Source organism: Lipophrys pholis (genome assembly GCF_963383615.2).
Source record: "Lipophrys pholis genome assembly, chromosome: 8".
NCBI lineage: Eukaryota > Metazoa > Chordata > Actinopteri > Blenniiformes > Blenniidae > Lipophrys > Lipophrys pholis.
In genome coordinates, this window is record NC_137630.1 from 23399146 (window position 1) to 23459145 (window position 60000).

At 43.0% G+C, this 60000-nt stretch overlaps 3 protein-coding genes across 6 annotated transcripts; 2 read left to right on the plus strand and 1 right to left on the minus strand.

Annotated features, from left to right (window-relative positions):
• The first annotated feature begins 5921 nt into the window (after positions 1-5921).
• On the plus strand, positions 5922-27038 carry bmp7b (bone morphogenetic protein 7b). Its single transcript, XM_080470349.1, has 7 exons — positions 5922-6620; positions 20864-21056; positions 23186-23334; positions 24661-24864; positions 26082-26158; positions 26554-26664; positions 26846-27038. Exons 1-7 carry the CDS (start codon positions 6221-6223, stop codon positions 26993-26995), a joined length of 1284 nt encoding a protein of 427 aa, XP_080326475.1. The 5' UTR covers positions 5922-6220; the 3' UTR covers positions 26996-27038.
• Positions 27039-31129: 4091 nt separating this feature from the next.
• irf10 (interferon regulatory factor 10) lies at positions 31130-36385 on the plus strand. Of its 3 annotated transcripts, none has more exons than XM_080469487.1 (8): positions 31130-31600; positions 32099-32294; positions 32520-32593; positions 33504-33531; positions 34454-34558; positions 34652-35038; positions 35241-35359; positions 35906-36385. In XM_080469487.1, exons 1-8 carry the CDS (start codon positions 31430-31432, stop codon positions 35954-35956), a joined length of 1131 nt encoding a protein of 376 aa, XP_080325613.1. In that variant the 5' UTR covers positions 31130-31429; the 3' UTR covers positions 35957-36385. The 3 variants fall into 3 exon arrangements, with proteins under 3 accessions (XP_080325613.1, XP_080325615.1, XP_080325614.1); XM_080469489.1 differs by having other exon boundaries at positions 35925-36385; XM_080469488.1 differs by having other exon boundaries at positions 34457-34558.
• Positions 36386-36552: 167 nt separating this feature from the next.
• LOC308113304 (uncharacterized protein) lies at positions 36553-53199 on the minus strand. 2 transcript variants are annotated; one of them, XM_080469491.1, is made up of 3 exons: positions 53015-53199; positions 38414-40164; positions 36553-38141 (listed from the first exon to the last, which is right to left on the minus strand). In XM_080469491.1, the coding sequence occupies exons 2-3, from the start codon at positions 40004-40006 to the stop codon at positions 37677-37679; spliced, it is 2058 nt and encodes a 685-aa protein (XP_080325617.1). In that variant the 5' UTR covers positions 40007-40164; positions 53015-53199; the 3' UTR covers positions 36553-37676. The 2 variants fall into 2 exon arrangements, with proteins under 2 accessions (XP_080325617.1, XP_080325616.1); XM_080469490.1 differs by lacking the exon at positions 53015-53199 and adding an exon at positions 42851-42923.
• Between the last annotated feature and the right edge of the window lie 6801 nt (positions 53200-60000).

Sequence of the window (60000 nt, forward strand, 5' to 3'; positions counted from 1 at the left end):
CCCCAGAAGCAAAGTATATTTACTCAAATGCTGCACTCAATGGTGACTTTAAGTGGTTCATCCATCAAAATGAACATTTCCTGTTATGTATGTTTGACTCCATCACATTTTGTCAATAAATAAGAACTCAACCGAGAATAGGCCATGCATCTTCAAGGTGTTGATGGATGACCCCCCTTACAGAGCTTTAACCGCATTGTGCCCCTTTGTAGACCTTACAAATCTCAGGCTGCACTTGTTTTTACTCATGCCAAATATCCCCCCCCTCCCCCTTTTTTTTTTATAATTCAATTGGACAGGTTTCTGGTGTTTTTCACGGCAACATAATTGTTGAAGGCTTTTTGGGATCCATAGCCAATTATAAACAAAGGTGGATGCCTTATATAGTCAAGCATTGTGGTCACTGCTACAATTGCAGTTTTGTTAAAAAAAATTTTTTTTTTAGCATTCTGACTTCATTTCAATTACAATACGCTTATTTATGGGAATGTATGTTTTAATTAAATCATCATCAGTCTTACGCTCCACATGTGTATCGTTATCGTGATTATTTCCTTCCCAAAAATTAATATGAAATATAATGCTGGGGAAAAAGGCTTCCCCTACACATTCAAAACCAACGAGATAGACCCAATGACGTTTGAATGCAAAATGTTTTAAATAGCTACTCAAAGTAAATGATTGAAAATGTTTTCTCTGAAAGAAACAAATTAGGCCCGGGTACAGACAATCTATGACAGTATTGCATCATAAGCATGTGGCCATTCATAAAATATAATGTAATGATTTGACTACAGTACTCTTAAAATTGTATTTAAACCACTTACACTCTGACAATTGCTCACATATTATTCTTGTATTGTTATGGCTACATATCACTCTTAAAGTATATGAGATTTCCTCTCCAGGTTAAAAGTCAGTGCACATTTGCAAGGTGTGTCCAATCATAATATTCAGGAATGTGTGTGGGCCTGTTAGCGCCTTGCTGGCGGAAAAGCAGCTGTCCTTTTCTGCTTATATATATATTTAATCCACATTAGCGAGATGTGTAGTTCTCAGTAATGAGATCCTCTATCTGAGCTTGCTGCTACTTGTCTGAAGGTGTGTCTACTGTATGTATGTGTTTCTTTTTTGTGTGTGGGTTCAGTTGGATGGTTGGGGGTATAATAGGCTGTGGTTTGAGTCTGCAAGAAACCAAATATATACTGTTTCTGTTAAGCATGTGGAAGGGATTTTTTAAAATATAATTCTGATGACGGTTGTGTGTAATGACAATTCTAGCCAACATGTGTTTTGAGGCTCTGTGAGACGTTGCTTGTTCTTTTCCTCGCAGTTTAGTTTACTGAATTAGACAGTTATTGGCTAATTACAGCTGTTTTAAGCGCCAAACATTACAATGATATTAAATAAACATGACACACCAAGGAAATTGCTTATATTGCTTTATCAACCATCTTTCAAACTCAGTCTTTGTCCCTTTCTGCCACACGTCGTAGTTGTGTCACTTTGTTGTTAAGACAGAGAAATGTGCTTAGATTCTGAAACTATTAGGTCATCCAGAGTCCCCACCTTTTAGAATTGCTGGCAGGCATGCTGTGTGTGTGTTTGCAGAGGCACTGTGGTCTCTCTTCCACAGTGTGAAGGCCTGGTCAGAGTGTGTGGGAGCCAGGATCTAAAGAGAAAAGGTCTGTGGCTCTGACCTGACCCTGAATATTTCCTAATGTGCAGCTTTAGCAAAGGTCCCCTTTTCCCCTGACTGGTTTTGACAAGCTACTTCCGAGGTAATGGCTCTTAATTTCGGAGTAATTGCTATCTCTTAGCGATGAGGAACAACCCCTCACCCAGGCTGGAAAAAAAAAAAAAAAACTTAATATGTCTAAGACCACAGGTTGCCGGGGTCCTTTTTCTTCTGTTCCAGAAAGCCAGAGACCCCCGCTGTTCTTTTTGCCCAGGAGAGATTTGTGTCGAGTGTGAGGCCCTAACCTGAGGAGACAGAGTGCAACGAGTCATGTGCTTGTCTTGGGATGAGTGTTTGTGCTGGGCAGGAGGGTGGAACACGGGGGAAGTTGGGGGCTACAGGGTCAGAGGAAAAAGGGTTGAGGGGGGGGGGGAGAGACACCCGCTGCAGGTGAGGGGGATTAGCTGCTGCTGGAGGCCCAAAGAAACTAAATACAGATCTGTCAACCTAATCCTCACAAATAGAAAACAGAGCTGCCCTCCCTTCACAATCCACATAGTTCAGCACATCCACCTCCTGCCCCCCCCCCCACTTTCTACCTCGGGCTCTCCTGCTCTTCTGTTTCTCATCAGCTTTTGGCTGTTGCCAGTCTGGCTCTGCCGCCTGCTCTCTAATGGCTCCTTCAAACCAGCATCCCCTAAAGAGGAGCTGACTGATCACCCAGGGTCCTCTCTGACTGACAGGCCAACATGGCCTTACCGAGTGATGAGAGCAAGAGTCAAAGGGGCAAGGCCTCTTGCTACACAGACAGGAATCTAAATGGGACCTCTGCCTCGAGCTGTGTGAAACCGGGTAGTCCTTTATCAGGCCCACACACCGTAGTAATGGATGCTGATAATTATGCGGCGTGGTGAGGAGACCAGTTCAGTGTCAAGCCCAGACTAACAGAGTGCATGAGTGATAACATCCTGCAATGGATAAGAACTACTAAGCTGGGCATTACGGAAAGCTTAGTTCGAATGTTATCTCGGAGGGTCAGTCACACCAACTATAACTGATGGGTCTGGTTGGACTACCGGTCATAAATCTAATACAAGCTATGCTGAGATTCCTAACTACCAGATCTGCTTGCAGACCATTACAGTGGCGACAGTGCATGTAACATTAAAGGCATTAGCAAATAGTGCAAATGCAGGATTCAGCTTTTCAAATATGAAAAGCACCTATTTCTTACCATAAAATCCATATAGATTAATTGAACTATGGTATAAACATGCTTCTTCTGTCATACCAAACCATAGCAACAATATGTGCAAAGATTTAGCATTCATGCATCAACTTCTCACTAACTTTTAGCTCTCTCTCTCTCTCTCTCTCTCTCTCTCTCTCTCTCTCTCTCTCTCTCTCTCTCTCTCTCTCTCTCTCTCTCTCTCTCTCTCTCTCTCTCCAGATTTTCAAAAGCGACATCAAACCAAAAACCTAAGTGGGCTAAACAAAGTGAACTATTTTAAAGCTGTTTCATATGCCCACCCCCTCTCTCTTTTCTTCTGCCTGTCTCACAGCTGTGTCTCATATGTTCATGAGGCCCCTGGAAGTGTGAGACACCAGAAGGGGAACATTTGAAAAAGCTCAGCTTCACCTGGTTTGGCTGTTTTAACAGGCCGTCGGTTTGTGCAGTGCACACAGTGGGGTTACGTCAAAAAACTTAGATGAGAGAAGACAGGACAGGCCAACAGGGAGGGGAGAGAGGAAAAAATGTGCCTCCACCCTCTCATGTCCTTGCACCTCGACCCCACACTGCTTCATCCGAGGGTCAGTTTACCCAGGAAAAAAAACGTTTTACTGTATCGACTGTGGGTCTGCTTGCTCGAACCCCCCTTCACCGAACCTTATCCGACTCCCTGGATGCACAGGTCTTCAAAGGACTGCTGCCTGCTGCTTTTTGAAGCAACACATGAAATAAATATTAATTTGACCTCTGACTGCATGCTTTGAGCGCCTAAATGGAATTAACCAGGCAGATGGAAAAAGACCAACTCCTTCTATAAAAGAAAAGAAAGAAAAAGAGAAGAAAGAAAACTAAGAAGAGATGAAACTGTTACTGAGGTGTGAATGGTTTCCAACGATGTTTGGCTGCGCGGCTGTGTGATCTTCTTTGCAGCATCATGCTCCAACCTGTCGGAATGAGTGCGGAGGTGTGCATTTGTCTTGGATCACCAAGGGACTGAGTGCATGTGCGTGTGCTCAAACACTCTAGGTCAAAGGTAAGTTTGACCCTAATGATTTCAAAACTACTCAAATGCGAAACAAATAGAACAAATAAAGTACACGTAAGCTGAGGTGTACACTATAGTGGTGTTCAACTAGTAAAAGTGCATCCATGTTTTTCAACTAGATTAACAGTTTGTTTTTTATTTAATTCTATGTAATGGTACAGGTTTTGACAGTGTATAGTAAGGCTTGTCTTGGCTGTGCATTTTAAAAACAACATTCATCTGAATGTTACATACCTGAGAAAAAATGCCACTATACTTTTGGAATTTCTTTCAAGTGTGTCATTGACAGAAAGTTCAAACACTGTTTGTTCTGCCTTTCTGCTTTAGTTCCCCTTGTCAAAGGCCCCTCAGTGCAGCTCACCCAGCCTGGCCTCAGCCTGTGCCCACTGTTTACTGGGACCGTCACCAGGTCCATGGAGGCCCAAACAAAGGGGGGTCTGTTTCTATTGTCCTGACCAGGATTGTCAGCCCCTCTCTGGGCACAAACTGCACAGAGGGCTGGGGGATGCTGGAGGAGCGATGGGGAGGATTTGACCTCATCAGGCTTAAAGCAAGGGTAGGAGAGTAAGTAACTGAGACAATGAAGGAGGAGGAAAAGAAAGTGAGAAAGAAAGAACGGAAGATGTATAGTTACAACCAGAGACCCTTTCAAGCCCCCCTGTCAGGAACTGCTGTAACGTAAACACCTGCGGCCATTAGCTGATTCTATCTGAGGCACCGGATAGAGATGTTTATACATTACAGGTTACTACTGAAAGGCAAGTTAAAAGCAAAATGGGGATTTGGCATACACAATGGTATACACAATGAGTAGTGGCAGGCTATGTATTATTTCATGCTTAAGGCCAGGTGGAACTGTCATCACACACACAAAAAAAAAAAAAAAGGAGTGGAACGCCTTTGAAATTACAAATAAGCACAATAAATAGACAGGAAGGTGAGCTGAGTAAAACCCAAGACACACTCTGCCTCCTTTCCTCCCTTCTTCTGTTTGCAATCATAGCTTAAGCCGTCTGGCAGCCCTCTCTTGCTGTGCCATTGAAGTCTAATTTTATTGTCATAAAAATCACCTGGCAAAAGGAGCCTGTAAACATCTCCACAACAGAGCCTTTAAAAGGCCACTCTGTGAGCAATGAGCACCGTGTAAGATAAAGCAGTCGTTGGAGGCCATCTGAAATCCCCCTCGCTTGTGTCAGCGAGAGCAGAGCGCATAAGAGGGTCAGCAGCGTTCCATTAAAGTGTGGCGTTTAAGAGGTGCTGGTGCCAGGGGGGCAGATGGAGGAATGGAGCAGCTGCAAAACATCTGCAACCCTCCCTTCCAGTCTGTGCTCTGTCTGTGCACCACTGCCTTTTGTCACTAACTTCCTGTTATAGCGCTGGAGATAGAAAGCTGGGATAACTTCAGAAATGCCAGGCGAAATAGCGGTCGTGGGGCTGCCTGACATCAAAAGACAACTGAGGTTAGAGTCTCACAACCACATGGACCGAGGTATTCAGAGTGCACCTGCAGATCACTGAGAAACTATTTTAGTGGAGGCAGTGCATCTGCATGTTGCAACATCACCCAGATTCTGTAGTGTTGGAGCTCCTAAAAGCAAATAATTACTCCTATTAGAGGTGTATTTTCCACCCACACTGTTGCCACTGCCTACATGTCTGTTATAAGTAAATTCACACAAGCCTGCAGGTCGCAGTAATTGTGGGAAAGAATGAAAAAAAAAAGGGTTCTGTTTTATTTGAAACGAAGCATCTTACGAGTCTCTCCCTAATCCGTCATGTGTTTGCACACGTAGCCTCAAGTCTTTCTCCAAAGTGGCAACAAAGCAGAACTACCTCTCTCTCTCTCTCTCTTTCTCTCTCTCTCTCTCTCTCTCTCTCTCTCTCTCTCTCTCTCTCTCTCTCTCTCTCTCTCTCTCTCTTCCCTGCTCCTCCCAGCTCAGCACATTGCGCCTCCTCGTAACTTGTCCGTGTCTGTTCTGTCCCGTTGAAACGCAGCCTTCACTCTGCGCTCCAGTTGGTGGCTTGTGATCACAGGTTGAGTGTGAGAACAGAGATCCACGCGGACGCGCTCAATTAAAAAAAAAAAAAGAAAAGAAAAAAGAAAGGACTTTTAGGTTGATTTGATGTTTCATTGGGAGCACTCCCCTCAACATGAGGGTCCGTGACTGATTTTTAGAGATACAGACTGCGTGCAACTCAAAGTTTGTTATCCATTCCTTTGAGTTTCGCTGAACATTACGGGGCGCAATTACGCACGGTGAGCTCCATGGCACCGATTCTGGATAGACGGGCGCCCGCTCTGCTCTTGGTCTGGAGCTATTGCGTCCTTGCGGATACTGCCTTCACGAACTTTACTTTGGACAATGAGTTCCACTCCAGTTTCATCCACCGCCGGCTGAAGAGTCAGGAGCGCAGGGAGATGCAGCGGGAGATCCTGTCGATCTTGGGGCTGCCGCACCGACCGCGACCCCACCTCCACGGAAAGCACAATGCTGCTCCGATGTTTATGTTGGACTTGTACAACGCTATGTCCACAGAAGGGGACGAGGACAGATATTCATACCCCTACAAGCCCGTCTTCACCACACAGGGTCCCCCGATAGCCAGCCTGCAAGACAACAACTTCTTGAACGATGCAGACATGGTCATGAGCTTTGTGAATTTAGGTAGGCGCTTTATTCTTTCAAACTTTCCGTGACCAACAACAAAAAATGTATACAATGAATATACATTTAGAAAAAAAAAAAAAAACATTACTCGTGCAAAAAATGGCATTTAATGTGATGGAAACAGTTCACAGGGTTTTTGTTGCGATGACGTTTTGACCTGTTTGCTTCATTGCTTCCTGAATAACTTGTCTTTATTCTTCACCTTGTGAAATTAATGGTGGCAGTCAATACTCTTTAAAGCTGAATGGTGATTTAGCAGAAGCACTTGGCTGTTTCACCCATATACTTTTCTGGTGTACACCTGCATGCACAATGATCATGCTTAGGCCTCCACACAACTAGGTACACTTATCCAGATAATTCCAGGAGTGTCAAATTCCAGTGTTCCCTTCTCCTAAACAGCTGTGCAACCAGTTAATGTTCAGGTGCTCAGGCTGTGGATGATGGTCCTGCAGAGCAGCTAGTATGTCAGCCCTGTGTTATCTCAAGAATGAGTAAGTCAACAGCAGAACGGGTTCAAAGTGCTCTAGGTCCTCCCTTCTCTCTAATCTAGAGACATCCCTATAGACACTCACACCACGAAGCAATTCCAGCCAGTGATGACCTGAACTTACTTTAATCGCATTCGGCAGTTTAAAAAAAATGACCTGTAATGTTGGAGGATGCACTTCGGTCCAATTGTTTTGTTGAATGTTATGCCCTCAACGCTTATCAAATCAGAATACTCATTGAAATCCAACAGGCGAGGACTGTTTTATTGCTGTCAGCCACAGTTAAAGGTTGTTAAGTGTGAATAATCACAACATTTGCAGGCTCTACGGATAGATAAGCACACCATCATAATTACATTTGCTTGACAAATTATGTAGTCACAGCAACAGTTCCACTTATGTTCTAGCTGAGTCACAGTAGCACATTAATTTGGCACGAGACAGACAAAACAATAAATCTAAGTCTGAGGAGATATTCTTCAAACTTTACGTTCAATCCTGGAGCGATCATTGTTGAGACTCTTGGCAAGTTAGAGGGAGGTGACACTGGTTCCTGAACTGCACTGTGTAATTACTGTGGGAGCTGCTGCATTGTGACTATTTTTGACAGACTGTGACACAGATGGATTTGACCACAGAGACTCGCAAAGTGAAGGGCCAAGGTTGCAGTAAACTAACAAGAAATGGAGCATTTGAGAGAAAAGGACCAGTGATTCAGTTAATCTTCTTCTTTTTTTTTTTCACAAGTATCATGCTCAAATCAGACAGAAAACTGAATGTGGGACATCAGCCAGTGAGAACGTTTTCATGTCATAGGAATCATGGAAAAGAAAGTCACGTTGCCTCCCTGCAAAACAAAACAAAAAACAAACTTGAGGCTAATGTAATTACTGATGGCATTTGCTCAGGTTGAGTCTTCTTCATGGCACACGGCTCGGTGTTTCCATGAATGTGGCTCATTTGGATATAATGTAGGCACATCTGCCACGTGTTGCATCTGTCAGTGGGACTCATTGTGACGTTTGCTCTTTAGTCTCATGTGATACCGCCAAACGTTTGTCTGAGCAGCTTGATTCAAACCAGCAGATAATATGCTGTTTCACTATCCTTCACATGAGAGAGAGAGAGAGAGAGAGAGACAGAGAGAGAGAGAGAGAGAGAGAGAGAGAGAGAGAGAGAACTTGATGGCTATCAAATGGATTGACTGTTTCCTCTGCAAATTCCTTCCTTCCCACATTTGCTCGTTGTGGTTTTTGTTTTCTTATTTAGGTTGTCTGAGTGCAAAATGAGTGTGGCTTTTATTTAAAAACTGTCTCTCAAAACCCTGCACGTCTCTATAACTACCAAGCCCAAGGTACATTAGTCAGACTTTGTACCCTGGTTACTGCTTCCTGAGGAGCATGTTTCCTTGAACTCACTTGTGCTTTTATTGAAGGCCAAATACTATAACAAGGATGGTCGTCAATTCACACCTCAATCCCCCCCCCAAAATAACACATTTCTGTGCATTGAGCCTTGCCTTGTTCGTGGTCAAACAGAATTATCTCCTCGTTACTGATTGCCACTTAAGCGGATCTGATGCACTTTGTTGTCAACTCGTGTGAGCGCTGCAGAGTCCTTCCCGGCCAGCGAGGGTGGGTGTGGATTTTGGGACTGACCCAGGCCAGGGACGTCCTCGTACTGAGTCACTTCACTTTAAAAGCCCAGCTGTGTAAATGTCTTACAGCATACATACAGAATGTACACATGCGACACAGGTCACCCAGCCACTGGGCGTGTGCCGGACACGTCGTGATAACACACCACTGACTTAACACACACGCACGCACGCACGCAGGCCCATTGCATGTGTCTCGAGGTGGCAACACAGCATAACATTATATTCTCCAGTAATAATTATTTATTGAGGTCCCTTTGGTTTCTGGCAGCATTAGCCCTCAGCCACTGTGAGTTAAGGCATTTCCTTCTTAACAAAACCACAGCTTTCGGAGCTTTTGGCGGCTACTCTGGCTGTTGCTGAGCCACGGTTGAGTTCAATTAATGCTAAGCTTTCACACACAGCCGTCAGCTATCCAGGAACATGCACGAGCATTCACAAGGCCCACGTGCGCCTTTCCCAGCAGCAGGGAAGGGCTGTGACTTGGACGTCTGCTATTTGCATCCTGGATGACTGAAAGAGCAGCAACATCATCACCTGTGCTTGTTTTTATGTGTGTATGAGGAGTGATTGTCTTTTACTCTAAGATGTTATCATGAGGTGAGTTAGTCACTGCTTCCTTATTTTCCCTGTTCTCATGCAATCCTTTTTGGATCAGAGTGACCCTACAAGAGGGTGAATAGAGACTGCTGTCACCCGAGGCAATAATTCAACGTCATGTCTTTTCCACACTTTGAGTATTTGTATTGAGATAATAGTGTTGTGTCATTGTTATTGTTCAGAAGTTGAGAAAAAGACGGATGTAATCCAATGTTTGATCTGGCTGTCAACAAGCCTTGAGTCTTCTGACACTATCAAACTTCAGTTTCCTGTCTGTGACCCTCAGCCTCATGCCTGCTGGTCACTGCAGTGATGTGAATCAAGGTTACTAAAACACACTTACATTTTTTGGAAGTTCTTAGTATTTAAAAATGGCAGCAGCCCTTAGCTTAAAACAAATAATATTTAGACCAAGTAAGCTAAACATTTGTAAAAGACTCTTAACTATAGTATATGTTCAGTAAACTGTTGATAATCCCATGAGGAGTATTGTATATGGGGTAATACAAAATGATCTACAGTGCTTACATTTACTGAAATGAAGTAAGAATAAGTGGCTCATTCACTTACTTTAAATTGTTTAGAAGAGAGGGAGAAGTCATCACGGCGGATTTGACTGTAATGACTCTTAACTAAAAATAACCCTGGCGTTTAAGCATTTTCATTTTTTTTTTTATCAAATAATGAACAACAACCCCACTCATGTAATTTAATTAGACAGTTTAGATCACTACAAGGTTATTTTTCGCTATTATTAAGAGTTTGAAGTCACATTGTTAAAGTATAAATTTGAAATATAAATGCATACAGTATTAAAAAATAATAATAATTCAATTAACATGTAAAAAAACATACAAAAAGTAAAAATATAACCTTGATATATAGTTGCACACAAAAAACATAAGGACAGTTATGAATAGATAAGAAGTGAATAAATGTATATACATATACAATGGTCGTGTGTAATATAAAAAATTATATAATGCTTGTATTTTCTAATAAAATGTTCATGTAAACGTTGATAGAAAGTTCCATATGATACAAATATATCTAAATATGTCAATGCATAAAAAAGAGAAATTGAATACTTAAAATTAAAAAGAAATTCTTGTGCAAACCCCAAAACCCCCAAACCCCAAACTCCAAACACCTCAACTTAAAGTGAGTTTATATTTGTTTTTAAAGTACTTGATTGTTTTTGCTCTGTATTCATTCTGACCCAGAGTTTAATGCCATCAATGGTCAAACCTTTTCAAAGATAACCTTTAATTTCGTTGTACTTGTATAATGACAATAAAAGCATTCTATTCTATTCTATTCTATTCTATTCTATTCTATTCTATTCTATTCTATTCTATTCTATTCTATTTATTGTTGTTCGATGGCAGTAAATTTTAAATCAACATTCCCGTACAATAACGCTTTCTCTGTAACTAAAGTAGGGCAACGTTTGCGTCTGGAAACTCAGAAAAAGCAGTAAACAAAAATCAAGCCACCGAAACAATGTGCGACCAGGGTGTATTTAATTGTTAAGTGTTCTGCTGCTGTTAATTGGCCCCAGATGTAATACATTTTACTAAATGGAGTTGAAAAGCAGTAAACAAACACATCACCTTTTGCTTTCCTTTCTCTCATTGCTGCAATATGCAAAATGTTGGTAGTCGTCGACTCGTCATCTCCCACTAAACGAGTCACGATGCCGGACGAATTGAAAAGCTTTCTTATGGAACTGTGAGTCATATCAAAACTTTGCTTATATTTCACTGTGAGTCGAGGCTGTGATCAGACGTTGTAAAAGTGTCTTACAGACTTGGCCCGCAGAGTGAGTCGGAGCGTTACCTGCTTATTATCCCCTGTGTTACCTTAGTGACCTGACAGGACACCACCTGGCCCTCCACCACTCAGGACCTCCTGTCTGCTCCCGCAGAAGCCGTCACCACACTCTTTCTGCTTTATAGTATGTGTTAAAGGCTAGATAATGGAGAGCGGGAAGGCTAGAAATGTCCAATTAGCCTGTTAGAGGTTTTGGCTTTCGGACAGCGTTGTATCATTAGTTTGCACTCTCGTGGTCGGAAGGAGTTTTGTCACACGTGGAGGCACGTAAGTCTAGTTTTGTATTAGATATTAGATTATCCATGTCATTTCCACTTTGGACCTCCAGTGTGCAACACGCTCATATCGAACATTCATTCTCCTCCCACCCTTCTTTGTATCGCTTCTTGCATTCCTCCTCACAGTGGGGTGCTTGTGGTGCTGAGCTTAATACAGATGTTTCCCTCTGACTGCAGGCCAGAGCAGCTGTGTGGAGAAACTTTATCTTTGTAGAGTCCGGCCAGTCCCCTCAACCCAGCCTCCACTGTCATGTCTGGCTCAGTCTTCAATCTGTCCTACAAGGAGCGCCACCTGACACCAAATTTTCCCTGCCTCCCCCCCTGAACTAACAGTATTGATTATCAGCGCTGACCTCGCCGTTTTAATTAGTTAGTTATCATATGGCCCCAGTAGGGTTGTGTGGTGTTTAGTATTCAACCTCCTACTACAGCCCTCATCTCCAGAGGTTTAAACCTCCTGCGCTTGCAGACATAAAACATTTCAACACTTTCTCAAGTTCTTTTGTATGTTTTTCCACTCCCCACTTCTCTCTCACACATACACACATGCATAGACTGACATGCGTGTGCGCACGCGCGCACGCACGCACACACGCACACACGCACGCACTACCCAAAAAAATATTCCCTGCCTCTCAAATTAATTTCTCCCTTCATCTCTCTCACTTTTAAACCCATATTTGTACTTTTTGTGTAGTGATGAATTGATTACTTTGTCTTCTCATCTCACACCAGAAGCTGATTTGTGTTTGGCTTCTCATATAAAGACTCAAAAAAAGTTGGAGCTTGAGAGTACGTGTTGACGGCCACTCTTTGGTCTGTGCAAGCAGCTTGTCTTTGACACTGTTAACATGCCTTTCTCCCTTCTGTGGATTTATGCAATGGCTTCTGTGTGCACTACCAGTGGTCTAAAGACACTTGCATGTACTAAGCATATGCACAGGAGTAAAATGAAATGCATGCTCATGTTTTTGTTAACGCGAAAGGAATGTCTCTGGGGCTAATTAGTGTTATTGAGTACATGTTTTATTGCCATGTGCCGGACAGGGAGTGAGCAGAAGCAGTGGAATGTAACAGTTGGTACACATAGCCCTGCCTTCCTGCCAGGTAATTTCTCTTAATGCACTCCTTGGTTTGATTGATAGCATCAAGGCCTATTGAGTAAATAAATACCCCACATTGCAGACAACGAATCTCTCCTCTCCCAGGCTTCAAGCAACTCTACAAAGTGCACAGCTGGCGTGATCTGGAAACGTTATGTTTTTATTTTCACATTTATTATGTCTCACATTCACCTGTTGAACCCAGGAGTCCAGAATGACATCTGGATGTACATAGCAGAGCCTCTGTGCACTTGGCCAAGCTGAGGCACTTGCTGGGAGAGATGATGAAACACTCCGCGGGTGGGACTTGACAATGTGGCGAGTGGTCAAAAAGCCCAGATGTACTAAGCAGCAGGCATTCTCTGCTTTAGTGATGGACGGACCGCCTTCATTGCCAGGAATGTTGAGCTCAATTTAGTTTTTCTAATAATGTCTCTCTCTTGTTCCGCTTTTTTTTTTTTTTTTTCTTTTTCCTGTGCCTTTGATCTTGCAGTTACTCACTTTGCTAACTTGATTTCCACCCATCTTGTGACTTTTCTGTGATCTGGATAACTTTGGCGTTGCCTTATCAGTGACCGGGAGCATGTAAGACTCCCCTGCACTTTTATGAAGATGGGTACCAAGCAGTGAAGCTGAGACTGCAGAAGTGGGCCAGAACGGTCATAGATCCCGGGACCAATAGCTCAACGATAACAAATACAACAGTCTTCGCTTGGTACTGGGGCACTGACTGTTCAGAGAGGAGGGATGAAATGAGAGGAAGGGCTAAAAGTTAGAAGAAGAAAGAAGGGTGAGGAGGATAAGATAATGAGAATCCAAGTGCATCTGTTTGGATTACAAATGGATGCCATGCATTTCTTAAAAGCAAGTGCATTTCATTCTTGACTTCTTTTCCTTGTGGGGACATCCTGTGCTTGAGAACCTTCGTGTTTAGAGCGGTTCTGTGTGCGTTTGCGCATAGTAAAACACTATTTTAGAGCCACCTACTCTGCCCAGTCACCAGCTGCACTGTGTGATGTGTGCGAGCTTGCCAAGCGGAAGATTGCGTTAGCGGAAGCCCATAACACTGACCAGATTCCTCGCCAGGCTCCAACAGCCAAATCAAAGCTTGTAAAAGCCGAGCAACAACTGTATGCGAGCGGTTTTATGATAAGTGATGAAATATTGCGTCTATGCAGCATGGAGTATGATCCGCCTGCAGCAGGTTTGTGTTTATTTGGGCATGTGTGCAGCTGTGTTTCCCTTGTGTTTCCTCCACAGCTAGTTTGTTTATTTTAAAAAGGAATGGGCTGTGATTAAACAAAATAAACAACCAGCTGTTAAAATCAGGATGCCAGCCTGCCCATCATTTGCGCGTAAGATGCGGGATAAGAAATCGCTTCAGTCGCCGGTTGTGCCCAAGTGCGTATTGTATGCGAATGTTCCTGAGGTCTATTATAAGAGGTTGGCTTGGCTGGATGGGGAGGGTGTGGCTCCTGTGGCCACAAAATTAAAGAACATAAAAACAAGGGGATGAGGGGAACAGAGAGTGGGGGAAAGCTGAACGGCTGCGGTTTGTAGTCTGCGAGTTGTAGACTGCGAGTTGTTCAATCCTGCAGTTAAGAGGAAGTGCAGATGGTTACAGTGACATTAGTGCAGCGCGATCCCTCGCTGCTTGGCCCACATCGCTCCGCACCCTTTCCTCCCTGTTCCTCAATGCATTATATCACGCCACAAAGCAATGAACGCTGACGATTTAGGATGTGGTGTCTTGGTTGTTACCGTTGCCTTTCACTGCTGTACAATCAATCTCAACAGGCCTCTGCGAGAACAAGTTTGTGCATACCTTTTGTTATTCTCACTTTGATCTGAGAGTCCCGGAGATGTCGAGTCCTTTTCAAATGAACGACACAGTTCGGGTTAAATTAATAAATTGTTTTTCTCATGCTTTGAATTTTAGGAGAACATCAGTGCCGCTCTGATCATTTTCAGGCAGTGAGCGATAGCCTAGTGACCTACTGCTGCACTGTGTGGTTCTCCAGCTGCACAGTGCACTGGGCTGCTTCAGATTTTAGAATGACGTTGATCATTTCACATAAACTCTAGAAAACGACTGACGTCAGATTCCCAACTGCATGTTGCAATGATTTGTGAAAATGTAAATAGAAACTAGTCACTATCACTGTCAGCAAATGTTACAGTATCTATTTCTGATCTGATCACCTCTGTCAAAAAATATATATACTCATATTAAAGGTATTCCAAACATATTCCCAAAAATGTTGAGATGGTGTGTTGATAACCAACTAAAATCGGATGCAGAGGTTTAGCTCACACCCATATTTCATTCAAGATAGAACACAGATAACAGATGTAAAAGTTCAACCTTTTTACCATTTTATGAATTTGATGACAGCAACACATCTCACGCCCAACTTTTCAACAACAGCCTGTAAACATCTGGAATTTAAAGAGATAAATTCCTGGACGTTCTGGAAGAGAAGTGGTGTTCCTGTTTTGTCTGATGTAGTATTCTAGCTGCACGGCAGTCCTGGGTCTTCATTGCTGAAGATTTCATTCCATAAACTGTTTTTTTTTTATTGTTGAAAGATCTGTAATGCAGGCAGGTTGGTGCGACTGTGAATTCATGTTGTGATAGATGTACGCAGTGGTCAAGCATTGAGTTGGTTCTCCTCTTAAACTAATTTATCTGGATGCATGCATAAGTTTTTGCTGAGTTGCACTAATGCAACCCATTAGGGGTGCAGTGCTTTTGAACTGTTCACCAATAACAAGAAGAATGAACAAATTCTGTCATACAGAGTTTGTGGCTTCCAAAAAGAATTAAAAAATTCAATTCATCTCACCAAAGAAAATGTTTCCAGTTTGCTTCTCATATTTGTTAGTGAGCATTGCCCAGTAGAAGAAGTTGTATTTAGACTGTGCTCAGACATGACGTCTTCTTTTCATATCTTTGTGGACATGCACCTCAAAGTCGACTCTTAAGCGACTATGCCTCTCTAGATTGTATTTATTTTTTTTTGGTTTAAAATACTAAATTGTAGTATTGACCTGTTACCAATTACCCTAACTGTTTGCAAAATGCTCCTCCAGCTGTTTAGAATCGCATTGCTTTCCCCCCCCCAGACATTTATTGCCCCTGTCCTAACATTTCAGAATGTCATTGCTGGCGTTAGTTTGATCATGTGATTTTCAGTTCATTGCATCCTGTTTTTATTTACATTTGACACAGTTTTCGGCCTTCCTGGAATTGAAGATTTATACCAGCTGAAATGAGTGAGAAAGAGAAGCCGGAATGAAGCTTTAAAGTCAGATACATTACTGTACCAGGCTGTTACATATCCAGTATAAGTCTCTGGTCCATGATGCTCAGCGAAGCATGAGGTGGAACCCAGCACTACAGTTTTATGGTTGTTGAGGGCAAGTATTTTTAATGGCTGCAGTGAGAGGGAGAGTGAGAGGGAGAGTGAGAGGTCAGCGATGCTGCTGTGAGTATAATCTCAAACCTCTTGATGGCCTTCAAGTCGGAAAACTCGGAAAAGTTTGGTCTGACCACAAGTCTTAGATGTAAAGACTCTTCTTCCTGTGGTTGCCGTTTCTGCTTGCGCACAGGCTCAAACCATGTGTGAGTGTACTGAGTGCACACACACACACACACACACACACACACACACACACACACACACACACACACACACACACACACACACACACACACACACACACACACACACACACACAGAGCGGTGATTTAATGATCGTTAAGTGTGAGTAAGTTATTGCATGAAACTCCGCTGAACCTTTCCCAGGGATCCGGCAGCAGTATAAATACATCACGCAGGCATGATGTCATCAGTAGTCGCCAGTGGGCAGGATATTTCCTAACGTGGTAATCGCCCTACTGTGGGTAGTCACTCTGTACCCGAGAGATCAAACTGTCTTTGGTGTTTATAGGATAAACATCTTGAGCAATTTACCCGTCTCCTCCCTCAGTTTGTGGAAACAGTGACTTACTTGTTCCACGTATTGTGTTTAAAACATTGTTAATGTGAGAGCAACTGTTTAATAAGGAAAGAGTCACAGTAGCATCACTCACATTTGCGTGATTCAGGGCAGTATTACAGTTTTCCTCGTGAACGTACAAACTCTGTTGGGAAATAATCCCACTCTGGTTAGATTGACCCCAGGTTTCTGGATTTGGGCACCAGGTGTGTTATTACAGTTAATGAGCTCCGCAGGGATGTGGAAGGAGGTGCAGACAGTGGTGGTGAACTCCAGGGAAATTACAATGGGAGGGGGGGAAGAGTGGGGGCGAAGCTTAAGCTGTTGGTTGAGAGAAGTGAGAGTAGTGCCAGGGGTGAGTTTGTCCCCCTGCCGAGTAACGGAAGCGTGCAGGGCAGTTCTGAGGGGTGTGAGGGTGGCGAACAGACACTTGGGCTAATGTGAGCCGTCAGATCTGTCTGCTGCTGCTCCGAGGCCTGAGGTGTCGTAGAAGTGTCTTGGGTCCGCCGACCAGCAGGAGAGAGAAAAAATGAGGCAGAGGCAAAGCAAAGGGGAAAGAAGAAAGAGGCCAAACTGGCAGAGTGACAGAGGAGTTAAAAGATCACATGTGTGTTAATTAGTATTTTATTACTTTCAACAAACACCAGAATCAACAAACCCAGGAGTGTGTTTGTTCATTCTTTTAAGCTGTCTAATTGCCTAACAGTTTCTGTGGCTTTTTTTATTTTATTTTTTTTAAGCCAGTGACTACCGGTATCTAAATTTAAATGAAGTAAATCACAAACTGAATGTGGTATTGACTCACAGTAAAACTACTGTGGCTACATTCATTGTAACGAAGGCACATATGTGCACAAGCCTGATGTGGCTTTGACGTCACAGACAATGTCTATTGCCAGACCAAACCTCTGGTGCTTTGTTCACAGATACCAAGAATATAACTTTTACATCAGCAAATATTTATTTTGTTTGCTATTTTCTTAGAGACACAACTGAGGTGCTGGCTTTTAGCAGGAAGTGTACTCTTTGTAGTATAAGATGTTTATCCAGTGTTCCCTCTGTAACCCTCTGGTTGCCAGGTGGACAATTATGACTGGAGGATGAAGGAGTATCTGTCAACTTGATAGCTCTGATGTGTGCTGCTGAGCATGTGTGTGGGCCGCTTAAGTCAAATGATGTGGGATAGCCGTGCATCATCAGCATGTGCAGCAAAAGCAAATCAGATGTCTGACCCAATGATAAAAGGAGTTTACTGTGGAAGCATATATGTTTGTCTGCCCGTATGTGTTTGTCTCTTTACATGTGTATGTTGTTGCATCTCTAATTATGGATTACAGAAACCCATAATGATTGTGTTACCCTGCTGTGACGCACGAGACCGTTCACTTCACAGGCAATCAGTGTGTGCGCGCAGTGTAGTGTGTTGATGTGTGTGTCCATGTGACAAGTGGTGACCGACCTGGACACTGGCTACGAAGAATGAAGGGTGCCTAAGGCATCAGAGGGTGTGTTCAACATGTTTGTGGTGTGTGTGTGTGTGTGTGTGTGTGTGTGTGTGTGTGTGTGTGTGTGTGTGTGTGTGTGTGTGTGTGTGTGTGTGTGTGTGTTTGTGACACAGGTGGAGAGAAGGCTACTCACTTCCTCTCAGAGGAAATCATAAATGCACCCTCTTGTCTGAGCTTCTCCCTCCTCATCTAATTACTTCCATTCAAAGAGGCCTATAAGAGAACAACACAGTAAAACAAAAACAGAATAACAGCCACAATCTTCAGCCAGCTCTTTTTCTCTCTTAAACTGCTCTGATGACATTTACCTTTGAAACAATGTAAATGTGAGACGCAAAGGAAATACTTGGCGGGGGAGTTTTACAGTTTAACAGCAGCCCCCTTTGAGGCTTGAGAGCAGGTCTGGCTTTCTCCCCAGAGGGAGTGCACCTGCACCTGGCCACAGGAACAGAGAGAGGTCCACAGGCTACTTGAAGAATAAGCAGGCACTGGTGTGTAGAAGAAAAGAAGCAGGAATTAAACTTTGCAAAAGTTACTGCAAACACATGTTTTTTGCATAGTTGTAAAAGGGCACTGAATGGAGGAGTAGATTACAAGTAGCGGATACCAATATTGTCAGAAGGAGAATGAAAACAGAAAAAGCTGAAACACTATTTCAGCTCAGACTTCATTCAGAAACGATTAGTACCAATGTTTCCTACATTTTGTTTGAGTCTGAGTGTAAGGTGGGCTGCAGGTGTAAGTATGTAAGCCAGTCACGGCACACCCCTCTCTCATCAACATACTAAAGCAATGGACCATTTTCTAGATCTGCCCTCGACGCCTGAAAATGTCCTGTGGATCCAATTTTGAGAAACCACTGATTATTCACAGTGTCCACTCAAACCTGAGGTTGGAAGCCACTGGGTGTGGGAGCTCGGTGAAAGCGTGGACGAGTGTAGAATGAAAGATGGACTGAGAGTTTTCTGCGGGAATGAATCAAGATAACAAAGAAATCGTGCATCTGGCTGGAGTGACCGATGTTGAATTGATAACTGTCTGTTGTGACGTCTACATGATCCTGAACCTCATTGTTTTTCAGACCGAGACAATGAAAGCATGAGACCTTTTTAATGGCCAACAGAGAGCAGCGCTGCCTCTCACCAGAGAGTAATTAGATTATTTCCTATTCTGCTCCTCTGGCCAATAATTTCTCAGTGCTGCTTTTATATATTTTCACTCACCAACTGTGTTTAATAGAGAAATGAATAAAGGAATGCCTCCTCCTGGGACATAGCACACTAGCAGTACAGTGAAATATGCAAAACATTTGCACCATTACACACTTACGTATATCACTAACAGCTGATATTGGGGGAAAAAAACATGCTGTCATAAAGCACTTCCTGGAATTTTGGCGAGTTATTGCGATATCCCCAAAAGGTCATGAATACAAGTTTGTGTTTGTGCATGTGGGTGTGTGTGTTTTAACTCCATTGTGTGTCCCTAAATTACTCACAATTTTGGGACTTGTCTGAAGTTTGGGGACAAATACGCAAAAACTAAAACCTTCAATTTTGAGTTAAATATATGTTTAGACTGAGGTTACGGAAAGATTAGGCAGAGGGTTACAATTGCATCACAAACTGGAGGTTTGGATCATGTTGTTAAGAAATTGCTTAATACATAAGAGACCACGTGGAGTTGAGATGCCTACGTTGATTTAGCTCAAAGAATAATTGTACCGACAGGGTTAGTGCTATATATGTTCCAAAATTTGACTGTTGTGGAAAAATCTCGGCAGAAACAGTTGCTTCTAAACCCAATTAGGAAGATAACTCTAACAAATAAATCAACGGTAGCAGCAGTCCATTTGATATTCAATAGACGCAAAAACCTTGCTACAAATGTGGTTTGATCCCGCAACTTCAACAGTATCTTGCTTCCATTGTCTTTTAGTGCATGTTGCTTGGTGTGTGAAGACACACATGAACTTGTGGGGGGTCCGTCTGACAGTTGATAAAGAGTGAGGTGGAGGAAGACCCAGAAGAAGATGAGATGCAACACGTTGACCTCTGGGATGTCCTGCTGGGACATAAGAAGAGCAAGGTTGAAGGGGCACATCTTGAAGATTTGGGCGGAAGGGGGGGGGGGGGGTTAAAAGGCTAAGATGGGGAGTAGAGAAGAGAGGGGGATGGGGTGGGGTGTACCAAACATGGAGCCCCAGCTCATGAGAACCAGATGAAGGGCAGACGAGATGGCTCTCTGGGGCTATGAAGGGAAGAGAAGAGGAAGAAAGGGGCTCATAAAGCTGTCAGAGTTAGCCTGCATCTCTCTATCATGGCTCCGTGTGCTCCAGATGCATCGCTTCTCGTACTAGTCCTTGTGGATGTTTCGATCACAAGCTAACATGTGTATTGCATATCCATAGATGTGTTTAATCTGAGCCTGTGCCACAGGCTGACAAGCTATTTCAGCTCGCCGCTGGGGTGGACATAATGTGAGGGAAGAGTGCATTGTAACACCTTTAAGAGGAAAAGACATTTACATTTACAAACATATGTTGTGTTTCCATGGAAGCTGCGACACAATGCTTCACAAAAAGTTTTCAAGTTTTACATAGAGTCATGAGAACTGTCTCTCTCTCTCTCTGCTCGTAGACCTGCTAGGTCCCGGGCGGTGAAGGAGGGGGATGCTAAATAGCTCATGTGAAAAGAAAACATTCTCTGCATACATACAGTCTGTTACAGAACCATTTTTCATTTCAATTGTATGTTCTTTTCTTTCCCTAGTGGAGCACGATAAGGAATTCCTACCAGTGCGGCGGCATCATAGAGAGTTCAGATTCGATCTGTCAAGAATCCCTGAGGGTGAGGCCGTCACTGCAGCCGAGTTTCGGATATACAAAGATTTCATCCATGAACGTTATGATAATGAGACCTTCCGTATCAGCGTCTACCAGGTGTTGGAGGAGCACTCTGACAGGTGAGCTTGGATGTATGGGTTTAAATCCAAGACATGTGATACTTGATAGTCTCAACCAAAAATTCTTACCTAATTTAATAAATATAAATTTTTCATACAAATAGCGGTTCTCAGTTCACCTCTTTGGTCGACATTGTTATTGTAATAATTGGCTTCAGGGCTTTTGTAAATCTATTGACCTTGGCCTCCTGATGTTGAGTTTGATGCTTCCCTCACATACACATTACACATCCCAAAAGTGAAAATAGAAATCATGCCAACTGCTGTTTAGATCAGTGTTTCCCAAGCTATGACTACAGACCTCTTTGTGATCTCTATCTATGCCAAATGATGACAGTACAACTCTCACCTATTCAAAAGTCTTTAAAATAACCGCAAGAGGTTGTTTCCCAGATGAGCTATTGATATCTTCTGAGGGCTTTCTTTTTACATAATCAAATTAAAGCTCAGCGCAAACAAAACATCAGGACGGTCATGGACCACAGGTTGTGATCCACTGGTTTAGAAAGCCATTGAAAGTAATCCAGTTGAATAAAGATTGCTCCTGTCTATGCAGCAGCAGACCGATGTGATATACAGTGTAGACTTTTGTAGATGATCTTTACTGTAAACAGGGATGAGGCTGTCATTTATCAGTGTCTTTGTTACTGTAGTGTTTTAATGTGACCATGTAATAATGTAGTTTTTTTTTGTTTTTGTTTTTTTTGCAGACAGGAAATATTTATAAAACCTTGTCACTGTTTTGTTTTTTTTAATGAAATTTGTCTGAAAAGAAACTAAATCACTAAAGTCATTTATAACTCTCTTCTGTTGTTATCAATTCATACTTTAAATATATCCAATGCTTTATTTGGTCAATTAAGTCAAAAAACATATGTGATTCTTCCTCCACAGCTGTACCTATACAGGGTGATGCCATTGCTTTAGAGACATGTAATAAATATGTCTGATTTTCAGATGCACACAAGAAACTGTTAAATTGTGTTTCAGATCCAGGCCCAAAGAGCAAAGAACATGTGCTGCAGTGATCATTAACAAATGTATACACATATGTCTAAATATTTATTCAGGTCTTAATGAGTTGGAGTCAAATACAAGCAGAATTAATCTTATTATTATCATCATCATCATCATCAGGAGAAACACCTGCTCTTGTTGCTTGGTACAAACTGTCTGATGCATGCAGGATGATGACTCAAAAGTGCTCAATGATATTCAGAGATTTTTATTTTTAACCTGTTCTTCTCCTTCTGTTAAAAGCCTAAAGTTAGGATGTCCAAGGGATTGTCTGCTCTGATTTTTAGATTTTTTTTTTCCAAAGGTCTTTTTCATAGGTAATTGATATGTTTGGAGTGCTAACATGTTTTTCTTTACTACCCTCATTTTTTGGAGGTTAGTAAGAAAGGTGGACCCACCTTTGTGGTGTGGTTCAGCTGTACTTTGCAGGAGGTGCATGTGACTCCTGGAACAGCCTGTGTCCAGCTACCCTCAAGTCTTCCTAAAGGTTTCTGTTGTCCAGAGGGAACAACACAGTCATTTATCCCTTTGCCAGAGACAGGCCTGGCTAAATGAATGAACTAGAGCTCTCTGACACTCTATCTGCCCAGTCAGAAAATAGGTCGAGATACATGACTGGTCACATGAAGAACAAGAGATTTTGGGCTTCAATGGTGAAAGAGTAGAAAATCTAGAGTTCAGTGTCTGACAATAGGACTGACTTGGATATGCACTATTTCTCTCATTTCTTTGCACACACTCTCTCTCACAGCTGTGTTTTCCCCTCTCCTTTTCTTTCCCTATCTCCTTTTCTCTCTTTGGCTTTCTGGCTCCCCCACCAAATTCCATCCCGTGATGGACTGTGTGTAGTGTATGAAAGGACCGGTCGTTTATAAAGCCATTATTGTCAATTAAGAAAATGAAGTGTTCCCCTGGGCCTCACCATCTGGAGCCCTCCCCACCTCCCTAATTCACTCGCTGTCTTGCTCCATCTCTTTCATTGTTTCACTCCTCTTTCTCTGTTCCTCCACTCCATTAGTTTGCGCCGTGCTTCCACTTGCTGGCTTTTAAAAAGCCTGTCACACGGTTGTGGCCAATCATTGATTATTTGTTTATTTTCAAATCTACCCCAGGGAGTCGGACCTGTTTCTGTTGGACTCGAGGGTGATTTGGGCAGCAGAGGAAGGCTGGTTGGTGTTTGATGTAACAGCCACCAGCAACCACTGGGTCCTGAACCCTGGCAGGAACCTGGGTTTACAGTTGGCCCTGGAGAGCACCAACGGTGAGAGTCACTTGTGTTGACACACTTTCTCATTTCAGTTAGAAAAAGCCAATGAATGAGATATTTTTGTTTCATTTGTATACGCGTCAAACAAAGATAAATCCCACTCCTCATCCTTCATCATCAGTCATTCATCACCACCATCGTCCGTCATACCCTCAGCATCATTAGCAAGCATGCGTAAAATACACCATGCTATCCCCACGATAACATCTCATCGGCCGTTTGTCATCAAATGGGCTCAAATGTTTGTCAGTGGAAATATTTAACAACAAACAGTGTGCAACAGAAAGTGTGTTTGAGAACATTATCTCCCACGGGATGGCAGGATGTTACATGTTAGGTGATGAAAACAGACATCGTATTGCTTTCAAGTTATGGGAGGGTTGGACGGGGGGGAGGCTGCATCAACGAAAGAGTGTTTGTATGTTGGATCGCGTATGAAAGGTTCCAGGTGAGCATGTACAGACAGGCGCATGGGACGTCCTGCCGCCAGCAGGGACCAGAAGCCTTGATTTACCACCAAACAGTGATCATACACACATTCTTCTGTGTGAGAACAAGATAGACACCACTGGAGAGCAGGCACACACACAAACACACCCACCCGCACGCACATTTGTACAGCATTCCTTGTGGGGTCCACAGACTGGTGTGTTGGATTTCTGAGCCTTTTAACCATCACAACAAAGTGCAAATCCTTGACCACTGAAATGTGCCATAACCTGATGATAGTTTAAAACCATTTCGGAACCCTTGGAATCAAGCATGACAGTAGGGATAAACAATTTGTTTCCAACATGGTTGGTTTCCCCAATGTGCAATCTAGTTTTGGACCCCTTAAAGTGAGCAAAACAGAGACACACACACACACACACACACACACACACACACACACACACACACACACACACACACACACACACACACACACACACACACACACACACACACACACACACACACACACACACACACACACACACACACACACACACACACACACACAGAGGCTTTGATGTTTAAAGCTGCATTTGTTCTTGGCATTTTAGAGGTGGGGAAGGGATGAAAGAAAGGGAAAGGAATTCACAGAAGAAAATCTAATCTATGAGGCTGGATGTAGAGTTGTAGAGACAACAAAAGTGGAATCAATGAGTAAACGACCCCACGCATGGGAAAAAGACAACAAAAAAAACCTTCCAATAGTAGAAGCATATTTATTTGGTTCCAAAAGTACAAACTTTCTCTTTCACAAGTTGTCCTGTTTTCCTCTAATCTGAATTTATTTGACACCTGTGGTGCTGGCCTCTCTGTCTCCCCCTACAGGAGAGAGCATCAATCCTCGCGTTGCAGGGCTGATTGGCCGCAGTGGGCCTCAAAACAAGCAGCCCTTCATGGTGGCCTTTTTCAAAGCCACAGAGGTGCACCTGCGAAGCATCCGCTCGGCGCCAGGGGGGGCCAAACAACGAAACCCCAACCGCTCCAAAGGGACAAAAAACCAAGAGGCGCTCAGAGTGGCCAATGTGGCAGGTAACGACAGGAAATGTGTTTGTGGTGTGCTGATTCTTTCTCATTGTGTTGGGATAAGTGCAGCTTTAATCCCCCTTTTGTTTGCACTGAGAGGAATTTGTGGAATGGCACACAGATGACTGGTGTATAGCTCTACACAAGGAAACCTGCCACATTTTCAGACAGCACACTCACTCCCATTTAAACACATGCATAAATATATGAAAATACAAAACTACCTCAGTGCAGCTGATATGAACCCTGCGAGACAAAACATGTAACGCATATGCAGGGCCTTTGTTTTGGAGGTGTGAGAGGGCTATGTTTATGTGAAGCACTGAAACATTAGACTGTAATGCCTGGGCTTCAAATATCCCTCTGCTGTCTTTGTTTATTTACACAAGCATTACAGAGCAGTTGGAGCCAAGTTCCCTGCATGGAGGTAAGGCAGCACAGGCTTTTATGGCAGAACACATCTGCGCTGTGCTGTGGGGCAACCGGGGCCACGACATATGGGCCAAATGGGCCTGTTTGGAACTTTGGATACCAGTGGTCTTTAACTGGATGATGAGAACCAGTCGCTCATGATCATTTCCAATGCGCGCTGCTTTCAGGAACTAATGTACCACAGATCCCCAGAGGTCACCAGAAGAAAAGAGAGATAGGAGTCGATCGAAAACAGACTGCACTTTTATAACACATGGACCTGGTAAAGAAAAAAAAATAGGGGGGGGGGGGGGGGTGTTGTGGGAGACAGGCTGAAATGAGTGGAGAAAAGAATGAGAATAAATAAAGTCGGCAGTTATGAAAATGTGGCGAAGTGCACATTGCAAGCACATCTGTTTCATCCAGTGGAAACTCAAAGCCCAGCAGAGTGACCTCTGAGCAGGGTGGCCCATTCATTTGAAACAATTACTAAACTGCTGCTCGATCTGGAGGTGATTTCCTTCAGTCATTGTTTAAACGTTAATGCTTTCTACAAGGACACGGACAGCGTTTAGGTCTGTTCTTTATCACTGCTGCCTAATTGGGGTCCGACTGCAGTAAATAGTTACTCTTGGAACTGAATAGGATAACAACTCTTGTAATGAAGCATATTCTTCCTCTTTGTGTGTGTGTATGTGCGTGTGTGTGTGTGTGTGTGTGTGTGTGTGTGTGTGTGTGTGTGTGTGTGTGTGTGTGTGTGTGTGTGTGTGTGTGTGTGTGTGTGTGTGTGTGTGTGTCTCTGCACTCCTCAGAAAACAGCAGTACTGATCAGAAGCAGGCGTGCAAAAAGCATGAGCTTTACGTCAGTTTCCGAGACTTGGGGTGGCAGGTATGGAAACTTTTCTTCATCCAAGTCGTCACAAATGCTTGGCCTAACAAAAGCCTGTGTTTGATACAAGCACAGCAGCTCTACATTTTAATAAAAAAAAATGTTCTGTCTTCCTAATGACCAAAAACTCATTATAGGAAAAGTTTTTTTCAGTTGATAAACATAAAGATGCAACCATCACATCATGCAAAGTTACATTTTGTCTTAGGTTTTCTAACTAACCTTCATGAAGGCTCTCCAAACCATTCTGATTATATAATATTATGAAGGTAAATGCAGACGGTTGTCAAAAGAAATCCACAAAATAGAACCGTATCGATTACAAATGAGCTCGTTGAATGGCAGGAACGTAATCAAGGAAGCATCATGATTCTCTCTATCTTCTGTTGTCTCAGGACTGGATCATCGCTCCAGAGGGATATGCTGCATACTATTGTGAGGGGGAGTGTGCCTTCCCACTGAACTCCTACATGAATGCCACAAACCATGCCATTGTGCAAACCCTTGTGAGTAACCATGAAACCAGGGAGCAAAAATGCAGCAGTCATGTTAAGAGTCGAATCACCTCATCAAATGTCAAGACAATGCGCCCGTTGTCGGAACGACTTCATTTGGTGGTCGGAAAGAGTTGCACATTTTATCATTGTGTGAACTGTCTTTTCCTATTTTTTTTTTTTCCTCCCCCAGGTTCATTTCATCAATCCAGACACAGTTCCCAAACCGTGTTGTGCCCCGACGCAGCTCCACGCCATCTCTGTGCTCTACTTTGACGACAGCTCCAACGTCATCCTCAAGAAATACCGCAACATGGTGGTCAGAGCTTGTGGCTGCCACTAGCTTGTCAGCGTCTTCACATGAACACATGCACACACTCATGAGTAAAAAAAAAAAAAAAATTCAAAAATGAGGGGGGGGGGGGGGGGGGGGGGGGGGGGTGATGTGCATGAACAATCCTAATGTTCAAAGACAGTTTCCTGAATGGGGGAAAAGACATTATGTGTAAGGTTGTTCGGAGGGGATACGTTTCTCAAAGGTTTAAGACTCCTCGCCACAAGTACACGCACACATACGCACACATACGCACACCTACACTCACGTTTGTGCTTTCTACTGTGTATACAAGACATTTAAAGCAGTGATTGTACTGTATATTCATTCAGTCAACAATTTTTTTTCACTAATTGTTTTAATTATTATAGTTCATTCTTTTACTGTAGAATATATATATATATATATATATATATATATAACACTTTATATATATATATATATATATATATATATATATATATATATATATATATATATATATATATATATATATATGTATGAGGGGGAGGTGATATAAGGATGGGATTTTGTTTTTATTCCTTTGTGTAAAATGCCGTGTAAATATTTTTTTCAAACAATGCAAGTGTATTTATTTCCAGGAATGTCACTTGGATATGTGTTTTATTTTTTTTATTTTTTTTTTATTGCATTGCTGCCTGTTTTGTTTTTCAAAGAAGAGAAATTTGACAGGAAAACACTTTGGCTTGGGAGTTGAGCGTAAACCCAGCGCACCTCGCAGTGCCTCATGAACCCGACACATTTTTCATAACAACAATCCACCAAGCTGTCAGAGGGAGAGAGAGAGAGAGGGAGAGGGAGAGAGAGAGGGAGAGAGAGAGGTGGGGGGAGTCTTTTATGAAACATCCTGTACTCTGTGTTCAACACTTTCAGGTTTATATTTCTCTGCTGTAATACAATCTGTCATATTTAAAAGGTCTATTTATTGAGAGCTGACTAAGCTGTTCAACAGTGTGCTCCAATGTCTTAACTATGTTTTACTGCTGAACTGGTACAACAATAAACTGGGAGAAAAAAACAAAACAAAACAAACAAACCACCAAGTATATATTTTTCTGTCTACATGTGCAGCAGAGTTTAATTGCTGAGCAGGCAGGAGGACACTGGATCCATTGATATTGTCATGTCTTACAAATATTTACACATGTATTCCACTTTATCTTCAATCTGCTGACCTGCTTTATGGAACTAAAGTTTCCGAATGTAAAAGTGTATGGAAAACGTGCTTTGCTTTGTGCACTTTGTACGTGTGTGTGTGTGTGTGCGCGTGAGTGCGTGTGTGCGTGCGTGTGTGTGGTTTCTGTCTGAGAGGTGGATGTGGGTTCTTTTCTCTCTTTGAGTCAATCTGTTTTCACATGCATTTCGTTTTCCAGCACATTCAGTTGAGGTGTAATGAAATGTGCAACATAAACAAGACAGCCTGTTGAGTGTTTTACACTGACATTATATAGTGAGAGCTATATTCTGCCCACTGATTGCAGAGAATTATGGGAAAATACTGGCAGCCAGCGTGGGCGGTTTTGTATTTCGTGTCTTTCAAGATGTATAGCACTTTACACTTTAATGTCGGCCAATTCCATCGCACAAAGCACCGAACACATCAGACAGCGTCTAATTAAACGGTATATTTCCCCGTCACTGAGGGACGTTATTGAAGTGAGTGTTGAGGGAACAAAATGTTAGAACTTTTTCCACAAACTTGTTCAGAATCTGACTTGGTTTGAACAACTAACAAATGTCTCCTGAATATTTATTGTTACGAGGAGTAAATTGCCGTAAACATCAACAACAAGCCTGTTTTTGGAAGGTTTGGTCATTATTAGAGCACATAAGGATGGTGGAAGGTAAGTTTAAGAAATAAGGAGCTTCACCATAGTGTAGTTGTTGTTACTCTCTCCAGTTTGAGTCCCAGGGAGGCTTGGGGACCTTTCGATGTCTAGTTTGCATGGTTCTTTTGTGGGGGTGGGGGGGTTTCTCAGGGTACCCACAGTCTAAAATCATGGATAGATGGATCCTTCAATAGACTAAAATTAATATTCAGAAATATGAATGCCTTGGAAGTCTGCATGGTTTCAATTGCTAGCAATTCAGCATAACAACAGAAGTAATAAAGAAGTAATTTAAGTAACAGTGTCTGTTTATTGTAACCACGTGTATATACTCAATTAATCAGTTTTCCCCTTGTCAGGGTCCGAGCTTCAGATGCAGAAATGGGTAATCTGGTTGGCGATTGTCATTACACATAAGTCACGTCAATTATTGTGAAAAGTTGCTAAGGGAAAGGTACTGAAACCCGAAGGTGACGTAAACAAGAAATGCATATGACTAGATTCAAGATGTTCTAGATTTCACTTTTACTCTGCAATGCAGAACCAGATGAGAACAATGCAACAAAGTCCGCATTTCCGACTTGATATGTGTTTTGAAAGTGAAAATATGATAAATCACAGGCATCTTCTTAAAGAATCAACCAACAAAAGCACGAGAAATAATAGCAATACGAAGAAGAAGAATCCTTTATTTGTTGTTTATACAGCAAAGTCTGTTTAATGCATTTAAAGCGTCTCTAAAGAGCAGTGAGCCGCCTCTGTCGAGCACCCGGAGAGCTTTTTAGGGTTAAGGGCCTTGCTGACCTACAGTGAAAACAGCACAGGTTGAATCCAGCTCCATTCTTAGATTGGACAACGCAGTATATAGATGATGGATGGATGAAGGTGGTAGCCCCTTTGAAAAAGTCTTCATATACCCCTGAGCTCAGTGCTCATTTGTTTAGCTCAAAATATAACCTTACACTGTGTGCATTCAGATGTTGTTTTGGAAATGAGATCACTCTGTGCTGAAGGAGTTCGTTTACATTATTAAAAAAAAAACAACCCTCGAAGTACATCGGGAATGCTCAATAATACATCTGCAAGATTACACTGATGAGGCGGCAAGACCGAATAAGGAAGCAATGTTCCTCCATCCAACATAAAGCCAGTGACTTTTACAATTCTACATGATTTACTGCATAAGAAATGTATTTGGCTTAACAATTCATATTGATTCTATAAAAACAAGAGAGACTGTTGGGTGTATGTGAACACGTTCAGGCTTTTCTGGCCTTTGCTCAAACAAATGTTGCCGTCATCAAGCTTGAAGGATAAGAATTTGAACTTCCTGTTGAAAATGTGATTACACTTGGGAAACCCTGTTTTCACAGATGTAAATACCTCAAGGTGAAGCCGTACATAACATTTTGTAGAGTCAAAGAGGGCTTTGTTACTTCTTCTCATGGTTTTTTTTAACGTTATCCTGTCATTACTTTTTCAATCATTTAAATTTATATGCATTTACCTTAATGATGCCTAATGTTTTGTACTTCTAATTAAAAACAAACAAAAAAAAAAACCCATCACCTTGTGAGAATAAATTACCGAAAATCTACACTGCCCTCTGCTGGAGAAAATTACTCCCTGTTGAATACGTCCAAAATGTTTTTTTTATTTTTTTTGGTTTGTTTATCAATCTTTTATCAAACTAAACTCTGGATATCCGCCTGATTTGAAGGCGTGGGTTCATTTTCTGAGCATGATAAACTCCATGTAGGAGACAGAGGGTCTCTCAGGGGGAAACATCTCACACACCCACACACTCTTGTGTTTCGTTATGACTGGTGAAGTACAAGTGTACCTGTGTGTGCGACTGTGCGCGGCTTCTTTTATTTTGTGTGATCATCACACAAACAACTTGGCAGCACTGACGGCCGCATCCTGTGACACACGCTGACTCTCAATAATTTTTGGAAAGCGTTTATTTATTTTACAGCTGAGCTGTTTTCACACTCTCACCCCCCCCCCCCCCCCCCACCCCCCGTGTTGTGTTGCTTTTATTAATTCAAGCGTCTCACATTGTACAAGGAATACGGTATTAAGATTAAAGACGATGATCCCCTGCTTATTGGCAGTGTTAAATTAAGTTAGCAGGTGGCCAAAAACCTTCAGTAATAATATGCATTATCATTCATTCTTCTCTCAATATGACTTTTGTGGTGAGTTTAAACGCAAGTAAACTGGTTCGTTTCCTAAGCTCATGAGTTCACTTTTACTTGGAAATGATTAAACTTTAGCTTCAGATATGAACAGAAGGGAAACCGAAAGCTGCAGATGAGGGCGCAACTTTCACTTTCGCTTGCAGGAGCGCACTTGGTTTTTTTTAAGCGCAACTTCTGCATTTGTCGTGCGCAGGGAAGTCTGCTTGTCTTTAATTTGGGACACTTTAATTACACGACCGCTCGATATATCGCCGCTGTTCCATGAGGAATCGAAGGTGCACCAGAGCGACGGTGCTGACATTTCTTTCGTCCGTTTACCAGGCGGGAGGGTTGCAGAGTTGCTGTGACGTTTGGAAGTGGAGCTTTGTATCCCGCAGCATGCGCTGAAGATGGAAGAAGGCGCGAAGTTGCACCTGAAAGAGTGGCTGGTGGCTCAGATAGAGAGTGGGAAATATGACGGACTGTGCTGGGAGGATGAGGACAGAACCATGTTCAGGATCCCGTGGAAACACGCTGCGAAGAAGGACTACAAGCAGACGGAGGATGCAGCTTTGTTCAAGGTCAAGACTTTTTCTCTAAGAGACTTTCTCTCTGCATGATTTCACTTTAGGATAGGAAGGGAGAAAACAAAGTGCACTCTGTATCCACCAAGGGTTCTTCTGGGGAGATGAGCTCCCCTCATGCTACTTAGTGGTGATTATATACAGTCTGCAACTGTTGTTATTGTTTTGCTCTAAAACATTTTTTTTTTTATCATTTCACTTCATTAATCAGAACATGGGAAGTAATTCATAGTTTCACACTACACTTATCTCTTGTTTTTTTTTACCGGGATTTCTGGTCAGAAATTAAAAGGACCCTGCATAGAAAGCTGGTGCATTCAATGAATAAAAAAGAGGGGGTTGACTATTTACTCTCTCTCACCCTGTCCTCTTCCTCCTCTACTGTTGCTGTTCCTCTTCTCTTCCTGCCCGGCATCTCCATCTCAAGCGTCCTTCGTCTGAAAGATTCACAACCAATGACTTTTTTTTTTTTTTTTGTTCTGTCTTGACTTTCAGGCCTGGGCTGTGTACAAGGGTAAGTACCGGGAGGGAAGAGATAAGGCGGATCCCACCATGTGGAAAACCCGCCTCCGCTGTGCGCTTAACAAGAGCACAGACTTCCAGGAGGTCCCTGACCGCAACCAGCTCGACATCACTGAACCATACAAGGTGTATTGCATCCAACCTGACAGTGGATCAGCCAGGCCGGCAGGTGAAAACAAACGCAACAGTATGGTTATATTGATTAAATCAACTGCAGCTATTTTAGTGTTCAGAGTGAGGTCTAACCCTAACCCTAACCCTAATCATGCATATTTATTAGAACACAACAGAATTGCAGCACTTCCTTTGACTTATACGTGTACTTATTATACTACCCTGATGCAATTCAATGGTATTATTTCAGGTGGGTTTTTTTCTGTCTGTGTTTTCTCAGAGACCGAGATGAAAGGTCCGACGATCAAACAAGCAATTAACAGTCCAAGGAGGTCCGCTTCCCTGGACAAACAGGTAAACATCATAAATATAAAACATTATGTATCACACAGACATATATTGATAAGCACTGAACTTTGGATCTGTGGCACTCTCGTATTGGACGCGATTGTTGATAGAAAAGAGGAACACAATTGGTTTATTGTATGCTTACAAAAAAAAACAAAAACGTGCTGCATTTTTGTAATTTAGCAATTCTTGTTTTTATGACATTTATTTAGAGTTCTATAGAGGAATTGAAACTGGAGAGGAGAATTTGACATGAGTGTTTTGCACTGGCCACATCATACTATTTTATTTCGCGTTTAAAACGAAAATTTATGTTGTTACTACTGTAGTCGCCTTGCTGCAAGGACAAACATGGTTGTGACTGAAAATCAGTCGAATCTTTATGTGGCAAATGAAAATACTTGCCAACGTCCTAATTTCTTCATGTTTCAATGCTGGTTTCATGGCAATCACAAACACATAAATATAGTTTTGTTTACACGTTGAAACAGGCAAACTTATCAAATAATACCACGTTGACACTGTTTTGATTTCGATATATATGAACATTGTTGAAACAGTATAAAATCAGAGTGCCTATAAAAGAAGTTACACAAACCACATTAACGGCAGGTTTAACAACCTTTTGCAGTTAAGACGTCACATTGTAGAAGAGTAGCATTGGATAATATGTGATGTGTCAAAAAAAGATTTGTTAACCTCATACAAAAATGTAATTTTAAAAACATTTTTGAAATAATAAACCATAGAATATGTTTAATTTGGGCCGCTTTTGCATTTAACCGGCAGATTTTACTGAATTGAATTGATACTGTACTTAGCTAGTTTGACTTTGGCAAAAAAAAAAAAAAAGTACTCTTTTCAGTATAAAGTATTTTTGTGATATCTATCATAATTTTTGTCATTTTTTTATCAGGAAGAAAAAGAAGAAAAGTCACGAGCTGGTAAGATTTACATTCATAAACTGATGTGATAAGAGACATTGGTCATAAACATTTGATATGCGACAAGAAACTTTCCCTCTTCAGTTACTTTGTATTGCTGTACCACATTTCACATATAGTTCATTTTTAAATGATCAATCCCAGTTATGTCATGCGCATAAGTAAGTGATTGCGGTAGCCTTGCCTTTTGGGGAAATCTGAGAAACAGAAACAAGAAGCTGAAAGTAATTCTCTATTTGTCCAATTACGAAACTGCTCCTGTTACACATTATTCAAGCATGATTTGGCCTCTTGAGTTTACGAGGCAGTGGCGCTGCTTCGAATGCTTTGAGTGAAGCTTTGAGCTCAGTTGAATGTTTTGTTTCATTTTGGTTACTTACAGTCTTGACTCTTGGACTACTTCCTTATTGCTTAGGTGGTCTAGTGAGAAGCAATAATCTGTCGCTATAGTCCTCAATAGTTTAATCTCTTGCTACAGTGCTTTTGGCTTCACATTATTCGTGGGTGAGCGTCTGGCACAAGAATTTCTGCTTTGTCACGACAATAGAAACTCCTTCAATAGGATATCTGCGCTGTGGGACAAAAGGCCCGTAAATCCTAGGTCTCTTAAAAAAATACAAAAAAAAAACCCCATTGTTTCAGTCAAAGGGAGTTTCTCCAACAATAACTCCTACTCTGGGTTGGCTGTGGCCCATCCTTTAATCTGGGAATATGCACCATGCACAGTTTGGATGGTTACCCCCACACGTATCCTCAATCTTTGAGGGCCCTGTTTGGTTTGGACAGTTTGGATGTAAATGCTGCCTCTACAACCTTTGATACTACTACTAATAACAATAATAATAATGATGATTATTATTTTTCCGCAGTATGCACAGTGCTGAGAAAGTTTGTACTGATTCTTGCTTTTGTTTTGTTTCAGAAGACCCACTGAGAGAGCACATGTACTGTGAGGTAACAGGGAAAAAACATCCTAATCCAACCACTGCTCCTATAACTTTTATGAATCCTCCATTTACCGTATCAGGTAAGAATGCTCTTGATTCAACTCAAACGTGTAGAAAGTCGCTGGCCTTTCAAGACGAGGATCTGAAACCCAAGCTGTGTTTTGTGTGCGAAGACTTCCGTATGCAGGTGAAGCTGTTTTACCAGGGCCACACGGTCAAGAAAATGACGGCCAAGAGCCCAGATGGGTGCTTTATCCTGCAGGGCCGCGTTCCCCTGGGAAACGAAAAGATCTACGGACCGTGCAGTGCCCAGCAGCTCTCCTTCCCACCGCCAGCCTCGGCTGCCCTGCCAGCCAGCACGACTGAGGCAATGACGCGCCTCCTTTGTCACCTGGAGAGGGGCGTGCTGGTGTGGATGGCCCCAGACGGGGTGTTTATCAAGCGGTTCTGCCAGGGCAGGGTGTACTGGAGCGGTCCCTTGGCCCAACACGCTGACCGTCCCAACAAACTGGAGCGAGAAAAGACCTTCAAACTGCTCGATGTACAGACATTTCTCATGGGTAAGGCAACGCATGCACGCTGTATCAGAAAAACAAATGCGTTAACAGTGACTGGATGAACTTTGAATTTATTAACTATGATTCATATAAAGCCACTTAAGCAAAACATTGTTTAAAACAACACATCACAGCTGTAGAGGTAATGCAAGGAGACAATCTACTGGTCCGATCTGTCTCAATAGTCCAATTAATATCCGTGCAGCACTGCAGAGCTCTTCACAAGGGAACGGACCGACGCCTTCCTACGAGATTGAGCTCTGCTTTGGAGAGGAGTATCCAGACCCCAGTGTACCAAAAACCAGGAAACTGATCATGGTGCAGGTGGGTTTCAAAATGGATTCTAACGGATCGCCTATGTTTTAATTTTAGTTTAGTTTTTTTTTTAGGTGAAAATTCTCTTACATTTCACTTCACACTCTGCATTTGTCTTTTTTTTTTTTTTTTTAATTGTCATTTGCACAGTACATCAAGGATTTATTAACCTCACGATAAAATCCCCTCAAAAGAATAGTACATTTAAAATTCATCAGTTTGGAACAGCTCCTGTTCTTTGAGACAGAATTGCCTTTTGAAGGTACAAACACAGATTCCTCTGTCCTATTTGGGAAGCAAGTTTTTATGTCATTTGTTCCTCTAAATTGGCACCATATATCTTATTGAAATAAGGAAAAGCTGAGTTACATTCATGCTACAATGATGTGAGCAAAACTAGATTTAACATAGCTTTATGTAATTTTAGTTTTTTATGGCACATTTTAAGTCAAGCTTAATCCGATCAGACGTTTGTGTGAAGCGCTTGCATATTTCAACCAGTAGAGGTCCTCATAAGCGCACTGATGCAAGTGTCACATCATGTCCTGTTGTCAGGTGGTTCCCTTGTTTGCAGTGAGTCTGTTGGAAAGGTTCAACTTGGGATAGACTGAGGAGAAGTGTCTGACTCTCAGCTCCGGCACAGAGGAAGAAGAGAAGTAGAAACATTGGGAAAGCCACCTAACATCAGGCCGGGGACGGACAATATACAAGTGGATGACTCTTTCCGTGATCAGCATGGGACGAAGGCTCGCAGCAAACACAGCCATCTCGATGGAGATGTGTGAATGATGACCGAACAACTGCTGTTGGGTCAACCTGTTTGCATTAACAGAAATTCAGAGTGACGTTGCCGAGCTGTCAAAGATTTGTTGCTGTGAAAAATTGACCCAAAACTGTGCTTCTAATGTAATGTAAATATCGTTGATGTCATTTTTCACGTTAATCCCTCATTCTGCCGATTGTGAAATGATGGTTTAAGTTCATAGTATTTTAACAACAAATGCAGAGAATAAATTGACACCTGAAATTAAATCTATAAAGCTTTTTTTTTCTTTATTTCTAGCGAACATCATGTAACAGATTCACAATTTTTAAAAATATACATTTTTGTAGCTATTACATTTAAAAAGAAAAATCAACAGGTAAGATCTTCTTTTTGAAAAAAAAAAAAAAAAAACACAAACTAAAGTGAGAGAGTGTGCTGAATCAGAGGATATACCCGTATCTGAGTTTTAAAATACTTTCATCATTTTCCCTGCCTTCAAACATATACAGTACATAAAAGAATGAGATGGGAACAGAAGCGTACAGTACACAGGGGTCAAGAGCATTCACAAAGCATCATGTTCCAACGTGTTATTAGCACCATTACTCTTCAGCCATACTGCACTTTTTACTCTTTCCATCATTCAGTTTTTAATGGAAAAACACCATGAGTGTCGAGGCGATGTGGCACAGACCTGTCTGTGTGGGTGGGATTGTCTGTTACGCAGTTTTCATTAGTGTTCTCCCTTTCTCAGAGATAATGTTAAGAACATATTGGAGAGTAATGCCTTGACGAACAACTGTTTGACATGACTCCCGGTGATGAGAATAAAAAAAGGCGAAGGGTTGCTCGTACATTCACCTTGCCTGCTCACGGCCGACACAAATACTTCGGCTCGGAAGCAAGAAACCAAAAACAAAAATGCATTGCAAAATTGACAGAGAGATTGCATTAAATCTGTTTAGCATATTTACTGTATATAACATTTGTAATATATATATATATATATATATATATATATATATATAGTCAATTTTTGTTCATATATATATATCTGCACTTCTTCAATAGCGTTTACTTTGATAACACTGATTGAAAATACCCTGCAGCAAACACTTTCAGAAAGTATGTGTGTGGGACAACCATTACAAAAACAGAGTGAACACAGACAAGTGCTTGATTGTCTCACTAAACGTCTTCAGTGTATTTGTAAGGGGCCATTCAGAGATCTTCGGGCTGCTGCTCCCTTCAGGGCTGTGCTAAGTTTGAGGAAAGGAAAGGAAAGGAGAGCAAAGAATAGGGAAGGAAAGGAAAGGAAATGTGCATCATGGGCAATACTAGTTGGCTAGAATGATCTTTTGGGCAGCAGTGTGGACACTTGACAATTGCGTTGCTGTTGTTGTTGTTTTTTTGTTTTGTTTTGTTTTATTCCTTCCCTGCAACCCTACCTTGAGGTCTCTCCATTGTTTGTCTTGGTGGGTTCAACAGAGACAAGGAGGGTGTGTATGTGCTTATGTGTCTGTGTAAGTATGCATGTATAGTTATGCATGTGCAAGTTTTTTACTGCCATTTCTTTAGCTTGGAGCCATGAGGTAAATCCAAGAGGCCTTCATCAGTTCCAGTTGGGGGGAGGGTGTCCGGGGCCGACCAGCGCCGCTTGCGTGGACGCTCCTGCTGCTGAGCCACAGGCTCGGCGGCCAGAGTGCATGCAGGTGCTGGCACGGTCGGAGGAGGGTGGTGAGGAAGAGGAGGAGGGGGAGGTGGCGGTGGCATCTCCTCCCTGTGCGAGCTGCCGGACTCGGGCGCAGCCTTGGAGGAGTGATGCGTGCGATGGGATCTGGAGCTGGTACGTGTGTGTGTTCGGTGAGTTTGGGTGGGTGTGGGAGTTAGGGCCAGGCAAATGTCACCCTCTACAAGCTGGCGGCAGGGTAGACCGTATAGCTGTGCCGTTCTCTGGGGACAGCAAGAAGACCAGCCTCGATCCTGCACAAAGAATGGATACTCCACCAAGACCTTCAGTAACTCCTACACAAAACCACAAAATGTGTTATAAATTTAGCCAAAGACTTTGTCATGTCTTTCATTTATAATCACAACAATATGGCTTTTGTGCACAAGAAAATGGATCATTTCATTTAAAAAATGCAGACAAACTGATGCAGAGCATTTTAACCTGAAAATATAAGAACAATTCTCATGCGCTTTTCAAATTAAATTTTTCATTATCCTCTTATCTGTTACCTAAGTACAGGACACTAAAGTGTAAGCTTAAGTACGTATCTGAAGAGAAGGCTGACCTGTGTGTTGCGGTCTCTGAGGTGGACCTGCAGGTGGCTAAAGCCCTGTGTGCTGCTGGGCGAAATCAGCAACACCGTGCAGGTGCTGAGGTGGAACTCTGGGGAAGTATCCGCACTCCTCAAGAAGTCCTCAGTCCGCAGCTCTTCTACCCGCTTCAGCTGACCGCTGGCCAGCTCGATCAGGGAACCCTTGGTGAAGTGAGGTAGGAGTGCAGGGGGCGATGGGTGAAGGGCAAGGGTTGAGGTGCGAAGATGTGAAGGAGACGCCTCCCTCCCTCTGTCTCGTTCTCGGTCGCGCCTTCTCTCGCGCTCACTGTCTCTGTCTTGGTCTTTGTCGTGTATTTGCTTCTCCTTGTCTTTAACTCGCTCCCTGTCCGTGTGTAAGACCTTGTCTCTTTCTTGGTCTCTGTCCCGGTCTCTTTGTGACCTGTCATGGCTGTTAGGTAGACTCACCGGTGAGTGTGGGGAGTTCCTTAGATTGTGCTGCCTGGTGACTGGCTCCCTCTGCATGTTGTACAGGGGCGTTCCTGAGGAGCTGTAGAGTGGGTATGCCTGGGCCTGAGGGCTGGTGTGACCCATTGATTCCAAGGAGTAGTAGATTTGGGCTTCAGCTGGTGTGGCCCCAAGGTGGTCCAGTAGTCCCACTCTACCTGTCCTGGAGTCTGGTCCGAGGGAGTGGGGACTCGGGGAGAGTAAATTGGCGCTGGTCTTAACAGTCCCATGCAGATGTCGGTCCTGCAGTGAGGAATGTGGCTCAGGGGCCTCCTGAGCTTGAGAGTCTGACAGAAATGGCACAGAATGTACACGGGATGTCAGATCGTCCTGCTGTCTCCGTCCACCGTTGGTGTGGGAGCTGTGTAGGCTAATGTCCAACCTGGTTCTGCTGCTGTCATTCCCATATTCTCCTGTAAGTAAGGGCCTGGAGGCCGAGACAGTCCTGCTGCCTGGTCCGTCCAGACCATTGGGCCTCTTGGCCAAGTACCTGTGTCTTCCTTCATATAAGCTTGGGTCTTGAGGGTAAAGAGAGTGGTGGCTAAACAAGTATGAAGGGGAAAAGAGAGAGGAGCTGTAGTCCCGCCGACCACTGTTGATATAGGACCACATCTCTCTAGAACTGGCTGGGAAGGGAGTCTTAAAGGAGGAAGCAGAGGAGGAAGATGGAGGAGGTGGCAGAGAGAGGGGACCCTCACCTCTAAGCCACCTAGAGTGATGGGGCAAAGGTGACGAGAGAGGATCATCTCTCCAAGCAGCAGGAGAACCTGAGCTTCTTCTTTCACTGACCTGCCCTGGGAAAAGAGGAAGGGAGACGGTGGGAGAGTAGCTCGGATGCCATGGTATGGGCACAGGGAGGGTCGGGGCCGGAGCAGGAAGGGGTGGAGGAGTATGCAAGAGATGTGGGTTTGGGTTAGTCAGGACTCGGTCCCTGTCACTGGCCTCCCTGCCTCCCTCTCCTCTCCCTGTGCTGGACCGACTCCGGAGCGGCACAGGGGGTTTGAACTCATCCAGAGGGACGTGGTGTTCTGCTGATCCTTGGCGAGACTCCCTCTTTTTGGGAGGGAGGCACTCTTTGCCGCGGTCAGGGCTGGGATTCATGGGTGGGCTCCAGCGGCAGTGGCGGCCCCCTGTGTGTGGGTGCAGGCTAGGTCACATGGGCCTCACGGGAGAACGAGGGGCACGGACAGAGGGGAAGGCTGATATACAGCATCACTGTTGGATCACTGCCGGTTGTGCCGTATTAAACCGCCGCTCACCTACAAAGACAACGAAAGAGGACAAAAAAAAAACACAGATAAGGTGGGTGAAAGGGAGGGATGGGACAGACAGAAGTGGGAGAGATTAAGTGTGAAAATTGAAAAAGAACAGTCTGTCAGGTCCTGGCATCAGTTGTAGTTAAGATTTAGCTGTCAGTCTGGTCAGACATGCAAACAAACACTCGGCTGCATCAGACAGATGGAGAAAAATCAGCGAGTGGCTCCCTCTTCCAAACTACTTTAAAGAGGTTAGAAACTTAGCTTTCTGTTAGCTGCTGCTAATTAGTCATTACTTATGTGCAGTGCGGTGAGACTGAAACTACCTAACTTACTCGTTTCATTCAAACACATTACTCCCACATCTCGGCTAAAAATACTTTTGCAGCCAATGAAGTTCAGAGGCAGTGCAGTGAGTGTGTGAGTGTGTGCGAAAACACACACAGAGACTACTCACAGCAGGAGAGTTTTCATCTCTGACTCTCAGGGGATGATTAGAATATGTAGATATGTTTTTGTACCACTTTCATGAGCCACCCCCACGACATCCTCGGGTGTTTTCTGCGTTCTATAGAAGCTTACTACTAGCACCCCACCACCCCCTGTCTTTCAGACATGCACGGACAGCAACAGACACACAAATACTCCCTCAGGCGGCTGTACTCACTCCCCCAGTGATAAGCAAAGCTGGTCACCACCCACCCAAAAGCTGACAGAAACAGTGTTGATATTGCCACCAGTTGTTGTGGATGCAGGATATGTGTCTTTGCATATTAATTATGTGCCACAGCAGGGGTGTGGGGGAAAATATGTGCGACTGTTGGTGTGTGTGCATGCATGTATACCATGTATGTCTGAGTGTGTGTATGTGTGTGTATGTGTGTGCATGTGTTTTTATTTTTTCTTGGAGGAATATGTGAATGTGTTTATTTGTTTAGGTCTTTGTGTGCGTGTGTGTTTGTGTTCGAGTCCTCAAATGTGTCAGAGATTTTGCAGCCTTGTTTCATTCAGTGAGAAGTGCGGGGGAGCTCTACTAATTCTTTTCCAAACGTTTTAAATGAGCTCTTTTGAAAGGATGGCTGCCGCGCCAGCTGTTCCCTCCGTCACCTCCTCCACCGCCACTCTCACCACTGCCGCCGCCACCATCGCTGCTCCCGCCGCCGCCGCCACAACACCACAGCACCGTGCAGCCACTCAGCCCCGCACTCACCCGCAAGTCTGTCTCAACTGCCTACCAGCTCCCTGCCGTCTCACCATCCGCCACACTGTCGCTATGGCAACCGTGTCTGTACGCGCACACACACGCGGTCACGCGCATCCAGTCGGTTGGAGAGGTTAGATGGGGATACTCCACGGAGAGGCGGGTACTCTGTTGCTCATCAAGTGACTTGGTCCAAAAACAGAATAAGTGTTAGAGTGGAGCAAGCTGTTAGTGCATCTGAGTGGAAAACTGAAAAACGAGTGCTGAGAGGAGGGAGGGCTTATTGTCCCAGACACTGGCAGGACGGCCAGAATGAATAGGACATCAGAAATAATTATGTAGCGTTAATAGATCGATGAAGTTGTTGCTATCACGATGAAAGTGCTATTGACGGGAGATTTGTTTTAATTTCTGCCTAATGATGGAAACCGAATAAACCCAAAAAAATATGCGTGTTAAAAATAGATATTCTGATGATGAAAGGCCTTCTCAGATGCCAGCAACAATCAATACTTGTTATTTAAAGCATTTATAGCCCCATCTCGTTGAGTTTTTAACTGGTTAGTTTATTTTGCAACAAAAGGAGATGAAGAAATACCATTTGAAAGAGCACTTTAAATAAATACATGCAAAAAATAAAAAATAAAAATACACGCAGAGCCGGAACACAAACAATTTTCAAAACGCGCCGTTTTTCCATTTTGTCATGTGGCGTACAGTGCTGGGACTCGGATGTCTTAATCTGGTTCCAGTGTTTGTCCTCGAATGACTCTTACACCCCCTTCATTCTGACTGATTATGAAAAAGGTTGTCAAAAAAAGACAGAACATAAACTTGCCAAAAAAAGTACAAGAAAACAAAGAACACAATTGTGCATGTGGAGGAGTTTGCAGAGAAATGTCTTCTAACAGAATACTCCTACACTATGCAGACATGCACAGGCGCAGGAATTTAGCTGGGGCAACTGTTGTCGTAGCGTTTAAATGTATCAAAACAGACAAATCACCGGCGTAATTACGTCAAAATATTCCTCAAAGATCATTTGCTTAATAAGCATGAACACAGATATTAAAACAAGTTATTTTATTTTTTTCCTTCTAACTAATTAAAGTTAAAAACAGCATTATGTTCCTGTATAAAAATACAAAATACATATATTGTTTACCTTTCAAACACTTAAAAGCAACAATGAACGCAACAAGGCATGCATATTTGCTCTGCCGTATACTCATCGCGCCTTTTTCTCGACATGCAGTTCTCAGGAGTCTGTCAAACACACCTCCATTCTCATGACGGCAAACATCAGGAAAACAGAACTGCTGGATGCTACTGGCAACTTCTGCCAATTTTACTGTCAAAGAAACGTGAAAATAACAGTCCTATAGTAGAAAGTGCAACTGTTAAGCAACTCATATTCCACAGAGAGCATCGAGCGGCAAACAGACAGGTTGATGGGAGTTGGTAGTTGTGATGTGATGCGAAACTGACCTTAGTGCGAGCTGAGCAGACGTCCCAGTGTTGGCAGTCATTCATATTCTAGTCCTCCCAGAGGGTCAGCCCACTCCTCAGCTCCTCACTGTGCTACACTGCTCCTCCACGGCACTACCGCCAGTTACAACACCCGCAGATATCAGCTGCCTCCAGCCACACACTGCTTCTGATCTCTGTACGCATGAAATAACACCAGCGAGCCCACCGAACTGAGGGAAAAAACTGAGAGCCTGCTATCCGTATCTCTGTGTGTGATGTGTGTGTGTGTGCGCGCGCGTGTGTGTGTGTGTGTGTGTGTGTGTGTGTGTGTGTGTGTGTGTGTGTGTGTGTGTGTGTGTGTGTGTGTGTGTGTGTGTGTGTGTGTGTGTGTGTGTGTGTGTGTGTGTGTGTGTGTGTGTGTGTGTGTGTGCAAAGGGCTGAGGAAATGAGTAATATCTAGCTGTGAGAAACATGTCTGCTATGCAGAGCCACACAGGCAGACCAGTTGCCGCTGCCGCCCACTTGCTTTAATCACTGTGAGGGACACACACACACACACACACACACACACACACACACACACACACACACACACACACACACACACACACACACACACACACACACACACACACACACACACACACACACACACACACACACACACACACAGAGTACATAAATACATATACATACATACACAGTCAAGGATGCAGCCTGCACACATATTGGGCGGTATAGTCTGACAACATTGTCAGTGTTGCCTTTTTTATTGTCTCATCTTATGGTTTCCTCATTCCTCACATCTTTTAACTGGAAACGCCTTCAATCGACCAGTTAATCAGCAATCATATGAAATGTTTCTGATGAACACTTCTTTCAAAAGACGTGCTGTCACATAGAAGAGCTGGAGGGATTGAGGGGAGGCAGAGAAACCGTTGATGAGAGACAGGGAGGGACATGGTAGGAGGCTCATCCTACACACACACTCTCAGACTTCGGCTTTTGCTGCTGCTTCTGACTCAAATCTAAACCTCACATCCATCAAGTGCGCACACACACTCTCTTACATGCATTCTACTTTTCGCTTATCTGTATATTTAGCTTAATTTGTGTTTTTTCTTTTCATCAAAGCAATTCTGTTCCAACTTTACACACACACACACACACACACACACACACACACACACACACACACACACACACACACACACACACACACACACACACACACACACACACACACACACACACACACACACACACACACACACACACACACACACTTAGGGGCAAATAGGGGCTCTCTGTGGGAGAGCTCTGAATGATTTGTTCCAGTGATTCAGTAAGTGAATGTGAAGTGTGCTGGTATGGCTGGTGCAAGTTATTAGGACTGTAACAGTGAGAGCAGAGTTGTTCATTCACAGCAAGAAATCAAATACCTGTCAGTATAGAAAACCTTGTGCAAAATAATAACCAAGCTCAGAAGTGAGAATGCGAGGCTATGCAAATAACCTCGTCTGTTGCTCGTCAACGAAACAGGGCCAAACCTCAGCTCGAACAGGCTTATGTTAATTATCGGCACAGAACGGCAATATAGAGGCCAGAACATAAAGTAAAGCATAGGGGAAATAAAACTTAATGAAGCAATCAAGTCATTATTTGGTATGGTTGATTGTAAAAATAAATCTTTATGGGTTTGTTTTGTATTTGTGAAAGCAGTACATCCAACCTTGTGCACGCAGACTCGTACCCGCCGCGAGTAAATGAGAATTCAACCTTGTCTAACTTCTCCACCTCAATGAAATGGAAAGGTAATCGGGTTTGTAGGTACGGCAGAATATCAGCTTGAAGGTCGAGCTGAAACATTCTCACTGTGAGGCAGCAACTGGTGAGAACAACCCCCCTGACATTTAGGTGAGCGTTACTTCTATTTTTCCGAGGGAACGCTGCTTAATGATGAACCGAGGCTGAGTGGGCAAGACAGCCGCCTGCTTCAGAGGTTATCACATTTGTTTTGTTTTGGTTCATCTTTCAAAATTAATTAGAGGATTTTCAAGCATTTTGGCAAATTTTGATTAAAGTAAAAATTGTATGTATTAAGAAGAAGAAGATAAAGACAAAGAAGATGAAGAAAAAGAAGTAGATGATGACGATGATGATGAAGTAATCATTTAGCACTTTGAAAAGAAACAATCACAAAGTGCTTCACACAATATTCAAGAAAATGTATGAAAGATGATATATGAGGTAAAAATTGGACAAATAAAAAAGACCACATAATTTGTATAGACACTTATGAAACAAAAGTTAAAACAATAAATATTTTAAAATCAAAGCAAACACACAGATGGGATTAAGTTGAAAATATCTATATTTTTAATCATTATGAATTTCTTTAATATATCACACTGCCACATAATAAATGATCTGTAGGCCAAACTTTGTACATTACTTGCTGTTCTGAGATAAATACTTTACGACTGCGAGCCGTCGACGTGTATGAACAAAAGTTAAACGTCTTTCAATTAATATAAATTCAATATAGCGTTTTCTCTGAGGTGCAAGAGTTTACTTTACTTTGATTAACTTTCCAACATATAATTATCATACAGCATATTCTTGAACAAAAATCATTAAAGCAAGGTTGTTTAAAGTAAAAAAAAAATTACTTTACAAAATAAACAAGATAAATTAAATGTAAATAAGCAAATAATGTAATTGCAATAATTTCCTCATACTGTAAGGTAATTAACACTTCTGTCTTCTGTAGCAATTTTATTGACATACACCAGTGTTTGAATGTAATTTCACATTAATGATACCACTTGTCAGCGTTTGATACAAATTTACACATAATAGTCCAGTCATAGTGAAAGAGCAGGAAATAGAAATGGGTTCATCACAGGGTGTTTACTACAACACAGAGATAGAGAAATGACTGTTGTGTGCTACTTATGCATGCACACTCTGATATTCAGCATATCGAACACGCACAGAGACAAACATCAACACGAGCAGGCACAAAACAGAGTCACAGTGCGCTGTCTGTCAGTCATTTATAGTACCACTGAGGCATTTGGTGTACTCTCCCTCCATCTCGTCTTTCTGCCTGTCTTGCTCTTTGGCTTGGCACTTTTTAATCTGTCCATCACACCCACACATGCACACACACACACACCGGCAGGGTCAGGCCCAGACAAGAAAGGTCAGATGAGTCAAACTCCCTCTATCAGACCATAACAGTGAAGAAATAAAATAGCAGCAGAGGTCACAGACCTCCACAGGTGAGGGTTCTGAGAACATTTTACAGTCTTACCGTCTTTTGCTTCAGGTTCTTAAAAAAAAGAATAGAAAAGAATGAAAAAGACATAATCCTTCTGCCACTTTTTTTTTTTTTTTTTTTACCCTTCCCCATGTGTAGCCTGGTATTGGGTGTCTGATCACGTTTCAGGCTGAGTGGGAGATCTATGATGGACGTCTGATGCAGCAGAAATTTGTTGCTGAATGTAACGGATCTGAACAGAGGGAAGAGTGGAGGAGCGGGTGGGGACCAGAGGACAAGATAGATCACAAAGTGCTGTGCATAAAATGGGTGCAAGAAAAACCAAAACTTAAGAATTTCATAAAATACAGTAAAAGTGGGGCACAGCATGTCAGCAATGTATTTAGGAGCCTGACCATGCAACGCCTGGTGTGTTGAGTGAGGAAAACAAAATATTAAAGTCAAATCGAAATTTGACTGGGAGCCAGTGAAGATTTGACACAATGGGTGTGATGTGGGCTGTTTTGGGTGTGACTGTCAAAAGTCTTGCAGCTGAATTTTGTATGACCTGAAGCCATATAGGTAGATGGATAGGTTGGCGTCATGGACAGAAGGGAGGAGGGGAGGGGAGTACTACTAGCTTTGTGTGATGGCTTACTCTACAAGGAGCTGAGCTAAGCTGATAAAAGGACAGGGTGATACGGGCGATAGCTTATTGGGCAAGAGGCCAGGTCAGCCTTCAGGGCTCTGACCCATTCTTCAGCAGGATGAGCCAGCAGCCCTGCCCGCAGCAGGCTCAACCACAATGAAGATGGGCTTACGACTCAGGAGTTACTATTAACACCAACACATGCACATACAGACACACACACACACACACATACACACACGTGCTGCATATACGCACAACTTATCTGCAAAAAAAATTAAAAATAAAAAATCGGGGGAAAATTGTGCTAACTCATGGAAGTTTTCTACAACATACTTGGTATAATGAGTGCTAATTTTGATGATGAGAACATGATTACTGCACGTCCAACTTGTAGAAGACAGTCTAAACAGACGACATTAAGACAAATCCGCTGATCACTACATGCGGAGCTAATAGGAAGAGAGAGTACAGCAGTGAGTGATGCAGACGGCTGTAATGTATTGCTGGGTTAATCCCTGTGAATCCTAACTGGTACTGCCTAAGGCAGGCTTAGTATAGTTCTGGGAGGAAATCCCCCTGTGTAGTGGTACAGGCCATTAGCCCCTAGGGTATAAATAGGGCAGCTATGGCTCCTTAAGCTGGCTTTTACGCAATATCAGTTAAAAATATGACTTGACTAATTACATGCAGGTCAGCCAGTCAGCAGAAGCAAAAATTCCTCCACCTCATTCTCCTCCTCCTCCTCCTCTTCCTCCTCTGACCACGGCAGACTGTTGCTCTGTCTCTCTCCCTGCCTCTTCAAATACATGTTGACATGTATTACAAGAGCACGCGTGGGTCAGCATGGAGCACGTGGAACAGTTAGCAGCAAAGTTTGTGGCTGACATTATCTCGTGTGTTACATTGCTGTCATTTACTGACATTTAAGTGTCTGCTGGGACTTTCATTTTGGCATTTTTTTCCCCACTGTCTCAGTCTGATAATTTGCCTCCTTTTTGCAGCATCTGCACCAGCCCGACAAGTATTCTCAACCACAAAAAGCTGACATTGCTTTCAATTTGTAGTCATCCTCTCCATCACAAGGACATTAAACACAGAAAATAAAAACATCAACCGTGCCACTATTAGTTAGGTGGCAGCGATTCTTATGCAACTCCAATGGATGTCACGCGCTGCTGATGTTCATGTTTTCAAATTTTCATTTCCGCAGCGCACTCTAAATTAAGTTTTCCTTCTCTCCCCTCCCCCCCCCCCCCCCCATGATGTACTTCACTGGTGGTACAGGCAGGCGGCCGTCCCTCTCGCTAGTCTGTGACATGATTAGCCCAACTCAGAGACCTTGATGCGAGCAGTACTCTCACGCTATGAGATCAGTAGCTTACGAGTGGCGCGGGGGCGGGAGGAGGAGAGGGGAAAGCGAGAGCGAGTGAGACAAAGTCGGATGGGGGGTAAAAACAGCTTGAAAGAGAAAGGGGCCAGTGTGTGCCAGCGTGTGTGTGTGTGTGTGTGTGTGTGTGTGTGTGTGTGTGTGTGTGTGTGTGTGTGTGTGCGTGTGCGTGTGCGTGTGCGTGTGTGTGTGTGTGTGTGTGTGTGTGTGTGTGTGTGTGTGTGTGTGTGTGTGTGTGTGTGTGTGTGAATGTGAGTGTGTGTGTGATAGAGAACGGGGATTACTTTTCATTCCAAAGATTTGTTGTTCTTGGCACTGTCCCCTGGCGACTGCCAGTCAAACTGGGTTTTTGTTGGTTTTCTGGTTTAGCAGAAAATGTCAGCAAACTGTAAGCAAACAGACTGATGACATCTCCATGGAGAGAGCATGGCCAGGTCTCCCGTTGGTAGCTTAAGTGCCATTCATTTTCAGAGACTGTCTAGACTGGCTTCACAGATACTGTCTGGAGTACCTTTATCACCGCTGGTATTCAAGGCAACATTGCAATACACTGCTGTTATTGCTGTCGTTCTCCAAACCTCCCCCCACGAAATCTGCCACACACTGTCACAGTTATTTACTCAACAAATCACTAAGGCTGTTTGTTATAGAGGGTGCTGCAAATTAGAATGAGATAGAGTTGAGTGGGCTTAATGCTTACTTTCAATACAACAGCAGGGAGAGTCCCGGTTCCACTCGAGAGAAAACCTTTATCACTCAGCTTGATCATTTTTGTTAATTATTTAAAAAAAATATAAAAAATACAAATACAAATTAGCTAAAGTGTTTTTGCTTAGTGATTTTGATATGGCAGAGGACAGTTTCATTATCAAAATAAAAAGCAAAGCATTATGAAGGTAGGTAGGATTAAATGCATCCCACAAACTCTCAGGACACGACGGATGCAAAAGGTTACAGGAAGTTTCAGATATTACACTTTCTATACAATGATACAAAAGCCAATACTGTGAAATATATCTGCACAATGACGCAGATTTACTTGCACAGGCTGCAGCAGGAAAGAAGGCTGGGCTGGCTGAAAACCTGTGGGTGTAAATAGTGGGTGGTGGGGTTGAAAGGTCACTGACCCCTATTGTAGATGAAGTGTGGAGGAGGAGGAGTACATACTGCTTGATGATACACAAAGGTTAGCGAGTCAAGGCCAAGGAAAACGATCTGTACGCACACAAAGAGCGATGAACAGACTTGGTCAAATTGACAAGATTAGATGTGTATGTTCTCATGCGAATGCAGACGTGCATTCACCAGCATCTTCACTTCACACATAACAGTGAGTGCTTTGAAATGTAAATACCTCGGATGAAATATCGGTTCCCACGTCGGCCTCGCAAGGGACGCTCGGACCGGCAGGTGTGTCTGTCACCTTAAAGTAGTCTGGCACAGTGTCAACTGTACTCAAACACCTGCCATTGTTTGGGATTATTCATCACACTCCTTCTGGTGGACTCCCAATTCAATTCACATAGTATTCCACTTGTGAGACTGCTGGTCTGGGAACAGTGGCCATGAAAGTCCCCTGGATTTACTAAAAAATGCCATGAGATCATGCTAAATCATCACGAGCACATAAAGGAATTATAGACCACTATTTAGTTGTAATATAAGAGGTTCATTGTGACTTTGGAATATATTATGCATGCCTTGGCACACTGCGGATATATTCACAGCTATTGCTTGATATGTTTGTTGACACCATTATTAAAAAAAATCTTTCGATTTTATTTGCACGCCAAATTCCTGACATAGCAGAAATATGAGTCCATATGACACCATGGATGAGGATCTCATTTCTTTTCTGTTCCGTAATAGTGTGACGTGCAAGACAAGCAAAGACATGCAAGTCAGTGTTTACCCATGGGTGTGACTTAAAGTGACAATCAGAGAGATTATCCCCAACACATCCTCATACAAAGCGGTGAGTGTTTGTAAGCCCTTGTAAAGGAATACGGCAGTGAAAGAAAATGACGAGACAAACAAGGTTATTTGGGGTTATGTCACCTCAAATGTTCTATAACCTGCTGCTGCTACTAGAGCGAGCCAAAGACGAGCGTTTTCTCAGAGCTACTACATGGCACACAGCCCTGCAAATCACACATTCACCGACGCCACACATGCACAGACTCCTATAATCATGCAAATGCACGGTCTCGGCATGAATGTACACTTAACTCTAACTTTTTTTCCTTTCTGTGTCTTTCACTTTCAGTCTCCCCACCCCACCCACTCTTGATTTTTCTCTCCGTCTTTCCCTATCACTCATCTGGGTAGCTGTTTGAGAGCACACACTCGACGTGGGTGAGAGTGCTAGAGTAGAGTATATGACTGTTAACACAAGGTGCAGGGTGTGTGTGTGTGTGTGTGTGTGTGTGTGTGTGTGTGTGTGTGTGTGTGTGTGTGTGTGTGTGTGTGTGTGTGTGTGTGTGTGTGTGTGTGTGTGTGTGTGCGTGGTGCTGTAGGTGGAGAGGCACAGCAGGGCGTGAAGGAGCGCTGTGATAATGACAGGCCATGCATTATATAACATGCAGATTGCATAAGGAGCAGATTATTTTAGGTCCAGATATTGAGGATGTATAAGTAATTTTTTTATTTTTTTTTTTAAACGTGGGTGTACAGCACTATGTGCACCTCTAAGTGCAGGGACGTGTGTTTGTGTAGAAATGTTCTGAAATGTGCTCATTTTTTGTGGTTTCTTTCGAGGAGCGTGTGGGTGTGAATAAACTAAAGTGTATTATGTGTTTGTAAGAAGGGGGCATGAATGTTTTCAGATTTCTTTCATAGCTATCTGCATATCAAAACAAGTATGTGGGAATGTTGGCACATTTGTCTACAGTGTGCATAAGGGTGTCTTTATTGCAAGCTCCCACTCATTATCACTTTTAGACTTCAGAGAGATCGACTTGAAAAGGGTTGATTCTCCCAGTCAGGTTAAAACCTCACAACTTCCAGATTTGATGATTTTCGTGCCTGAGCTTGTGTTGATAAAACACTTGCTCCTCTGTGGACTGCACAAGTTTTATGACTCTCTCTCAGGCACTCAGTCACAAGGTTATGGTCCTACAGGATGTCTTGTTTGGAGTCACAGAAGTGAGGCAGCGCAGATACAGTCTCCGTGTGCCACTGCCTCGTCTGTGCGCCTCGCTCCATGCATGAGTGTGCCCCTGTAAAAATAGACCTCTTAAAGGGCCAGCAGCCACTCAACCTTCTCCCACAAGAGGCCTGTTCTCCTCTTCAGGGTGACAGTACTCTAAGAAACATGGGACGGGAGAACATGCTGTATTTCATTCAGTCCATGGGAAGAAGTTGTGTTTTCGTTTCCCGAATGATTCTAAAACATACCTACATTCAATTTTCAATTACATCGCTCACAAGGGCACCTCCTTTTACAAGGCCGCATGACACACAGCCCCGGGCTTCGTCCTGGTAAGTTACAGTGAAATACAAAAGAAACATGGAAGATCTGGGATGAAGATTTTGAGGTACATTTTGCTTTGTGAGGCCGATGAAAAATCATTCAATGCAAAAAGTGTTCCTTATAAAGCAGACTTTGTCACCGTGCTATCAAAACAGCCATTTCTAGGACCAATCTAGCAGTGACATTAGACTTCCTGTACCCTCCAGTTGATTGCCTTCATAATTGAAATAAGTGAATTAACTCAGCAGGGACAAATGTTGTACGTCTTGCTTGAAAGACATGTATAGATGAGAACTGTTTGAACCTGTGAATGTTCCCACATGTAGCATATGGGATGTCACTGCAGCAGAAGGACAGCGCCTGCCGTAGCAGAAATAGACATACAGAAATCATAATTGTGCACACTGGCGTAGTGCGTCTCCATCACAAATGGTGAGAACAGGTTAGAAACAATTTTAGTGGAGCCAGTATACCAGGCAAAAGGCACAGCTTTGTGCTCTAAGCTGAAGAAATGCAGAAAGAAATTTAGACTCAGTAGATATATATACCATAAAAATAAGAAAAAAAGCGAAGGGACATAATTAAGCGCTTCTCCACCAAGTCTCCTTTTCTTTATCTGGTACAGCGACACAAGTTAGACGGCAGACGCCTGATGCACCTGCACACCGGCACATCCTCCTCTGATTGCACAAGCTCTTTCCCAGACTTGCCCCCAACATCTGCACATGTTATTTTCTCTCTCCTCCTCCACTTCCTCCCGTGATGATGTCTCTTTCCAAATTTCGTCCGACTGGACTAACCCCACCCTCACCAATCTCACACCCATCCCTCCCAAATTTGAGTGGGCTCCTCGAGGGCCCCTGGCTATCTCTGGACCAGGGCTATTTAAGCCCACTGCTCTAATTTTGAAAGTCCTGATCTGCCATCAGGCTGAGTGATAAACTTCCACCTCTCTCTCTCCCTCTTTTTCTTTCTGTCTGTCAGCCTCATGCACTCCTTCTCTTCATATCAGTCACACTCTCCCTCCTGTTCACACTCACTCTGTTATTCTCTTCCACGCACACAAACACCCACACGCATAGGTGCTGACTTATATGAGTCCATACAGCACACTCATTCAGACACGCATGCACAAGCAATTCAAATATGTTTTCTCCCTATAATGAACCCGGCTTCAGCCTCAGAATCAAATGTACCCATAGTAACTCCAAAGAGCGCTGAAATCACAAACCAAGCTCTGTGTATCCCGTCATTTGAAGTTGTCGGCACACCTGTGCCGACTCTCTCCCACACACACACACACACACACACACACACACACACACACACACACACACACACACACACACACACACACACACACACATACACACACACTCAGAGGAGGAAGCAGTGTGGTCACATACCTCACCGGGTGCCTTTACGTAGCCGGTATCAGAGAGTTTACTCATTGGATCAGGCAGCAGCAGGCACGCAGGAATATCCAGTTTTGAGACTGTGAGTCTATTCCTCCTCTATACTGCTCAGCCTTCCCTCCCTTCATCCTATTCCTGCCTCTCCTCCTTCTCACTCTCTAAACGCCTCTTTGCTCTCTCTCTCTCTCTCTCTCTCTCTCTCTCTCTCTCTCTGTCTCTCTCTGTATCTCCCTGTGAGTGCGCTCTGTCTCTCTCCCCACCTTGCTTGATCTCTCCAACCCCCTCCCTCCCTCTCTCTCTCCTTCCTTCAAACTGACACACACACACCTATCTCACTCTTACAACTTCAATCTATACTCATCCCTCTTACTAAGTCTCTGTGACACACAGAGACATTTGATAACTTTTTCTTTTCCTTGCCTAATATGCTCTGTGTGTGTGTGTGTCTCTCTCTCTCTCTCCCTCGCTGGGAGTGTATAATTAGACAGAGCTCAGTCGTAATACAGTCAGGCTCATTGTGGGAGCCTTAGCATTGCTGCTCATGTTTGGCTGACAGCCCAGCAGCTTCACTCATTAACCTCCCTCGAGCTGCAGAATGGACCAGCCCACAGCCTGTGCTATTTGCTGCAACACCTCAGCCTCTTAGACCGACAGCCAATCACAGTCCGCGTGGATGATGGGGAAAGGTGTGCCTGCCCGGCGCCGGGTGCTGTAGGTAAAAGAAGTAAACCTAATCACTAAGCATTGACGTGCCGCGGCAGGTGAGGCGCAACGCCAGCCGGTCAGATGTGACACAGGGAGGGGTTTCATCACAGTCACAACAAGTCAGTTCTTCTTTTGGTTGAATCACTTGTTCTTGATCCGCGTGCTGTGGCATCATGTGCTTTCTTTCAGGCTTGAAACCACAGACGACCACTCACAAACCTTATTGTGAAATGACTGTGAGGTATGGGAATGTCCTGTGCAATGGAGCAATAAGTCATATGCTCTCTTTACTGTACTGCCTGTCCCAGTTCCCATCACACATGACCCGGTGTAAACCCTCTGAGGAAGATTTTGTTTATCTCACTGACAACAATAATATGAGATTAAAGGGGTTCCTACAGGACATTTACATATTAGACTTTCATCTTGTATTCTAGTACAATTTTAACCTCCATCTACATATCCATTGACTTGTCCCATCAACAGTTTCTCGTGAACTGAATGTACTGACTTGCTGAAACGCACACTGAGAGAAACATACATTTCTAATGAAGGATTCACTAATAAGATATTTATTGTGATGAGATTAGATCCCATCTAATGTTGACTGAATAGCCATGTGCTCTGCTTTTTTTGTAGCCTATAATTTTAGCCTTCAATTTACAATTCTGAAGTCACAGATTTTACATGTTGCTTTTAAAACCTTTTGTTGTTTTCCAACCCATAAACGCCTGGATCGAAATACACACACAACCCTACTTTTGGAGACGGATGGGAAGTGATTGTAATCCATACAAACTTTCCATTTTAATGACAGAACTGATTCAATTAAAGGCACCGTGATCTGCAAAAATACTTGTGGGGAAAAACATGCAATCATGTCACCGGCAACATTGAAAAGAGAAGAAGGCATATGCCCAAAATAGTTAGAAACACAGACAATGCTTCTGGTCCTAATGGGTTAGTGTGTGTGTGTGTGTGTGTGTGTGTGTGTGTGTGTGTGTGTGTGTGTGTGTGTGTGTGTGTGTGTGTGTGTGTGTGTGTGTGTGTGTGTGTGTGTGTGTGTGTGTGGTAACCTGTGATTCCAGTGGGCTTTACCAACAATGAATGAATAAATAATTGATCTTAAGTATGCAAAACAATGGCTCACTGAGGCACACCCGGCTGATGTCCATGAACTCATAAATACATAATTCTTTCTTGCTTTCTTTCTTTCTCTCTCTAAAAATAGACTCATATCTGGGTAAACTGAACATATAAAATGTTGTCAGTCATAAAACAACATCACATACTCTATCCCTTTTAAAACTGACCACCACACGTTCGCCCCCAATGTTGGCGTTCACAAAGCAGCTTGCTTCAGACACTGCCAGCTCCTTAAAAAATGAACTAATGATTCTGTTTATCGGTCAAGAAAAACTGACAATGTTTGGGAAGTATAATGGTTTAAGGCCAACAACAAGTCAATTGTAAATCCTGCCAACTGCCTTTAGAAAGATAAAGCCTTCTTCCCGCATAGTTAGTTACTGATCCACATGGTTTTTACAACATTGTTAGGCTCAATTGGGCAACTAAAAAAAAGATTACATGAACCATTTCACCCCATCGAGTTACAGCCACATCCGACAGTAATATCCTGCCCAGATAATGTGTACACATTGTAAACATCCTCAGCGTTTACAACCATTTCTAGATTTGTGTCAATTAAATGTGATCCATCAAATGCAAAAGTGCATATGCATGCACTTATGTGGAGAGAGACATTTTTGTTTTGTCAGAAGAGCAGTTCCATTGATTTGATACACACACACGCACACACACACACGCACACACAAAAACTCAACAACCCACAAATAACTTTTTTTCTGCAAAGGTCATCAGCGATTTCATGTCAAGCAAGCATTATCTTCTGAAAGTTTCAGTTTGACTTGGGCCCAGGAGTAGGAGGGAGATTGTGATCAAACAACCAGAGAGAGAGTGGGAGGGTGTGACTACAGCATTAACTGAGAGATCACATGGTGTGTGTGTGTGTGCGTGTGTGTGCGTGTGTGGGTGCGTGTGTGTGTGCGTGTGTGTGTGCGTGTGTGTGTGTGTGAGACGTGAGTGTGGCCATACTCGTGCTCGTGTCTTTTGCTCTTGTGATCATTAGGCATTGTGCCGGCCAAACGTCTCAGTATCATTTCCTCTCTCCTTCTCTCTTTCCCATTCTCACTTCTGCTTTCTCACTACAACATCTTATAAATGCTGATGTAAATAAAACTGGAAGAGTTAACACTGAAAGAACGTCCAAAAATTAAAGTCAAGGGAAAATAACAACTGTGTTTGAATGAATGTGGGGTTGCGATCAATGATTTTCCACATTGTATAGAAGTGCTCAGACAAACAGAATTGTCATCTCCCACTTGAAAAAGGTGTAACACACAGCAGGTGGTTGACTCGGGGTCTTTAGTGGGGACAATCTGAGCCGGCGTTTTATGGTTTCTGACTGTACACTGGCCAATGGAAGAGAGAAAACTACAAAGGCTTTCAAGACTCCGAGACATTGAGAAAAAAAGATGAATGGGTTTAGAAAGCCTCAGTGAGCACAAGGTGGTAAATTATGACAAATAATTTGAGTTAACAAATGGAATCAATGCAAATGGAGAAGAGAATCTCAATTACACGGCAGGAACGCAAAAACGTGACCACACACACACACCCACACACACACACACACACACACACACACACACACACACACACACACACACACACACACACACACACACACACACACACACACACACACACACACACACACACACCACTCAGCAATGACAAAGCTAATGCGAGACAATTTCACAACTCTGTGTGTGTGTGTTACATGCTATACTCCTCTGTACTGTAAGCATGTGCTTGCTTGTATGTGCACGTGTGCGGATGAGCCGTCCGTGCGAATGTGTGTCTGTGCGCGCGTGTGTGTGTGAGAAAGTGACTCACCCCGTGTCAGTTACTCCTCTACTAAAGTGTCCTTTCCTTTTTTACTTCACACCTCTCCAGTTTGCTATTTTTGGGTCATGTTAGCAGAACTAGGTAGTAGGCCTATTCCAGAAGAACACACACACGCACGCACGGACGCACGCACACACACACACACACACTACAAACATGCAAAGCCCACTGGGAATGTTTTGGAAGAGTGAGCTGAGACCTGCATCTTTTCTGGTGCGCTGGTACGATAACTGATTCACTGGAGCCGACAAAAATATCCAGGGTTACTCGCAAAGTGAAAAATATCGTATTGCATAAGATGGAGAAAGGACCTGACCACGTATATGCAACAGTAGCTCTCTCCCACAAAGGCACGCACACACACACACACACACACACACACACACACACACACACACACACACACACACACACACACACACACACACACACACACACACACACACACACACACACACACACAATGATGTCCTAATAGTGTCCTGCAGGCAGGCGGGCAGAGGCGGGCCAGGATAGAGAAACTGGAGCTGAGGCAGAGTGCTGACTCAGGGAACAAACCGGAGAGAGAGAGAGAGAGAGAGAGAGAGAGAGGAGAGAGAGAGAGAGAGAGAGAGAGAGATAGAGAGAGAGAGTGTGTGTGTATGAGGAAAAAAGAGACCGAAGAGGACATTGTGCTACACAGAGGCCTCTTGACTTGCGTGTACAAACCAGAATGTCCCGACGACCACTCTACTCACGTTAAAATTGTTTCTCCCAGCATTTTGAGGTTAAGGCCAAAGCTGACTGCCACCAAGCCGACAGAACTGAGTCTTACTCTTCAGAGAATCCCATTGAGAAAAACAAGAAGTAAAAAGGAGAAGTCTATTTCAGTTTTTGTCCTCTTAGTTGTATTATTTCACTCCCTCTTCTGAGCGAATGCTTTGTCAACCTTGTGAGGCTTGTGCCAGTATGCTGAATTCTTGAGTTCAAGGATTGATTTTTATCTAACTTTTGATTAAAAGTAACCATATTTAATATTAGTTACAATACCACAAGTACCAAAGAGGGGTTTGTTGGATACAATGACAGAAACATGAGCAAGCAGACCACATTTTTATACAACCTTGAATTTAGTATAAAAGGAAGATAAAGCTGAAGGAAAACATTTTTTTTATTTGGGGGGGGGGGGGGGGGGGTAAATAAGTGCACTCTATTGTTAACGATCTATTTTTTTTAAGCACAACTAATAATAATTAAGTCAACTTTTAGTGGAATCATGATCACTCCAAACATCCTGCTTGATCTTTGATATCATTCCAACTAAAAAGACAGTGAATAAATCAAAAACTTTTGTGAAATTCACAAGGTAAAAAATGTACATTGTGATCATGTTCATAGCTTTACTCTGTGGTCTTGTGTGTTTATAAGAAACATGCCAGTGAACATGTGCAGGTTGCTTCCACTAATAGGAGCGAGAGAAATATATCCGAAATGAACCAATTTTCTGTGAATCACATTGGATTTCAGTTAACTTGCAAATATTGAAACAAAGTGAGATTTCATTGAATTGGGGTTTTCTCAGTTTCTACTGTAGTAATATTTCCATGTTGCCTTAGTAAAATGTTACCGACGGATGATAAACTAAACTGTGAAAACAAGACTTTAACCAGATTTGTCCTGAATCATTTGGCAGCAGTTTCACTGGCACATGTTTAGACGTGTGTGTGTGTGTGTGTGTGTGTGTGGGTGTGTGTGTGTGTGTGTGTCTGCCTGCCCCTAGCGCATGGCCATATACAAGTGTGGATGTGTAATACGATGTATATAGACTGTGTTCTAAACACAAGAAAAGCGAGTCAGCAACATCCAGGTGGTTTTGGTTTACCCTCAGATTTCACTCCACCCCATTCGTCACTCTCTCTCTCTCTCTTTCACTTCCCTGCCCTCTCTCTCTCTCTCTCTCTCTCTCTCTCTCTCTCTCTCTCTCTCTCTCTCTCTCTCTCTCTCTCTCTCTCTCTCTCTCTCTCCCTCTCTCTCTCTCGCCCTCTCTCTCTGAGTCTCCTTTACTCATCCCCTTGTTGTCTCCCTCTGTCTTTCCTGCTTCATTATTTGTCCTTTCTCTCTGGCTAAAAATACCTGCTGCCCTGTCACTATAACGGATCACCTGAGAGGAAATTTGCTGCCATCAGTGGACAGTGTTTGATACAGCAGCATTGCCACACACACACACATACACACACACACACACTGCAGGGACATACACAGGAACAACACGTGCACACAAAGGCAAACACATACATACGCACATACAGGTCGTGTTTTCATGCCTTCTGGGAACATTGCATTGATTTGCACTCATTTCCTGCAGACTTCCTCTGAACACAATCGTAACAGCTTGCCTTACCCTAACATTAAACTCTGTCTCGCCTGAACCTTGATATTTGTCCCGACAAGAACAACTCCCTGTAAATGTGAACGTGTGACTAGATTCAGGTCCTCACAACAGTAATGCGGCAAGCATGTATGCGCGCACTCCCGCAGACACTTGTCTCCATACCATCAGGGGACATTGGTGCTATTCATTTTCTGCAGATTCAGCTGAAGATACTACTTTGCCTAGCATTAACAGTTATTCTAACTTTAACCTCACCTTTGTCTAAACATAAAACACGTCTAAATTCACAACTTCATTTTTGTCCCCACAATAACAAGTCTCTACAATTTGAGTGTGTCGACAGAATTAAATCCCCACAACAGGAATATATCCATGTCTTGACACGCGTTGCGTTTGATGCCTTATGGGGACATTTCATTGACTGACATTAGATCGTTGCAGACTCAGCAGTAACGTCTACTTGCTTAATCCTAACCCTGACCTCAACCTCACCATGGCATGACCTTAAAATGTGTCTTCACCAAAAAAAGGAATTTCCTCCATTTCCATCCTCATGATGACATGAGTCCTCCAGTGTGTTTAGGTCCAAAAAGTATAAAATGACAAGGCTGCAGGGACACACATATACACGGCCATTGCATTGGCTTACATTAGTTTTTCTTGCTTAACCCTAATTCTAACCACCGTGCAATCTTAAAACACATCATTCAATTCAATTCAATTCAATTTTATTTGTAAAGCGCTAAATCACATCAACAAACATCTCAAAGCGCTCTTACAATGATAGAGTACAACAGAACCCTTATCATAAAAATAAGTTTGATGGTTCCCTATGAGGACAAGAATAAAAATCCTGTGAGACTGAAGTTAGATTTTGGTCCTGTAAAATAAGCAAATACATCAACATATG

Excerpts from the sequence above, each read along its gene's own strand:
- irf10 (XM_080469487.1), top strand. The coding sequence starts at position 31,430 with ATGGAAGAAGGCGCGAAGTTGCACCTGAAAGAGTGGCTGGTGGCTCAG. Across the intron at positions 34,559-34,651 it reads TCCTCCATTTACCGTATCAG|ACTTCCGTATGCAGGTGAAG; the intron begins GTAAGAATGCTC and ends TTGTGTGCGAAG. Across the intron at positions 35,360-35,905 it reads GGAAACTGATCATGGTGCAG|GTGGTTCCCTTGTTTGCAGT; the intron begins GTGGGTTTCAAA and ends TCCTGTTGTCAG.
- LOC308113304 (XM_080469491.1), bottom strand. The coding sequence starts at position 40,006 with ATGAATCCCAGCCCTGACCGCGGCAAAGAGTGCCTCCCTCCCAAAAAG. Across the intron at positions 38,142-38,413 it reads TCAGAGACCGCAACACACAG|GAGTTACTGAAGGTCTTGGT; the intron begins GTCAGCCTTCTC and ends GGTTTTGTGTAG.
- bmp7b (XM_080470349.1), top strand. The coding sequence starts at position 6,221 with ATGGCACCGATTCTGGATAGACGGGCGCCCGCTCTGCTCTTGGTCTGG. Across the intron at positions 24,865-26,081 it reads CAGAGTGGCCAATGTGGCAG|AAAACAGCAGTACTGATCAG; the intron begins GTAACGACAGGA and ends TGCACTCCTCAG. Across the intron at positions 26,159-26,553 it reads TCCGAGACTTGGGGTGGCAG|GACTGGATCATCGCTCCAGA; the intron begins GTATGGAAACTT and ends CTGTTGTCTCAG.